This window comes from Tauraco erythrolophus, chromosome 22 (assembly GCF_009769465.1).
Source record: "Tauraco erythrolophus isolate bTauEry1 chromosome 22, bTauEry1.pri, whole genome shotgun sequence".
Taxonomy (NCBI): domain Eukaryota; kingdom Metazoa; phylum Chordata; class Aves; order Musophagiformes; family Musophagidae; genus Tauraco; species Tauraco erythrolophus.
The window spans coordinates 2,115,519-2,184,124 of NC_141486.1; the positions used below are offsets into that span (position 1 = coordinate 2,115,519).

A 68,606-nucleotide genomic window follows, 5' to 3' on the forward strand; every position below is an offset into this window, starting at 1 on the left:
CGCAGGAAAATTCCCACCCACTCTCCCCCCGCAGCCCCTCTAATCCCTTTATGGTGTTTGTGCCGGGTTCCCCCACGCTGACCCTGCTCTTTGCCTTCCCTCTAATCTCCCCATCAAACAGTTTGGGCAGGAGACAAACCACCACGGCTTGTTGGGACCAAACCCAGGGAGATGAAATGCTCTTGCCTGGGGCTTGGTGATCCAGGGCTTCAGGAGATGCTTTTGGGGTTTAATCCGTGGTGCATGAGGAGAGGGATGAGCAGGGGGAACCCCCCTTGGTTCTGAGCCACCTCCTGAATCCTAGAGGATAATTTAGAGTAAAAACCAACCTCTCCATCCCAATATCTCTGCTTTCCCCTGCGCTGGGGGTGATCCCTCCTGGGCAGGTGTGGGGAGGGATCTGACAACCAAGGCTGCAGGATCCCCAGCCCCTGTCCTACTGCAGCACCAGCTTGTAGCTGGGGTGAAGGTGCTAAAAGTCACCCCAGGAGTTCAGTACATGTTTAACCCCTTCTTGGTAAAGCATATCATGTTACTGAAGTTTTTCAACCTGGAAAATTTGTGAAGGCTTTTATTATTATTATTAAAGCTCAGGGCTTTAGTAATATCTTTGGTGTATCGCTGGAAAATCCTCAGGCTTATAAAGTCTCAAGTCAGAGAGAGAAAAATTGTAGAGTATTTAGGCCTTGGTCAGGTCTCCCCAGCAGAGCTCTCCGGGCATCGCTGGCTGCAGCACGATGGCCACCAACCCAAAACAAAGGTGCTGAGAAAGGGGCCAGCCCCACCGCATCTTGCAACGCTGCCTGCAGCTGCCGGGCGATCCCTGGGCACTGCGATGGCATCTCAACCGCTGCGACGGAGCAATGGTTGGTCTGCACTGTAGCCATAAATCAGGAACCAGCTTCTCATCCTGCTGTCCTTTATCTGGAGAAACCCCTCTGTGCCGCGCCGCAGCTCGGAACGGTCTTCAGCAAAGGTCCAACCTGTGACCTTCTAGTGTGGCAAGGACATCCCTGCTCCCTCCCTGCCTTCAGCTCCGGCACTCGCCTGACCTTGGGCCAAGTCACTGATTCCCGGAGTCGGGTGCCTCGCGGTGGTTAATATTTACTGTACCTGGCAGGAACCTGCTGATTGCAAAGAGCGCGGAGCGCGTTGGCCGGGGCTGGCTTGGGGGGTGAAATCCTGTTAGAGAGGCTCAGGGATGCAGGTGTGAACTGTGTTTGGAGTTACTAGTGTAACGTGGAGTTGATGCTGTAGAAGTGGCTGGAATTAGGCTGCGGTGAGGTAAAATTTGATCCCAAGGTTGAGAGAAAAACTGAGTAAGTGCATGCCCAACGCTTTATAGCAGAAATACTTTTTCCTGCTTACTAAAATCCCTTTGGACGTGAAATAATTTGGATTCCATTATGTATTTGGTGAGCTGCCTCATTGGCGCTGTTGGGGCAGGGATGGGACCCCGGCCGCGCGCCCGCAGGCTGCTGTCGTCCCCGCTGCCCCCAAACAGCTGTAAACACGCCGTGTTTGCCCTCCCGGGGCCGGGTGGGCTTTGACCAGGTAAAGGATTATTGGTGTTTATTCTGTCTTCCCCGATTGGAGATTTCGGTGCTCAGCGGTTCCCACCGTCCAAAGAGGAGCTCTGGTCCCCAAACCAGATTAGCATTAATGCAGCCTGAATTTCTGTTTCATTTCTCCGTGGTTTTGAGCCCACTCGTGCTTTGGGGTGTTTCTGCACGACTGGGCACATGCAGGGGGAAGCCAGGGCTTTCACTGGGAATAAAACGAGGCTCTCCCAAACCCAGCTGACTCAAGGAGGCGCTGGGTCTTGGCCAAACTCTGGCATCTCATGGAAACACCATTGCTGGTCCTGCTGTCTGCCAGGAAGGATGCAACACATCAGGCTCCGGAGGGGTGGCTCCTCTCTCCCTGGGCTGGGTTTGCGATGGTCTCCAAGGGATGCAGGTCCATCTTCATCCTCCCTGCTTTTCCTGAAAGCTCAGCAGCAGCCTCTACTTCACCAGCCAGAAGCCAGTCCCACGAGATCCAGCTCCCAGAGCAGGATGGAGATGGGTGCGCAGGGCCAAGGGATCCAGCAGAGCCACTGGTGCATCCAGCACTCGCAGCAGCTCGGCCGCGTGTTGCAAGGCCTCCGGGAAACGCTGCCACTGGATCGCACACCCAGGGGTATGTTTCCTCCTGCGCAGCTGCCCGGCTTGGGATGATTTCCAAACAGGAATGAGGAAATGCTGAGCTTTGCAAGCACGTTCATGGACGTGTCCCTAAAATCCCCCAGAGAGGGAGGTGGCTGCTTTCGAGCTGCACCCCAGTTTCAGCTACAGGAGACCCTGCACGTCATCTGGGCAGCATCACGGACACGGGTAACGCAGAGGAGACCCGCACGGCTCTGCCACCGCTGCTCTGGGGAACCTCGGGCACATCCCTGGGTGTCAACCACCTTTGCACAGGTTCTGCTCGGGGCAGCGCCCGCAGACGGTGGGGCAGGTGACGTCTGGCCTGCCCGCAGTCCGCTGCGACTGATGTCACCACCCGGGCACCAAAATTGCTAATTAAGTTTTGCTTCTCTCTCTGCTGATCTCATTTCCTGGTTCTTGTGCAATCGCAGATGCTTTTGGGTTTCTTCCCGGTTGTTTATCCGCCTGCAGGACCAAAACATCTTCAGAATTAAAACAGAGCTGGGAGTTTGGGGTCCATGCCTGGCGAGGAGATGTCCGGGGTGGGGGGCATCAACCGTGAAGGGTTTTGTTTAGCTGCTTTGGTGCAGATGTTTTACCATGTTGCAGAAAAACATTCCTGGGGGTGAGTCAGGCAGCCGCGAGCATGAGTCTGCCTTAAGGACCAGGGGAATTAGCAAAACCCCAAACTGCTTTGGAGCCTGGTCATGGTTTAAAGCCTTTTCTCCTCTTGTAACATTGAAAAACTGCTTTAAAAAACTGAGGCTGGAGAGTTGTAGTGTGCTCACCTGGCTGGGTTTGCTGAGGGTTTATTTGAAATCCTACCCTCCTCCCAGAAAAAAAATATCATGTGTTTGAGATAAGGTGCAGGAGGTGCCAGCGCGGGCTGTTTGCCCTGCACCCGCCTTCGTGCCCGGTTGTGCACTGGCATGTTTTGGATCCCTCTGCTCTAACAGATACGAACCCTCTAACATTGTATCTGTGGAAAACTGAAAAGGCAGTGGCCCATTTAATTAATCTAATTGAGATTTATGTTTGGCTTGAGGGCTGGAAGTGGCTGTTACATTGAAATAATTTACTCAAATTCACACCTGTTGGCTTAGGTTGTTTCGGTGACTGTAAATCAGACCAGAGCCATTGCTGCATGGGATAATTTTTGGTTTTGAAAGTACTTAACTACGCTGCCAGTGCTTGAAAATGTAAAATATTGTATTTATCTCAATAATTTAGAGATGTGAGGGGCCAAAGGGGGTGATTTCAGTGTTTTCCCAGCAGCAACCCCTCAGCCTTTCGGTCCTTCAAAGCACAGATGCCCTTTTGCTGCAGGGGGGCGGCCGTGCCCAGGAGGCAAACACAGCCCTGCAGCCGGGTGGGCAGGAGTCGTCTGTAGGGGGCACAGGGGTGGTGTAAGGGCTGCCAGGCATCTGGTTGCCCGTGTCCCCAGGGATCCGGTTGCCCGTGTCCCCAGGGCCTGCCAGGCACCCCAATCCATTCCCGGGTATCACACCTCTGCAGGGCAGGGTGCCAACAAGGCTGTTGGGGTGCCCAAGGAGGAGCAGGCTGTGCCAGCCTCCCTGGCTCTGCACCCCGGCGCAGGGCTGGGCCACAAAACACCCGCTGGCAGGCAGGAAGGCAGCCCTACAAAAACAAAGTGCCAGGAGGGAGGGCACATGGAGCAAGGGGGAAGGAAGTGGTAAATAATATTTTCGATGAGTAATACTGGTTATTTTTAATAAATAAATTAGCACATAACGTATTTAGCACATAACTTGTTATTTCTCGATAAAATTATATTTTAACAGCGCCATACTTATTCTTTTTAATAAGTCATATCTTAATAAGAAAGAAACGTCATTTTTCCATCGGTAACCCCCGGGGTGGGGGCAGGAACCCGCCGCGCTGCCGCTGCCGCCCCGGGGCGGAGCCGCCCCCGCCCCACCTCCCCGCGCGGGCGCGTATAAAGCGCGGCGGGCGCGGGCGCGGGCTGCGCTGGGGCCGGTGAGCGGAGGGGCCGCGGGTTCGAGTCCCGCGGGGGGACGCGGAGGGGACAGCCGGGCTGGGGCTGCCTGTGCAGCGCCGGGGGAGGTCGGGAGTGGCTTGTTTTAGGTGTGGGGGGATGTTTTTAAAATAATCAGGGTGAAAGGGGCTGGGGGTGATGCCGCGATGCCACGCTGACCTGCGCGCTCTCGCAGGGCCGTCGCCATGTCGGTGTCGCACAGCTCCAGGCTGAACAAGCTGGTGCGGGAGCAGTACGTGAGGCTGCCCCAGGATGGGCTGGTGCAGGTCACCTACGTCTGGATCGACGGCAGCGGCGAGGGGGTGCGCTGCAAGAGCAGGACCCTCGACAAGGAGCCCAAGAGCATCGAAGGTAACACCGCTCCGGATGATGGCTGGTGTAGTGGAGGGCCCTGAGCATCACCGGGGAAAAGTTCTGGGGTGCTTCGCGCAGTGGGAGTTGGCACTTGCTCTTCCTGGTTGCGTGGTGCCAGTGATACCCACTGCAGTTGTCTCATGGGGTTGTATCCAGTGGCAGGGTAAATATCCGACATACGTTGCTGCGGTTTGCTTAATCCGTAATCTCTGCCATTAGTGCTGGGTGGGAAGGGGAAGATGAGATCCTCACCCCTTTCCACTGGGCAAACCTGTGTGGAGACATGCCAGCATCTGGATAGGGTTTGGTGGAGGGAGAGGAAGCGACCGGGGCTGATCCTGCCTGTGCCTCAGTGGTGCTGGGGGCTGAACACGCTGATGCTCAGGGAGCACTGATGGGCTCCAGGGATGTGCGAGAAAATCTTTGCAGAGGCGTCCTGAGCACTTGGTTCCCTCTGGGCACCCCATCCCGGATCTAAGTCAGCAGCCCTTGGCACGATCCATATGAGAGAGACCTTTACCCAATCCCGGAACCCCCCTGTCCCCCTCCTGCCTCGCAGACGTCCCCGAGTGGAATTTCGATGGCTCCAGCACTGCGCAGGCGGAGGGCTCCAACAGCGACATGTTCCTGGTGCCCGTCCGCATGTTCAGGGACCCTTTTTGCCTGGACCCCAACAAGCTGGTGCTCTGTGAAGTGCTGAAGTACAACAGGAAACCCGCAGGTGAGCACCTCCGGCGCGCACCTCCCGGCTCCCGAGGGTCACCCCCCTATTATTTAGGGTGCCCTCCCCGCAAGGGCTGCTCGCTCTGGACCGCTGGCACCGGGGAGCAGCTCAGCACCCGAGCCCTTGGCCCGAGGCTCCAAAATTCAAGCGCTGCTGGTGGTGGTGGTTGTTTGCAGGAACCTGTTTTAGCTGCGCGGGGCGAGGAGAAGAGCAGTGAGACGTGGAGCTCGCGGCGCTCGCCAACTCGAGCGTGCCGAAGGCGTCACCCGGCGTTTGAGCCTGAGCGCACCCAGCCCCCGGGGCTGCAGGGTGATGGAGGGGGGAACTGGAGGCAGCAGGGGGGAGGTTTAATGTGCTGAGTTCATGGCTGCTCCCCTTGTTGATGGGTGGCTGCAGGAAAGGAGGGAGAAGGTGCTGGGATGGCACGAGCTCGGGGTGACCTTTTGCAAGCGGCCTCGGAGCGCGCCGGCGCTCGGTCTTATCGCTGCGGGCAGAAGTCTGCAGTCTCCGTGTCTGTCCTGTCTGTCTGATAAAGCCCCAGACAGAGGAGGGGGAGCTGGTCTGCAGGGACGCACCGAGGGGCTCCCGGAGGGGTGATTTGCTGGAAAAGTGGGGCCACGTCCCCGCTGGGCGCGGGGGAGGGAGACGGCATCTGCTGGGTGATGAACACGTCTGCCCGGGCGAGGAGAGGCTGCGGCAGCGATGGTGAAAGACGGGGCTGGTTCCTCTTCGAACAGCGTCACGGCTTTCAGCCGCGGGGGAAGCGTCTTGGTTGAGATTCCTGCCCGGCAGCTCCTCGGCCGGAGCAATTTGTAGTGAGAGCCCCTGGCCCTGGAGCTGGGGCAAGGAGGGGTGCACCCTGCGGCTCTTCCCAGGGTGCGTCTCCGTGGATGTTAAGGGCTGTGTGGGCTCAGGAGGTGCCACTGCCTTCCCCCCTTCTCCCATCAGTGCAAGGGACCTGTCATGGCTCCTCTCCAGTCCCACACCCTGGGCTCTGCCGTAGCTGCTCTGGGGTCTTTTATTGCGATTTAAAGCAGAATTTGCTGCCTGTGACGACAGTTTTTCAGCTCTGCTGTGTTCGGTCCAAACTCTCACTCCCCTTGCCTGGCACGTTGTGCCACGTCAGGATGGTTCTCTGGCATCTCTATCTCCCTTGGCAAAGCCCTGGTTGCCCTGAGCACCCCTGCCACCACGAAGGGCCAAGCCAGGGCCAGCCAGCCTGGATGCTAACCAAAAGCATGGAGCAGGAGAAAGATAAGGATAATTAAGCTGAGGCTGGTAGAAAGAGGATGAGGGTGAGGGTAGTGATGGGAGATGTACAGTCACTGTTCCCAGATCTGCTGGACACCTGTAGGCTGGGGCTGGGATATGGCTGCTGGTCTCTTGGTGTGTAAGAGGAGGATGTTCATGGACTGTCGGTGGTGGTGGTTTGGGGAGTGGGTGGATAAAACCTCCTTGGCCTGTGGCTTGATGCTGTGGCAATGGAGTAGCTCTGCGAGGAGGAAACCGATGAGCAGAGCGCATTGCGGGACGGGGAGATCCGCTCACTGGTTTCCTTAAGGCTTCTGTGGGCAGCGCTTGGCAGTGGTGGAGTCCCAACCTCTGAGTGGGATGGAGCAGTGCGTGATGGGTGCCTTCCCGTGGCACGGGTCTAATCCCAACCCCTCTGCTCCCAGAGACCAACCTGAGGCACACATGCAAGAAAGTCATGGACTTGGTTAAGGACAGCCACCCCTGGTTCGGGATGGAGCAGGAGTACACGCTGCTGGGCATCAACGGCCACCCCTACGGCTGGCCCGACAACGGCTTCCCCGGCCCGCAGGGTAAGTGTCCCCCCCTTTTCCCAACCCAAATGCTCCCGTCAGCTCCCACCCTCTGCTCGGGGGGTGCTGCCTGGTGGCAGGCACCCCGTCCCCAGCCTCGGGTGCAAGCTTCCCACCGTGCTGACACCAGGTGAGAGCTGGGATGAGGCCAGGAGCTGTTTGCCAAGAGCGCCCGGTGCCCCGTGGCTCACGTGAGCCGGCTGGCAGCACCGCTCCCGCCAGAGCCCTGTTACACAAACAGCTCAGCTGCACGACTTGTTTGGCAAGGGCTGGAGAACTGGGCTGGAAAAACCTCCTCCCCATGGCTGTTTGGGACAGGGCCGGCACACTGTGCCCTCCTGCCGCAGCGGGTGAGCCCCAGCTGCCTCCTGGGAGAGGGCCAGGGGTTTCCCAACCCGACTTAATCAGCCTTTTGTGGGGACCGGCCGCTTTCAACAGCTCCCTTCCCCCAGGCGGGAAGATCATCTTCACCTGACCTGCTTGGCTGAGGCAGAGCCAAATAAAACCACGGGGAGTTGAACTTTCTAGCCATGAACAATGTCAGCTGTTGTCAGAACGATCTCGGACGCTTGACGTGCTCCGAGGGTCAGACAGAGCCGAGCTTCCCTTATCTCCTGGGACCTCCCAGTTGATGCATCACAAGTCCTGTTTAACGGCTGAGATAAGGCAGTTGTTGGAGCAGATGAATTGCTCACGCTGCAGGTCCTGGACTAGGGGTCAGTGGCTCGATGCACCATGGAGGGCAGCACCATTTAATTCCCATAAATCCTCCGCAGGTGATGGCTGCTCCCTGGGAGTGGTGGCATGACACTGCAGTGCTGCTGTTGCTCCCAAAAGCTTTACTTGGGTGGTCCATCCTCTCTCCTTTTCAGGCCCTTATTACTGCGGGGTTGGAGCAGACAAGGTGTACGGGCGGGATATCGTGGAGTCCCACTACAAGGCCTGTCTCTACGCGGGGGTGAAGATCTGTGGCACCAACGCAGAGGTGATGCCCTCCCAGGTACGTGCGGACAGCCCCGTGCAGCCCCTCTTTCCAGTGAGGCTGGAACAACCCAGCAACTCCCAGCTCCTCCGGGATGCTGAATCCAGTGACTCCCCGCTTCGGATGTCTCTGGACAGGCACAGATGCGCTGCTAGGACAGAAACCTGCATGTTTGATTTTCTCCTAACACCCCGGCGTGCAAACCCCTGCTTTTTGGGGCAGGCGAGTGGGATGGCAGCCGAGCCAAACTGCAGTGAGCTCCTTGCACTGTTCAGCCTGGGCTGCGGTGCTGGGTGCTCCCCTGCACGTTCCTGCCCCCGCGGAGCAGGGATGGAGGGGACAGTGGGATCCGGGATGGGAGCAGCACGTGGAGCGACGGGTGTCTGCATCCTGCTCCTCTGCCCTGGGAGGTGGGAAGCTCGGGAGGGACACAGCCTTGGGGGAGTTCTGGGTTTATTTAGGAGTTGGCCGGCGGCAGTCCCTGATTGCGTTAGGCGGGTGGCCAGACTGACCGACGGCGGTTCGGCCCTGCCGCCCACGAATCGCTGACTCTCGCGCTGCTGATGTGGCGGCGATAAGTGTTGGGGGGGGGCTTATCTGCGGTGTAGCTGGGGCTGGACTTTTAATGACCCTGCTGTTTGCCCTGGCTTCTTCAGGGTCCTCCTTGGCTGCTCTCTGCAGCTCGGCCAGGCCAGGCCAGCCGCCGTAAACGCGTCACCCCCTGCTTAGTCACCGTGAGTGGCTCAACCCCGGCTCCGGCCGGGAAGGACTAGGAGGCTCCTCGCTAGTCCCGTGCCCTGTTTGCAGTGTGGGTTGGGGGATCCTGCCCGCCCGCAGCTCCAGCCGCGAAGGCAGATGTGGTGCTTATCTACCTCCACTTTGATTAATCCCTCTGATCTGCGTTATTTGGTCATGAGAGGTTTATTCCCAGTTTTTCGCATGCCAAAGCTGTCGTGTTGCTTAACTCGATGCTCCTCATCCCCATTGCTGATTCCCAAGGGGTGAAGCTCAGCTGTGCCCCAGGCTGGCAGCCCTCGCCAGGGGGTGGCAGAGACGTGACAGCTGGGGAGGCACGAATCTGTCCGTCCTCACTGGCACATCCACTTGCTCTTTCCAGTGGGAATTCCAGGTGGGCCCGTGCGAAGGCATCGAGATGGGGGATCACCTCTGGATGGCTCGGTTCATCCTCCACCGCGTCTGCGAAGACTTTGGGGTTGTGGCTACTCTAGACCCCAAACCAATGACCGGCAACTGGAACGGCGCCGGGTGTCACACCAACTACAGCACCGAGGAGATGCGGAGAGAAGGGGGTCTTAAGTGAGTCCAGGGGGGTCCCAGGAGGTTTGGGGTGCCATGAGGAGGCTCTGCCCTTGGCCATGTGGCAGCTCCCCATAGTGTGTGTGTCTCCGTACTTGGGTGGCTGCACCAGGCAGGGCTGGATCTGTCCCAGCTCATTTTACTTTAAAAGCAGCTGGTTATATGAGAGTGTCCCCTGGGCTGTCCCCGTCCCTGCACAGAAGGAAAGGGATCCGCACACAGCCTTCCTGGCCATGGGAACACCCTCCCAAATGGACCTACTGACCAAAACCAACTCCATTTCTCCTCTCCCACAGACACATCGAAGCCGCCATCGAGAAGCTGAGCAAGCGGCACGACTACCACATCTGTGTCTACGACCCACGGGGTGGCAGGGACAACTCCCGGCGGCTCACCGGCCACCATGAGACATCCAACATCTTCGAGTTCTCTGCCGGCGTGGCCAACCGAGGTGCCAGCATCCGCATCCCGCGCCAGGTCGGCCAGGATGGCTACGGCTACTTCGAGGATCGGCGGCCGGCAGCCAACTGTGACCCCTACGCGGTCACCGAGGCCATCATGAGGACAACGGTGCTCAACGAGACCGGGGTGGAGACCAAGGACTATGGTGACCACTGAGGCCGTGGGGTGGGTGGAGGTTTTCGTTTCTACACTAGCTTCTCACGTGGGATTTGTGTCCGTGCGGTGTCCCCAGCCGCAAGCTCAGACTCTTTAGGAACCTCGCTTCTGGTTTTGTGAAACGTCGCCTTAGAAATATATATATTTTATAGTAAGAGGGAGAGGCCCAACCTATTTTATCGACCACTTTTTCTGGTTCCTGGTTTTAGATTGTACGTGGGGAGGTTTTTTTTAAAACTTGGATTGAATTTTTTTTCGATGGACTTTACACTGTGATGTACATAGGTCCCTACGTGGAAGCTGCAGCTGCTGCTGTTTGCACCTGGGGAGGGCGGGTGGTTTTTTCCCCCATATCTCTGTTGCAAGGAAATTATAATAAATAATTTTCCTGGCTGCGTGGTGGCCGGGTTATGCTGTGGCAGGTGCATTTTTCTGTAGCTCCTAGAGCTCAGTGGAGGATTTAATTTGGGTCTTGCTGATGGGTGGCAGCCTGCACCAGCCCTGAGCAGGGGCTGGAGGAGCGGAGATGCTGGAGGATCCTTGGGGCAGGTGCCTGGAGCTGCCTTGCCCCATTTGCCAGCGGCCGAAAGCCCATCTCCTTCCATCGTGATCCCCCGAAAGGCAAACAGAGCGGTGCAGGCTGAGCAAACAGCGGCTGGGGCAGCAGCTGGCAGGCGTTTACACAGGGTGTGAGCTGCTGAGTCAGCAAAGCCAGCCCGGCGCTGGGCACAGCGAGCGGCAGCCCTCCCCTCCGGGGACGCCTTTGGGTGAGGGAGGGGAGCCCCGGGGACGTGCCCCCGCTGCACCCCGGTGCCATGGCCTGCTGAACCGCAGGGACGTGGCACAGCTCTGTGGGCTGGAGGCTTTTTACGAGGTGGTGGGTCATAGATCTTATTCATGGAGCAAAACCCCCAGATGGGGACACTTTCATGTAGCTGGGGTGGCAACAGCATCTCCAACGGCCAGGCCCTTGGGGTCCCTCCATGCTGCAGCTGTGGGGAGGAGCTGGATGCAAGCACAGGGGACAGCTCTCCAGTCCGAGGGACACCTTGAACAGGAGGGTCAGGTCCCTGGGACAGATGTGCAGGATGTGACCCAGCTGCAACCACCAACGGGAGGGTTACCAGGAGGTAAGTGGTACCAGCAGTGTGAACAGATAGGGGACATCATATCCACTCCACTGCAGTCACAGAGATTTGGAAACTGGTTTTACCTTTATCTTTGAATCCAACACAGGCGACAAGCCGAAACAGAGGACCCCGAGTCCACCCTGCAGGTCACAGTCCTGCCAGTGGAGCAGGGAGTGAGGGCAGTGGCAGCCAGGGAGGTGGCCGTGCTCCAGACCACGAGCAGCCAGGAGCCCTCCATGTCTCTGAGCTGTTCAAGAATAAATGTAACCCGGTCCCCACCCTAAGGAGGACAAATTTTCCTTTCAGAAATTACTGTTTAGGATGTTTAACGTTTTTCATGAAAACCACAACGTTGTCTTGTTTTCCTCTCATTTCTGTGATGTCTTTAACTTGGGCATTGGGACAGCGACTGCTGGATGCAGCTGGAAAATCAATAAAGAACTAAATCTGGAGCAGGAAGGCTCATATTTGTTCCCTTAACTGTACCAGTGGCTTAAAGTACTTCAGCTTTCATCCTGCTGTGCTGTACAACCCTTGCTAAATTTGGGGAATCGTGTGAATCTGCATTGCCAACATGGAAACATCTTTGGCCGGATGCAGCACCGTGGTACATCCAAACACTTTGTACCTGTTCCTGGGTCTCACCCGGTGATTCCCCTCTGATGGAGGACCCTCCTCTTTGGGAGTGGACAGAGAAGCTCTGGGGGAGATCCAAGGACTCGCTCAAAGCCACAGCCAGGGCTTTTCCCTGTGCTGGGCTCAGCCGGGTTCGCTGGGGATGCTACCCGCCGACCTGCACACGGCTGGAGCTGCTGCGTGCTTGGACACTTTCGTGCTGTCCTTTGCCAAAATGCAGATCAACTCCCTTGTACTTTTTGAGGTCAAAATGGTCCAGAAACCTTATGTCAGGGTTTTGGTTTTTTTTCCTAAAGCAGGAGCGATTCCCCCCACAGGGGAAACAAGGACATTGGTAAGTTCCCCCAAAAGCTTTTCTTGTAGTTTTGGTGTGCCTGCTGCTGTTGGAGGTGGATTCAGCCAGCCCTTGGGTTGGGGCTTGAGGCCACGGGGCGAGACGGTGTCCCCATCCCCATCCAAGGGTTGGACAGTGCTGGGAGGAGATGCACCCAGCATCGCCCAGTGCTCCATGCCGGACTGGGACGGGTGGGAGCAGTGGAATCCCCCCCAGGACGGGGCTGCGAGGGGTGCGCGCTGCTGCAATTTGGGTAACCGTTATCCAGGGTTTTCCCGAAGGAGCACCCCAAGGAGACTGTGCCGGGACACAGCCCGGGGCTGGGGAGCCTGGGGGGTTTCGGGGCCCGGCCGCCATCGCGGGGGTTTGGTGCCCTCCGCAGGCGCAGACACGAACAACCCCGAGCAGCGCTCGGTGCCCGCCCGGCTGCCCGCCGGCTCGGCAGCCCGGGCAGTGCCCTGCGGCCCCGGGGCGGTGTCAGCACAGTGCGGGGGAGGTGGTCGATAACAGTCTTGGTTCTAAAAGAGCGCTGGGTGGGCGATGCCGGGAAGCCCTTCACTGTAAGGTCCGTTTTTTCAGGCTCTGACCGTGCCCACCTCCCCCACGACCACCCTGCATCCTCGCCCGCTGGACGGACGCACCCGCCTTTACCAAATCTTGTATTTCCACACAAGCCCTCACAGACAGCAGCAAATAAATACTCTTTTGGGCTCTTTCCTGTCCCCATCCCACCCCTCAGCGGGAGGCATGGAGCTGGGTGCTGCTGAGGGGTGCAGAACCCCCCAGGACAGTCGTCCCCAGGGCTGGGACCCAGCAAATGGCTGAGTGGCTCCGGTGGGCTCTGGTGGGCTGCCAGGCTGGGACACACAAGGACCAGGCAGCCACTGTGATCCCTTCCTTCACACCCCCCCCCCTCACCCAAGCACCCGAGGAAGGCACTGCGGAGGGGACAGCCAGGGTGGGTGAGCATCATGACCACCCTGTGATGGGAGCGACAGTGTGGGGGCTTGCGGATTTGTCTGTCTTCAGATATCTTTCCATCACTACAAATTCCATTACTTTAAATTCAGTGAAGGCCTTCAGGATTTTTTTTTTTCCAAGTCAGTTATAAAAGGACATTAGAATTACAATTCTGATGCTAACAATAGCATTACTCAAAGCTGCTGGCCAGAAGTGGGGAGCTCAGGATAGAATAAAGACCTAAACTAAAATGTCAATAATAACTTCTTTTTTCCTCTCCCTGTCTTCCAGCCGGCACAATCTGCTTGGGTCTCTCTATCTTAATGAGCATTAAAATGGTTTCAAATTAGATCTACAGAAAATTGATTTTTTTTTTCCCTCAGAAGCTTAGTCTGGCCTTTAAAGGCCAATGATAATATTTCGGTTTTGTATAAGAGCATCTTTGATCTCGAAGGCTCTCAGCTCACAGAAAGACACAGCTCATTACTGGCAACTCGCTGCCGTTGAAATGCAGCTACCACTGGAGGGGGACGGGCATCGTGCAGCGGCACCCAATGTGCCAGGAGGGAGAGGTACGGCCGGAGGGTGTTTGGTCCTGGCCCCCCACAGCTCTTCTGGACTGAACCTCACCCCCGGGAGCCCGGCTGGCAGGTGGATGGTCAAATTCTGCCAGGCTGGTGCTGGATTTGCAGCCAGCTGCCTTCAGCTCAGTTTGGTCCCTAAAGGGATGGGATGAAAGAGCCCCAGCAGCCCAACCTTGGCTGCAGGTGGGCTGCTCGGGAGTCCCTGGGGACACTCTGGGTGACAGTGGTGTCTTGCTGAGAGGGTGATGCAGCCCAGAACCTGGCAATGCACGGTGGGTTTTCTCCTGTATATGGTCAACCCATGCGACATTGTCTCTGCTAAAAACCCTCTCGACGTCCAAGCGCGGTGCTCAGTCACTGATGCTGTGCAGGGAAGGGCTGCCTGAGACCTGCTGCTCGCTCACTGCTGGGAAGATGCAGCAATTAGACCTTCCAGGAAAGCTCGTTACCATGGCAGGGCAGTGGGAGCAGACGGTCAGTTACCTCATCCACAAAACCAGGGGGATTTAGTCTGAGGGGGGCTAGACAGGCCCCACAGCTGCAGTTACACCTCATCCTGCCTTATATCCGGATGATGCAACGCAGCGTGATCACGAGCAATGCCATGCCCTGTGGCAGCATCCCATGGTTTGGGGGGTTGTTTGTAGGAGCACTGGGGACCCAGGACTTCACTGGGGACCCAGGACTTCACGGTGAGTGGCTGGGGGATGAGTTGAGCTGCGAAGCTGCAGCTGATTTCTCAGGCACTGTTGGTAGGGGGGGAGTGGGCTCTGCACTTGTGGGTGCAGGACCAGGTTCTTCACTGGTGTCCAGCTCTGCCGCACTGCCTTTTGAAACCTCACTGTGCATCTGTCTGGGTACAGGCCACTGAGGATGTGGCGCTGGCATTTGCTAGGCTTAAGAGAGAGGGAAATAGCCCTAAACTTCTTCTGGCTGCCCCTGGGGTGGGAGGACACGTGCTCTGCCTTGCCACAGTGACAGTCCCTGCAGCACTGTCGTGACGCTGCGATGGTCACATCTCCAGGGCAGGGTCAGCTCCCCGCGGTGACACCCTGTGCACGGGCACCCATGTGAGGAACTGGGAAACCAGACAATGGGACCCCACAGGATGTTCACTCCACAGAAGTCCCCTGACTGTGCGCGAGGACAGCCAGTGACAAACTGGGGCTGGGGAATTCAATTTCTTCTTCAATCCTTTCTTCCTGCAGCTGCTGAGAAGCGATGCTGATGATGGGATGCCATGAGCAGGAACATATCTGCAGAAGACGATATGCAGCGATGCAATCACTGTAATTTTTTTCTCTTTCACAAGCCCGTTTCAGTTAAGTCCTTTGTGGCTCACACAGGTGCTCAGCTTGCAGCAGGCAAGGGAAACAGAGAAATTATGACAGCAGAGCTCACTAAGAGATGGAGGGACAGGTCGAGCTGCAGCTGTGCTGCAGTCAGGCAGGTGCCTGGTGGGGAGATGATTCAAACCCAAGTGAAGTGATTTATTTATTATTCTGGTGCTGCTGTAGCCTGGTAGCTGAGATGACAGAGATCAAATGCATTTGTTGGCCTCGACTCACGTGGCAGTAGGTGTTTGTGCCGGCTTAGCTATACCAGCGGCTGAAATACCAACATACGGCAGGTTTTAGGAGGACTCTGTAAAAATAACTGTAAGTAGGGCTGGGATTGGAATATTTGCCCATGCGAGCAACAGGGATGGGTGCTGTTGGGAAACAGAGCTGCTCGTGAAAGAACTGGGTTTGCCCTAAACCACCTTAAGCTCACAGGGAAGAGAGGGAAATACAACAGTGATGTTGTAGTTTGGGAAAAGTAAAAGGAGCTGTGGCAGATTTGGCAGCAGCCGATCTGTAAAGTGAGCTCCAGCCTCAAGAAGAGTGGTGAAATAAGATAAATCTGGGGAGATTGAGCTAGGGTGACTGTCTTCTGTGTGAAACTTAATCCAGGACATGGACCCACGCTGTGCCTGGGATGCTTACACCTCACCTGCCTGTTCACAAGGAGGTTTTTCTGCTTTTTTCCTGCCAGGCTGTAGCCTCATACCTCCCCTAGGTGCTGGAGGCTCTTGCCATTGCCTCTGATGTGCTGCTTGCTGCAACCCCTCTGGGACCCTGAGCCAGAACAGGTCCCTGGGGTGGCACCGTGGCTTCAGCTTACACTGTCGCCATGAGTAAACTGGGCGACAGAGGCAGCGTGGGGGGAGCAGATGTGGACATGCAGAAGATCATCATGCTCAGCAACCACCAGTGTGAGAGGTGTGGAGGCAGACAGAGCAGCGAGCAGGTACCAACAGCTCTTTGCCTTCACTTACCCCATGGTGCAGGTGCTGGTGGCTTCCCCAGGGCAGTTTTGCACACAGGCCCGGCCCTGGGCCACACCAAAATCATGTGTATTTTCTTCTGTTACCACCCTGCACCCCCAATGGACCCATGTAGGTGGGCTGGGCAGTTACTCCCGCACAGAGCTGGGGGTCGCTGGCAGCAGCAGTGTCCCAGGAGCTGCTCCTAGAACCTGTCACAAGTTGCTCTGTCCTCTGCTTGCGTCCCCCTGGGGACAGTCAGTTTGGTTTTGCCAACTGGCCCAATACAAGGGCCACAAAGCAACTGGCTGCACAAGCATCGGTGTTGCCTGGTCACTTGGAGAAAATAGGCTGTAGAGCCACCCCCAACCACTTTACTTGTCACCAGCTGAGCAGGCAGTGTCATGGGCTGGCAGGAGATGTCCAGCACACGGCTCTAGCATGGGCAGAGCCTCCATCAGCTCCTCGTGTGGGCAGCGCTGTGCCCACGCGTGGCTGGGGCAGGCACCGCTCGTGTCATGGCAGTGGAGGACTTTTTAATGATGCCTTCTGCTCCAGCCAAGGCAGGTTTGTCAGATGTGACTCACCTGCTGCGTGACAAGTCTGGCTGGCCTCGGGCCAGCGACCTTTGAGTCTTGCGTATTAGCTCACGGAAACTCAAATCAACAATGACTGTGGAAATGGAAATATCCAACGAGGGACAATCTTGGGACAGTCCCAGGATAGCGTCACTATGGGCAGAGGCTGAGGAACTGGGATGAGCAGGGTAGGAATAGCAAGGTGTGGTGGTGGAGGATGTCCATGCCCCCCAGCTTTTCCACCCAGCACCCACCCATGATGCAGCCAGCCAACAAACTCTTTTGGAAAGCATTACTTCATATAGAAAAACGTTCAGCTGCTGTCGGTGCCCGCAGGCAGAGCGCTGCTCTAGCAGCAGCTTGGGCTGAGAGATTAACTCCTTCCCCTGCACGCCTGGGTCTGGGTGCCTTTCTGGTCCACCCCATGGGGCGTCCTTGGGGTCAGCACTGCTGGTGTGTGTCCTGTCCCTTCCCCAGGCCCTGGTGATGGGGAAGGTGCTCCTAGTTTAGCCTTATGCTATAGAGGTGGAGTTTTGTTCAGAAGCGGACCCTTCAGGTGTTGGGCTGCTCACTCCACTGGAGTGCTTGCAGCATCAGGCGGGGTGAGGAAGAGGAGTGGGGGTCAGTGTCACCCTGAGCCTTGGTCCTCTGGATGCATCTGCCCCTGCCCCAAGCCCTGGTTTGTCTCAGATGTCCCACTCCAGCATGTGCCAAGATGGTTGCTCTCCGCCTTCCTGTGGGAGCAGCTGCCGGGACACGTTTCTCTGTGCTCCGGACACATGGAGTGACTGACAACGAGCAGGAAAATGAAGTGTTTCTCTCTGCATTGGGAGAGGGAGTGAGTGGGATTCTCCACGAGTTGGCGAAGGTAGCCAGGTGGGGGAGAGGAGCATGGGTGCTGCAGGGTGCCCCTACCCCAGGGCTCTCAAGCTGGGTTGCTGACATGACTCTTGGTGCACCATCTCCTCTCCCCAGACACCTCCTCCTGGGCAGTGTGGAGGGTTGGGGAACTCTTGGTGACTTTTTCTCCTGTCATCTAGGGCAGGGTCCAGTCCATCCCGCAGCTTTTTAATCAGATAGAAGTGGGACATCTGGGCTGGATGAACGAATTAATCCTAGCAGAGGTCCACTCCTCCCATTGGCAGCTGTGGTGGTCTCAGATACCATCATCGATGCCTTCTGTCCTGAATATTCGTCGTTGCCTCTCTGCTGGAGGTTATCTCCACCACAAGAAGCGATGTGGAAGTGCTCCTCAACCATTTCTTGGGGGGAATTCAATGGGTGTAGGGAGGGGAGATGGTGGACTTTGCATGGGAGTGGCTGATGAGATGTCACATCCCTGACGGTAAGTCTGTGGTGGGGCAGTGCTCTCTACCAGAGGGGACAATACCAAACATCAGGAGTGTGGGAAGAGCTGTTGACTGAGGTCATAGTGGGTTGCTCTCCTGGCCAGCTGCACCATGATGTTGTTAGATGTAGCTGTTACATGGGAAAAGGAAAGTAGAAGAACTGGGTGGTGAAGGGAAGGGAGACGTGACAGTCAGGTCAAATACAGGATCCAAACATCTCGGGCCTCAGGTGGTGATCAGGCAGGGTTGGTGGCCTCGCTGCTGTTGGACCCTCTGGCTGCTCAGGACATCTCTCAGGACAGCAGACACCCAGGTATCAGGCTGCCCTGCTCCCACGGCACAGCTTTTCCCTGAAGAAGCCCCTCTGGGGTCCCGGTGAGCCTTGACATCAGTCTGCTCATACGTGTTAAACAGCGACTGCTGCCCTTCCCTGGCGTCGTGGGAACCCGAGCCCAAATACGAGCAGTTTTAGAGTGAGGGAGAAATGCAAAATCCTGCAGGGTGCTGGGGGCACGGGAGTCCAGCCCTGGGTTTCAGTCTGGCCCTTTTCTCAGGCGAGGTCCCGCTGGGATCACTGAGAGCGAATCCTCCTGTTCCCAGAGCCCGTAGGCGAGCGCAAACAAACCGCCGTCCCGCTTTGCCTGGCACAGGTGCTGAAGCCCATGGGAAGGGGGGACGGGGTCCCACCGGCCGATCCTCCTCCCCAGCCCCCTGCGGAGCAACGGACGCTCTTGCAGAGAAGGAGGAGACCAGAAATCCAGGCAGTGCAATTAGAGTTATAATAATAGTAATTAATGCCTTGCCTCTCTCTAAGGATTTTCTAGCAGGGCTCGCCAGGTGCTGGCTGGGCATTAACTAATTAAAGCAATAGCACCCATGTGAAGGGGATGGGTGCCAGCCGGGTCACGGGACTGCAGCTGCTCAGCTGGGGGCTTGCTGTCCCTACCCTCATCTTCCTCCGTGGCTTGAAGGGAAGATTAGAAGGGAGGAGCTGGTTTAGGAAGGAGATTTGGCCCTGAATCAGGGTTATTCTATGGGAGGAAAGCAGGCCAGGAGCACCTGTGTGTTTCTCATGGGTGCTCGTGTGATGTGAGCTGTGTGCATTTGGGGATAAATAAACTCTAATGCATCAACTCCTGCGTGTGCACGTGTCTGTGCAGGGGAGGCTGCTCCTGCACGCAGATTTCCATCGACACACAAATGCCAGTACGTGGGCTTGTGTAGACACAAGCCAGCACAACGTGAAAATGCTTTACAAGGAGAGACTTGAAGAGCTCAAACTGTTCAGTTTACCAAGAAAATTGAGAAGTATCTTGATTTTGGTGTGTTAGTACCATCAGAAGGAGGAATTACTCGGTGCTAGAGGACTCTTTAATGTCAAAGACAGAACAAGAACCAGTGGCTGAAGCTGAAGCCTGCCAAAGTCGGACTGAAAAGCAAGGCGTGCATGTTAGCAGCAAAAGGGATGAGCAGCAGAAGCAAAATGCCAAGGGATGCAGCAGGGATTTTTCTGTCCCTTGGTGGTGGGTAGTCTCGTCTCTCTGGCAGAGATGCCTCAGCAGATACATTCTTTAATCAGGCACGCAGTATGAGGGTAAGCAGATGATATTTATTATGGTATTACAGCCCCTTAGATATTTTTTGTTTTCCTCACTCCTTGAATGAACCCTGGGACACTGTCTTAGGATACAGGGTCATGAAGCATCCAGGGGATGGAGCCCAAAGCTTCCGCCTGGCCCCCTCACAGAGGCCCTGGTCACTTACTGCTCCCTTCACATTGACCCCAAGAGTGGGGCTGGTGGCGCTCACGTCTGGGAGGCTTGGTGCAACCATGGGATGTAATAGCCAGATGAGGTTCCAGGAGTGGCTGGGAGCTGCTGCAGAGCCCCAGGACGTGGAGATCCCAGAGCTTCATACCCCACAGGTGGGACGGGATGCTTAGCTCCAGTGCCCCCCTGTGCCCTTAGGGAAGCTGGCTGTGAGCTGCCTTGCCCACCGAACCCGAGAACCCACAGAGGGGAGATGGAGGGACCCTGGCTGTGGCCTCCTGCTGAGGAGAGGGCAGGTGTGCAGGCAGGTGTGGCTGAACAATACTGCGTAGGTGGGAACCAGTGAAAGGCGTCAGCCTGAAACAAATGGGTAATTGTTGTTGCTGTTAGTACCTGATGATGGGGTTGACTGATCGGCTGAGAAGCGGTGAGGTACTGACTGAAGCTGGGAAGTGATTTGGAGAGGTAATAAAGGTAAGTGTAATGTAAATATATCGGTATTATGGATTTTATATACATACATAGTTATATGAAATAGTTATTGGTGGTGTATATAGTAAAACTGGAACAGCAGGGAGGCCTCCATGGACTCGCTGTTCACAGGTGGGTATTTTAGTCCAAGGGAAGTTTAAGAAATCTGATGGCCAGCTTCCTTGGCCCTGCCACTCTTCTGCTTTATCTCTTCCTCCATCGCAGCCGCTCCAGTGCCTGACCTTATGGAGTGTGGTGGGCTGACACGGCCAGCAGCAAAGTCCCCTCCCAGCCACTCGCTCCCCCCAGCAGGATGGAGGAGAGGCTGGAAGAGCAAAAGCAAGAAAACTCCTGGGTTGAGAGAAAGACTCTTCATCTGCTTGTAACAGCGGGGCTAGAGAGCAGGGGAGGCCAAGAGCATCCCCAGGGTGCCGGGCAGCACCCTGCGAGGCTCACCTGTCTCCCCAGCACCCATGTACCCTGAAGCAACAGAGCGAGTGGAAATGATCTGGCAAACAACAAACTGCCCGAGGGGTAACGTGCTGCTGCCTCACCCAGAAGTGCTCACATCATTAAACCCTGTGTCAGTCACGGCTCAGGCATTCTCCGGCATTTCCGCAGTGCCTCTCCCTGAGGACTCCCAGGTCCCTCACTCAGCTCAGTCCCTGCTCGGCGAGATGGTGTCCAGGGCAGGGGAAACTGAGGCACAGTCAGGTGGGGTTGTGCCTCCTCCGTGTCACCAGGCACAGTTGGAGGACAATATCTGGAAGGCTGAAAAACGAACAAATTTAAGTCACAAGACAATGCTTACGACTTCACCATGAAGTCTTCTGTGTATATATATATATAACAACACATATTTAAGTAGTACAAGACCCACAACTACAGTGGATCCCTTCGTGGGAATGTTTTGCCGATGTGTGAGGGTGCTCCCAGTTGCTCTCCCAGGGCCCTGGTCCAAGCTCATCTGTGCTGTGGGCAGAGCATGGCTCAGGTGCCAGTGGGGGTGTGTGTTTGGTTTTTTTTTAATAACTGTTATTTATTTGTCAATATATTTCATGTTCCTTGAAGTTAGGGGAACATGATGACATCTGAAAGGAAAATTTTATTTTAAAACCAGGGTTAACATTTGTTTTTCTTTTCTCTCTTTTTAGATTTCCCTTTTAATAAGGGGAAAAGAAGGAAGGGAGAGCAGACAGAACCCAGAGGAAGTGAGATTTCCCACCACCAGAACAAACAACTATTTTAAAGCAAAACAATGGCCTAAAATAAAAGGAAAGTGAATCTTTTGCAGTTTACCAAACATCCTTAGCTCTTTTTTTTTTAACGCACTGAATTTCAGCACCAGTGACTCTGCACGCAATTAGATAACAGGACTGACTCCGGGGCACATGCGGATGAGCAGGGAGGCAGGAATGCAAACGCAGGTTTGACTCCAATGACTAAAACCCTCCTGAACCCAGCACCACCGGGGCCCGTACGGGGTACAGCGGGTGCCCTGGCATCACTGGCATCAATGATATTGAATTATATACCCATCTAGTTACATCTTACAAACTGCTGCACACAGTGTAGCCGTGGTCCAGGGGATGGATTAATGCCGTGGCATCGTTGCTGGCCATGTCACGAGAAGGGCTCCTGTATTTGTGCCCACGCCCAGGGTGCCTGTCTTGCAGTACTGTAGCTGTTCCACAGCGAGCAGAGCCGTGGCCCGAGCCCGGGTGCCTTTGTTCCGCTCCTGGCGCAGGAATCCTTTTTATTCACGTTGTGACCTTGGGCGAGCAACTTCGCCGTGCTTAAAATTAACTTTTCTGCAAAGAAGGTGCATAAATCTCTTTGCGTCAGAGGAGCTGCACCGCAGCGTGAGGGGTTTGGTTTTGGCAAAGGGTTTTTTTTTTTTTACCCCGAGTTGTCATGCGAGCAGTGTCTCTCTGGGGTGAGGGTGACAGTGTTGCCCCTCGATAGTGCACAAAGCCCTGAGCTTTCAGCTGTTTTCCATGGGAGAAACGGGCTCAGTAAAATCTGCTGTAGCACAGGGTGCTTTCATCCCCCCCCATATTTGTTTGTTTTTCCTGGCAGAGCTAAACAGGGGCTGCAGAGACTGATGAAAGAGGCTGCAGGCTCGTCTTACAAAAGAAAAAAAAAATGAGACTGGAGAAAATCGGCGTGCGTAGCCTGGCAAAACAAAAGCTAAGGGCAGCACAAGGAGAGTGGCGGATGGATGGATGGATGCATCCCAGGGTACGCCCTGCGGGAGGAGATGAGCTGCTGAAAGCCTTGGCACAAGAGCATGGGGGTGTACGTTGCCTGTGACTACACGCAGGCTGGAAAAATAAGAGGTAGCTCTTAAACACTGGAGGAGGGAGGGCCTGGAAGAGCTTCCCAGCAGGAGCCCTGTGCACTGGGAATACGCAAATTCCTTTGGTGCTTTCAGAGGGGTTTTACATTGTGACACCCACCCTTAGCAGCATCCCGCGGCCCCGTGTGCCCGGGCTGGCGTTGCAGCGGGTCTGCGGGAGGATGTCCGTCTGTCCGGCCGGGTCCGGGCTGGGCGTGCACTGCGGATAAACAGCTCGGATTTATACTTATTCATTCCGCTCGTGCGTGCAGCCGGGAGGCCTCGCCGGAGGTGCCGCTCCCCGGCGCTGCGTTTGGGGTGGGTTTTACAGATGGTTTTTATTCACTCACGCCGTGCCGAGGGGGCACTGGGCGAGTGTGCCAGAGGGAATGCCGCCGCTCGCCCCCGGCTCCCCGGGCCGTCCCGGATGGGTCGGACACCTGCGCCCCGGTCTGCGGGGCTGTCGTGTACCCCTCGGCCCTAGTCCCGAGCGGCTGTCGGGACCCCCGTATGTGCCTCTTGCTGGTCACTTACAGCGACTGGGGTTATAAAAATAGGAGAAGGGCGAGGTGACAGCTGGGCCGTGAGAATTACAGGGAGGAGATCAGATTAGAGGGAGCACCGGGAGGCAAGATGGCCCCGTGAAGGGGCAGCATAGCCGGCTCCCTCCCTCCCTCCCTCGCACCCCGGCCCCACAGCTGCCCCGTCCCTCGCAGAACAGCCCGTCCCCACCAGCTGCCCCTTCCCCCAGCGCCCGCCCCGTCCCCAACAGCGCGGCCCTTCCCAGCGCTCGCTCGCTGCCTCAGGGCCCGCCCCGGCCCCGCGGCGCGGCCGGGCCGGGGCGGGAGGAGGCGGGGCGGGGCGGGGCGGAGCGGAGCCGGCCCGCCGGGGCAGGGACGTCGCGGGCCGGCGCGGCGCGGGGCGGCAGGTAGCGCTGCCGGCGGAGCGGAGCGGAGCGGGCCGGTGGGGACGGCGGGGCCATGGGGAAGGTGCAGCTGTTCGAGATCCGCCTGGGCGAGAGCCGCGTCGTCTACGGCCCCGGCGAGCCGCTGGCCGGCACCGTCACCGTGCGCCTCTCGGGCTCGCTGCAGTACCGAGGTGAGCCCGCGGCCTGCCCCGGGCGGCGGGGCCGGGGTGGGCCGGGCCGGGTCGCCCCGCGGGGCCCAAGGGCCGAGGCCGGGGCGGGGGGCGCCGGGGGGAGCTGGGTCCGCCCCCCCCCCCCCCCCGGCGCTGGGGACCGGGGGCTTCGGGGCTCGCACCTCGCTTCTGCCTCTCCCGCCGTGACCGTGAGGCGGCTCGGGGCTGGTAGGAGCAACCTGCTGGGTTATTTCCTCCTCTGCTTCCTCTTACTTTTTCCTTCCATCCCATAAAAAAAAGCAAACAAGCCAACACCACCACCCCATCCAAAAAAAAAAATAAAAATAGAAAACCAGCACAAGCTTGTTTCACAGGAGCCTCCGAAGCTGGCGCGTGCCCAGGGTGGTGGCACCGGGAGGTGGCCAGAGGAGCCTGGCCTCGTGTCCAGCCTTTCCCGCAGCCCTGTGGCCTCCCTGGGCTGCTGGCATCTCCGAGGTGGCCCCTGCCCATCGTGCCCATGCGCTCCTGGGTCTGACAGAGCAGCGAAACACGTACTTTTTATGGCAGGGCGATGGGAGGAGGCCGGGAGGAGATGGGTGATGGGATGCCCTGGCAGCTGCCCCTGCCGCGGCAGGAGCCGTGCCCTCCCGTTCCCAAGCACGGTCCGTGGCAGGCAGCCGTTTCGTAACGAATGAACTTGAACGTTTTCAGTTGTGCAAGTACCAGTTCGGGAGACGTCCAGGCTGAGAACATGGTCCTGTGTGTGCCAGGGTGGAGAGCCTGCCCGCGGGGCAGCTGCAGGCCGGCAGCAGTGGTCTCTGCTGTGTTCGTGGTGCAGGAGGTATGGGGCACGTGGGTGGCTGCTGCTCCGAGTGAGACCCAGGCCCTTTTGGAGGCTGGTGCAGTGTGTCAGGGTGGAGGGATGGGGATGGACTGGGGGGAGACGAGCTGCTGGGTTCAAGATCTTCCAAACTGGGAACTTGTTCCCCTACCCGAGGGAAGTCATTTGCATTGACAAGTTAGTTTTGTGCTTTGTGCCATGGAAATGTGAACCGATTTGCTGTCTTGCTTGCTTCTCCTATGTGCATGCTTCTTCCTTTGTAACAAATTATTGGGAGGGGGAAAAAAAGACCAAGGACTGGAAAATGCGAAGTCTGTTGAACGGAGACGTCAGCCTGAATGATGGTGCCTGTGCTTGCCTATGTCTTGCTTTTGTGAACACCTCTCGCAGTTGTCTGCAATAGCTTTTTGGAAGCTTCCTCAGGAAAACAACTATCTAGGACAAGCACAGGCTTGTAGCCTGTTTGACTCCTGTTGGAGCAAAACAGTTGCACATCCAGCGTTTATCTCCTTGGAGAGTACTCCAGCAGTACTTCTTCCAGCAAAGGCGTTCTTAATGAAGTGTGGCTGACTTCCATCCTCGGCCCATCCCGTTGACTTCCACTCCTGTTCCTGAAGGTGCCTCTTGGTTGAGACAAGAGCATTTGGCCTCAGAGAACTCGGTTGTGCTGGCCCCGTGTGCTGCCAGCTGGCCACAGTTACACCTTGCTGTTGCCTCTACAACTCTCATCTTGGAGAGGAGCTGCCAGGTTCTCCTCTACACCAGATCTCCTTTGCTTCCCGGTGTGTTGCAGCGGGTTGTCGGGGGGAAGGAGGAAGGTGTTTCTTTGTTCTGGACCTTCTTTCTGCTTCCTTATTGCTTTGACTCTGTGAAACTTCAGGGTCTGGCGTAAGCATTGGTCCTGAAGTCAGGAGAGGTTTTGCTGTTGGATCTGGTGTTTGATGCTAATGCAGGGGTTTTGGTGAGAAGCTGGGGCAGCTGAGCAGGGCTCTAGGAAAGCTGGTAGAAGCATCAAGCCAAAATCTGAGGTAGGCTGTGTGTGGCTGTTCCTTCTGCTTCTGTGCAGAGGTGACCTGAGCAGCTGTTTTGGGCTGAGGTCCCTGCAAATTGGCTTTACCAGCTGGGGCGGAAACTTTCCATAACTGGTGTCTGAACCTGCCCAAATAAGTCATGTTGGGATATGACACCAAAGTGTGCGGAGTGCGAGGTGACTCTTTGCTGTGTGTCCTCACTGCTGCTCTGTATCCTATGGTCTCTGGCATTTAAACCCTCCACACTGGGGCCAGGGATCTTTTGGATGGGCACCGTTTCCTTCCTTCTGGCTGAAGGAAATGTCTCATCCTCAGATGAGGAGGCTCATGTAGCTGCTGAAGTATCCTCCTTGATGTGACAGCAGGCAACTACCTGCTGGAAAGAGGTCTTGAAAGGGCCGGTCAGCCCTGTTGAGCTCCACGGGCTTAGCAGTGGAGGGATCGGACAACCTCTGACATGCTGTGGCTTTCTGCCGTGGTGTGGGGAGACGTGGGTGGCATCAACTTGTCTTACCTAGTATGTGCACCTACACCTTCTGTGACCAGTAGTGACTTTTCAGACTAATAAGCAGCTCCCAGGAGGAGATGCAATGTCCTTGCCCATTGCAGTCTGGCCCACAGCACTGAAGCTCAGTGCTTTCCATTTCCTGAGCTGGACCAGTCTGGTGTGGTGGCTTCTCTCAGTGTTGTGGTTTTGGAGATCACACATGCAAACAAGCCTGTAGATGACAACTTCACACAGTAACTTGTTTTTTGGCTCTTGGAAATTGCACCTTCTGAAAGGTGGACAATACAAACAAACAAAGCTCGTTCCGCCTTGCTAAACACGCCAGAAATCTTGGGTCATAGGAAAGCGTAACTGGAGACACACCTTTCGGGATCATAAATGCTCCCACCTACACTGGCTTCCTCGCCAGCCCTGCTGACTAGCAGTGAAGGCTGTTCAGTGTATTCTTCAGCTGACCAAATGACGACTGGCCTTTGGTGACTCATGCAGACCTTCTGGGAGGCACACTCCTCCCCATGGCTGTGCCAGGGTGAAGGTCCTTCCCCGAAAACTCGTGAGCCTCGGGGGAGAGCCCTAATGGGAAGGCAGAATTCCTAATCATTGTGCCTGGCTTGCTGGGTAAATCATCAAACACGGGTGTACAAAGAATAATTAATCTTAACAGGAAGCTGGCGCTGGGACAGCTGGAGATGGAGTTAATTTTGGGGGGAGGGAGGAGGGAAATAAGTTGGTTCGGAGCAGGGCAGGCAGCCCTGGTCGCTGGCAGGAGCATGCTGGAACAAAGGCTCGTGCTGCTGGGGGATGCTGGAGCACTTTCCTCTCGACTCTGTGGCTTCCAGGGGCCGTGCAGGTTATTTCGGCCCTGCTGCCGGCCGTTCAGCGAGGCTTCTCGCGGGCAGAAGTGTAATGTTAAAATAACAGCCCTCTCGCCTGGGTCACTTGGAGTAAAGAAACTGCAAGTGCTTTCTGGAGCAGATTTCAGCCCTTTGCTATTCTCTACTCTGTTATTTAGCTGTCCAGGTTTCTGCAGTGATGACTTTAAAATCACTGCCTTGAACTACAAAGCTCCAGACACAGGCACCTATGTCTGTTCGTGCTCTAGAAGTACTCAGGTACGTAATTCCCATTTCTGCAGAGCAGAGAACCTGTGAATTACCATTTCCTTCTCTAGTCTTAAATGTACTAAATACTCTCACTTCTTGTATGGAGAAGTGAGAAAGCTGGTGGTGAGGAAGGGGGTTGAAAAGCAGATCACTCGAATCCTGAGTCGTGTCCAAACTAAGAGATGACTTCGGTTTCCCTAGGAGGGCAATGGGTTTGGCTAATGTGTAACGTGCTTCTGACGTGTGTGTAACCTGTCCCCTCCCTGGAGGAAAGAGGTGATGCTGATGGACTGTGTTGGCCACAATCCTCTGCACCACTTGACCTCTGAAACAGAGGAAGACGTTGTTCCTGTAGAAAGGCTGTGGTTTGGGCTGCTTAGGAAGCTGATGTTGAAAGGATGGATTCGATTGCCGGTTAGTAAGTCTGAAGTTTGTGTTCTGTAAAGGTGGATTTGGAATTTCTGTGCTTGGCAGTGTAGCTCACCTGGACATCATTGGGGTGGGAGGGACCTCACAACTGGTCTCTGCTTCAGGGTGCAGCATGGCAAGGGAGCGCGGTGCCCGCAGTGCAGAGCTGAGCGAGGGCCCGGTGGGTTTGGAAGGCAGGAGCGGATCCAAAGCTGTCGCTATCCCTGGCAATACCGGCAGTGCCCGGTGAGGTCCTCGAGCCGTCTGGCATCCGCTAGCGGCAGTGGGTGCCAGGATGAGGCGAGGCTGGCACTGATGTGCAGGAATGCTCAAATATCGCTCTGCAGCATCGCTCCGGCGGGCTGGATGGCTCCTGCTATAGGGGAAGCGGATTAACTTACTTTTCTCATTGTCTGGAGTGAGACAGCAGGGAGCTGTGTGGCCAAGTCTGTCTGAGGCTGTGGAACAAAAGAGGGATTTTTGCTCTCCTGGCTGGCTTGCTGCTAGAGCTCCAACTCCTCTGGAGTCAATAACTAATCATGAGATTGTTTTGTGTCTCTTGTCGCTGCAGTGTGTGCCTCTCTCCGCTGCTCCCCCTGTGCACGCACCACTTGTGCTCATCTGAAAAACTCTGTTTGCTGCTTTCCTCGGCGAGGAGACATGCTGCAGCCTCACATCTCTTGTTTAACAAAATGGGAGAACAAGTGGAGCGGAGTTCTGTCTGTCTGATTTGCTTCCAAGTGTGACAAACGGGGTGTGAGTGCTTATTCCTTCCCTGGAGCAGTGCAGAGCTGGCAGAGATGTAGCTTGTCTTTCGGGGCTGGAGTCAGGTAGGCAGCAGGGAGGCTCCCTGGCTGGAAGGAGCAAGTCCGTGGGTTCACATCCTTCTTCTCTGGAGGCAGCTCCCCATCCCTAGCATGGCTCTGCGGGCAGGGTCAGGTGAGGGGGAGCAGCTGGGGAGGACGGTGGCTTGGGCCAGCCCCTCTGACACGGGAGGTGTGGGTGCATGGATGAGCGTGCTGTGCTTGTAGTACGTTGTGGAATACCTTTTGCTGAAAGTTGTCTTCAAGGAAGAAGTATGTCTGTAGAAGCCACATAGCTGCCACTTGACTTGGTGAAGTCTTGCTAGAGGTTCTCATGGCCAAGAAGAGTAGGACGGACATGCAGACCATCCTCTGCCATCTGGAGAAGGGGATGCCTGGGCTCTTCCAAGGGAAGAATGGCAATGGGGTGGTTGGGTTGTGCTGCAAGGCTGCTGCAGACCTGACCTGTGCAACTCTACAGAGAAAGGTGCTCTGCCAGATGTTGGGGCAAGTTTTTTTCCTCCTACTTAGGGCAAATGCTCCTGAAACAGCCTGGCAAGCGCACAAGGGACTGGGGGTTGGTTTAGTGCCTCTTTTCTTGAGGGTTGATTGCTGAGATATCCAACGTACAGCCTTTAGGCTGCTGTTGTGGCCTCTGAATTCCAGTGACAGGGCTCTCTGTGGAAGTTAATTACCTCTTTGTGCTGCTCTTAAAATCTGTCACTCTTCAAATCTCTCGTGTGGAAGTGCAAACTGCTTAGGAGAGGAGAAAATGAGCAAAGGACCAGACTGCTGCCGGTCAGCGGATTTTTGTCTTGTGCACAGTTGTGCCTGCGTGTGCTGAGTCCCTGGGTCGTGTCCAGGATCTGAAATGGGAGGTGAGATGGCTTCAGACCACAAAGATGTGCAGGCTTCTATCTGCTTGTGATGGCTTTTAAACAGCAGTTCCACAACCCCTAACTCTCTTTGGCTAATTAAAATTAGCTGGTGGTGTGCCAGTGTCAAGTGTGAGCTGGGTGTTTTGCTGTGACGAAGCCTGTGGATGGAGGCTTCTCGCCAGAAGGTGCTTCGCTGTGGCTGGGTACCTCTTTGGCCAGCATCAGGTACAGTGTTCAGAAGGGTGGTCGGTGCCATGTGTTTGAATTGAACAGCTTGAGCAAACTCCCACAGGTGTATCGGGACCTTCAGGTGGTGGCTGATGATGGTGGAGGGATATGGAGGTCTCCTGAGGTAAGGATGGACACTGCTTTTGGACCCCCCTCAACAAGATGAAGGTAGCAAGCTAGTGCCTGGCTGGAATCATTCAGAGACCTAGTTTAAACCACCCTGACCTTTGAGCACCTTAATCTTGATTAAAAACTAGAGCTTATCAAATATCTGTAGCAAAAAAAGGCTGCTTCCAAGAAGCATGAATCATTTCTGGAACACTAATGCTTCTAACTTCCAGCTCTTTGTTCTTGCTGAGGGAACCGTGCTCTCGGTCGTTCTGGCTCCAGCAGCTCGGGTTAGAGGTGACGATGCTGCAGCAGCTTCCTGTCCATCCCTCCTGAACACCCTGCCTGAATCCCAAATGCTCCCTGCAATAAGACTAGAATAAAACCGCCTCAGAAGGCAACATCTCCAGGGAGGAAAGCTCAGCGTGTGGGTATGAGCTGGTGCCTTCTTGGCAGGGAGTGTCAGCATGAGACTGAATGTCAGGTCCGGGGGTTTTGCTCCCAGTCCTGAATGCTCTGGTTTCTGTCTGCTTGGACCTCTGCAGGTGTCCAGCCTGACCATGAGGACTGTCTTACCAACTTGTAGCGCTCCCAGCATAGCAGGGATTTGTTATGTATTTGATGCTCTGGTAATAACAAGAACATAAGTTGTCTTTCCAAACTGATGATCTTGCTATAAATAGAGAATCCAGCTGCTTGCATTGAATGGCATCAAAGAAAATCATAGGAGCAGCTCTTAGAATGAAGTGGATTCTGGCTGCTTTCTCCGAAGGTGCTGGGGGAGGGGGATTTCTTGACAACGGAGACGTGCGAAAGCATCGCTCAAGAGCTCGGTGTGGTGTGTGAAATCTTCAGCGGGGAGCAGGTGAGGCGAAGCGGCTGGGATCTCCCATCGCGCCGTCCCACGCTGCCCTTCCTGCCCCCCACTGGAGAACCTGCCCGCGCCGGTACCTGGGTGGAAGGAGGAGTCACTAGATGCAGGATTGCTTTACTGCTCCTGAGGCTCTTCAGGAAAAGGCACTCGAAACCCCCCCTGCTAGGCGGAGGTGTGCTGGCTCCGGGCTCGTGCTTGGGAGCTGCAGCAGCGCTAAATCATTTGGAGGTGTCTCAGCAAATTCTAGCTGCTGACTTGCAAGTTCAGTGCCTGGAGCGGAGCGGCAGGGAGGATGAGCCTTAGTGCGGAGTTATGAGCGGTTGTTTGTCCCCTGTGCTCTCTCCTTGTATGTGGGCTCCAACCCTTCACACCAGAACTTGTTTCCAGGATGGCTGAGCAGTCCTCAACTTGTTGCTTTAGTCCTTCTTGGTGCTTTGGAGAATGAAGCTCGCTCAGGATGCTCGGTTAGGGCAATACTGTCTGTGCTGAATCCTCTCAGCCCCAGATGCGCATGGTGGGGGGTGTCCAGTCTGTAACAGGCCTTTTCCTGGCCGAGTAGGTGCTGAGCTGACTGTGTGAGTGCTCTACTCCGAGGATAGGGAGCAAGTCCTGGGGAGTTCATGCCCAGGAGCATCCCTGGAGCCGCAGGAGGGGATGGAGGAGCAGCACCTCCTCTCCTGAGCATCTGCATTGCATTGGCAGGGCTGGCCGTTGCTGAGAAGCCCGGGAGATCTTCCAAAACGAGCACCAGCCAACAAGACTTGTTCTAAGCCTTAACTCCTAGACAAGTGTATCCGAGAGTCTCAGAAGACAACGAGCGTGACTCAGTCCCGCAGCAGAGTCTGGCCTGCAGCAGCCCTTGTGCTCTGGTGTTACAGTAAGCCTGTTAAGCATGAATTTCCAGAACGCTTTGAAGCCTTTATTTAGAAAGAGCCTGAAAAGGGAGTAGGCTCTGGTGAATCAACCTCTTTGTGGTAAGTAGAGAAACCTGATCAGTCGCCTGTTTATCTGCCTGCAGTGGCTTTTGCACCCAGCGCGGAGGGGTGATGCTCCTGCAGCGGGGGGCAGAGGGGCTGTCTGGGGGGGCAGAGCTTGTTAAACCTGCTTGGGGGTGTGGGAAGAACAGAGTGGAGCTGGCGGTGGTCACAAACAGAGGTGTGTTCCCAGAACATCAGAGAGCTCAGCCTCCCTGGCTGCTCCTCGGGTCAGGTGAATTGCCAGCCTGTTCTGCCAGCAAGGCGGCAGAAGGTGCCTGGCTTCGTTTGCTGAGAAAGAACAATCAAGTTTGTTAATGAGTTTAAAGGGGCAGTTTGTTACAGTGTGGACCTGACTGGTCTTAAAGCACCCAGCAAATGCCTCCTGGGACCTGCAGCACTGTGTGGTACACTGTGGTGGGGTTTCTTGCCCAGTTCTTCCTTTTTTAGACAGCCAAGTCAAGTGTACCGGAATATCTCAACTGCTTCGACCTAAAGTAGTGCTAAGTGCTGGGTGGAAACCTATTTCAGTTTGGGCAAGCTATAAAAAAAAGAGGTTCTTCTCTGTTTCAGTCCTTTTGAGCCTAAGGAAGGGTGACTGTGGTCCCTGGCTGGCTGAAGTGTTGAGTGCTGGCAGGTCCTGGCGTCCATCAGCATTCCTGAGAGCCGGGGCGAGCTGCTGGCTCCGCTCCACTTGTCTGGCTGCACTTCGGGCATTTGGGACTTGCATTCCGCTCCCACAGAGCTTTTCTAGGGGCCAAACGCTGAAGATTAAGATGCTCTGACTGCTTATGTATGTACGGCCTTGTTTCGCTTTGAAGAGCAAAGCTTGCTTCGATTTAGGTTGCCCAAGGCTCGCAAAAGCAAGTTTAAGTTGCCCAGGTCCCCTGAGAAGGATGGCAGTAGATCAGGATCTGTTGTGTTCAGAGGATTGTGAGTAAATCTTGCCTGGACCTCACCAAGATCCTAAATACGAAGTGTTTCTGTACCAAGCTGGCAGCACCTGCCTGCCAGCAGCCCCGCAGAGCTGGGTGTCACTGCTCCGGGCAGCAGGACAAGGAGCTGGTCTGCTCCCTGGCTATGGAGCGGTGCTGAGCTCTGTGCAGAAAGGATGGTGGGGAGGAGGTGGCGCAGGTAGTGACAGGTCATGTTGTTCGCTGGGATCTGCTGGGTGACACACTGAGGTGCTCTTAGCTCAAGCGTGGCTCGTGCTGCAAGCCCTGCCTGGAGCTCAGTCCTGTCCTAGCTGTTCACCCCAGCTCTCTCGTGCATGGGGTGAACAGAAGCGAGTCTCCGGCACAGGTCTGAAGGGAGAGCAGGCATGCCAGTCTCCAGACAAGTCAGAGTTTCTCCCTCTGAATTTTTGTCCAGAGAAGTAGAAAGGAAAGAAGTTTCTTGAGACTGAAAGTTGGCTTCACACATCAGAGCAGTTGAAGATCCACATGAAACGCCGCCGCTATCTCCTCCAGCCTTCTGCTGCTCTGCAACGTCTTTGCCTTTCCCCTCTGGTACTCGGATGGATGTTAGGAGAGGAGGCTGTGAGTGCTGGCAGTGTGGCTGAGGTGGGTGGCTGGCAGGGAGATACCCGTAGTGAGCTGTGAGATCTGCCTCTCCCTGCCAAACACTTACTTTCCTGCAGTGCCTCCTATACCGCTGTCTGGTCTGGCTGTTCCAAGTGCTCAGGGGTGTCTGCATCTGCCATCCTGGCTTGGGAGGAAGACGCAGGTCCCTCAGCATGCTGTGGTGGTGCTCGGTTGCTCTCCTTGCACCAGGACTGTGCTGGCATTGCCCACCCCTGCCCCGTGTGTGGCAGTGGGCATTGCATGCAGTGGTTCTGCTGAACTGTGTCACCGGTTTAGGATGGGGCAAGAGTTTCCGCTCCCAAAACTGATCTGAGGTACAACTTTCTCTTTCCCTGCTTCATCCATAGCTGCCATCGAGGGGTATTGCCTGTCCTGGGCTGTTCCTGCAGGAAGCCTGTGGGTGTGTTGGTTGGCAGCCTGGCTCTGATGCCTTCAGCAGGGAGGCTGGGGTAGGTGGCATCATGGAGGGGGTGGTTGTTGTGCAGCTGTACACCTCTGCTAGACTGCGTGCATGGACTCTGTGCTGCCCAGCTATTACAGTACCACCACCTCTGCCCTTGCAGGCTCTCAAGGCAGAGTAACCCCATTCCTCTCCACCTCTCTTCCCAGGCTGTTTGAGTGGTGCAGCACTGGGACCTACATCAATCCAAAGCTTGAAAACAAAGCAAAACAGCTTGTTCTTTTTTTTTGTAAGAGTCAATTTTGGAGAAAGGCAGTGTCGGGGAGTCCTTTGTGGAGCGTGTTTGGTGAGCAGCGAGGCGGTTGTGGCAGCAGCAGCGTGGTGGGGACCGGGGCGAAGGGCTGGACAGGGTGCAGCCCGTCGGTCGGGCCCTGCACGCGGATGCTGCGGCGTTTCGTGCCTGTTGCTAAGGAGCCGCGGTTGCCTTTGGCAGCAGGACTGGCAGGTCCAACGCACAGGCTTTGTGGCACGCGGCCGTCCTGCTCCTGCAGCCCGTGTGGCCTTGTCTGCCGGTGAGTTTTCCACCCACAGCCCAACATGTGCCAAGACAGGCTCGTTAAACGTTCTCAACCAGGGATTTCATTCCAGATGTTCGAGATGACCCCATTCCTCCAAGGGCAGCCGGCGTGCTGATAAAACGCTGTGATGCTATAAATAAACCTGTCAGCTCTACAAGGGAGAAAAGCCTTTGGTTTGAACAGGAGTTTGTTCTGAACAGGAGCCCAAGAGTTGGCTTTCTTCTCTTGGGATGTACGTTGACCCTTGATTTTGAAGAGGAGCTGGAAAATATCAGTTTCCCTGTTGCTCTCAACCTGATGGAAGAAATTGCTCGCGGAGAGGAGAGGATCGGCCTGCCTGAGAAGATCCGAGATTTGCTACTCTGCTCTTCTACAGGGACACACCTGCCCAGTCTCCCTTTGGAGATTTCTGCGTTTGCTGGAACGAGGACATCCTCCATGTGTTGACACTACCTACGCAGACATGTCCCTCCTCGTGTTGGGCTGGACTCTGGCTGAAATAACTCCTGTGTAGCCAGAATAATGGCTCTAGGTCACCTTGCCCATGTAGCAGAGCTGTCGCTCCCCTGTTCTTGCTACAAGTGGAGTTTTTCCAGGCTGAGCTCAGGAGCTGCTCCCGCCTTCCCGCAGCGTGGGGCTATGTTGGGTGGGTCTGGGTGTCCTGCGGCTTATGTGGGAGACCCAGCTGGGGGGTCCTGCCTTAGCCTGACCGCGGGTAGATACAGCCGTGTCACTACAGCCAGGGAGAGCAAGGCACTCGTGATGCTTAGGATGCTTAGGTGCTTCTCCTGGGGCTGTTTCTGGCCCCTATGGCTTGTGGGGCCAGGAGGGAGAGGTGGCTGGTTCCCTCCTCCTTGCTGAGCTTGGCCTTGCAGGGCTGGCTCTGCCACCCTGGAAATCAGCTCCCTGAAAGGTTGGGGCCAGCAAGGGAGGGACTGTCCCTTTCACTGCCGTGAGCGATTCGGCTGGTCCAGACTCTTGCAGGGCACAGATGGCAGGTGCCAACTTGGGGCAGGAACGACTGAGCAGCAGATCTCGCTCCTGGAGACTACATGGTGCTAAAGCTCATGCTACTGCGGAGGGGGCTGCAGGGTGGTCCTGAGCCCGACCTGGGCTTGTGCATGGCAGGAGCATTGCCCGCGGGCACAAAGATGGGTCAGACTGTAGCAACGACTCAGTATTTTGCTGGGAGCCTGTCTGCAGTCTGAGAGGAGAGTGCTGTATTGGGGGTGAGTTGTGCGATGGGCTGGCAGGCTGCGGGAGGTGGGATGTCCCCTGGGTCATGGGCAGCAGCAGCTGCCAAGTGCTCTGTGTGCTGGAGGCAGCTGCTGGTGCAGGAGATGCTCTCGATGTGTGTCAGCTCCAGACAAGTCACTTCCCGGGGCCTGGCTACGGGCTTGGGTTTGAGTTTGAGTTGAGATGGAAAGCGTGAACTGCTCTTCTAGACAACTCTTCTCCTTCCACAATAGAGGCCAAATCCCCTTCCTGCCCTTGTGCTGGGCTCTTGGGAAGGAAAAAGATAAAAACCTCCTCAGATGATCCTTAACCTCGTGCCAGTCCTGCTGCTGCCTCCAGCGTTCAGTGTAAGCTCTGCTCTTGCAACACCAGCTTGTGAAATGCCCAAGACTCTTTGTGTCTCAAGAACTGACAGGATGGACCCAGAAGGATGGGGACAACTGAGAATTAATTAGGAGCTGTTGGTTTAATTAGCAGTGTCTCAGTATATATGTGCATAAGGGCTGGGAGCTGGGGGAGTAGCGTTATCTGTGACCTTCCAGCCTTCCTACTTAGAGAATGTGAGACCGTCATGTCTGAGGTTGTACTGATGCACTTCTATGTAAAGGCAACAGGACAAAGGCCTCATCCTGCTTCTTTTTGGGGTCTCACCTTTCTTGGTGTCCACTTTTCATGGAGCTTTTCTAGGAATTACCCAGTCTCTACAAAGAAGAGAGAAACTTGCTCTGTCTGCAGGTCTTGCTGTCTCCTAGGCTTTCCATCTTCCCAGCACTGTCTGGTCCTGCTTTGCTGGGAGTGCGGCTACCCCAAACCCCTCTTCTTCATCCAGATCCAGGGCAGGGACTTTACAGAGCCAGAAGATCTCAGGACGTACCGAAGCTTGTGATCTTTGTCTCTTGAACCCAGAGGCTTCACTCCAGGGTGGAGCTGTGGTGCTGTGTGTTGAGATGGCCTCCTGCTGCTGCCTCAACAGCCCATCGATCCGTCAAGGGCAGCTCCCCACTGCCATCCATCAGGGAGTAGTTGGAGTCAGGGCGATTGATCCATCACCCTCTTCTCACGGGACTGTTTCTGGCCCCTATGGCTTGTGGGGCCAGGAGGGAGAGGTGGCTCGTTCCCAGCTCTCGGGAGCTCTCAGTCCCTGCAGCTCCGTGCATACAGACGGCAACTTGAGGGGATCTAATGAAAAGCTGCTGGTAGCTGCCTGCTGTGGCTCTGATGGAGAGACATGAGGAAAGGGGGCTCTGGCTTCCTGTGGCCAGTTTCCGTGAAATGAAGACTTACCTGATCCATACTCGCTCATCTTCCATAGCACTTTCTCCTCCTCTGCTCCCCAGTTATCTGGATCCAGGTGTGGACGAGTTTTCCGAAGGGTATCTCAGTCCCTGGGTACCCTCCGAGCCTGTTAGGAGTGTGTGCCCTGGTCCCTTGCGCTTCGTGCGGTCGCTGCAGATGCACAAGCCGGCTTTGCCATCCATCTCATCCCACGCTTGCAGGGCCGGGCACCCTGTTCCCTGCAGCAGGGATGGCTGGAGCCTCTGGGTCCGAGCCCACGTGCTGCCTCGAGTGGGCTTCAGCCGGCAAAACCCCCGGGGCTGTTCACAAGTGCCGGTTCAGAGCTCAGTTGCCAGCTCTTTGGCCGTCCTTGTGGAGGAGAGGGAACGACGGACAGTCTGTTTGTCCTGGGTAAGCCGCTACCAAATGCAACAGCCACCACCCCAGACTGGTGTAGCTTTAGAAAACCTAAAGCAGCCAAGCTGTCGGCATCTCCTTCCTCCACCGCTGTCTGTTGCCTGTATCTGTTGCAGCGGGTGCGTGATGTAGATGGGACTTGAAGCTGGAGGGGGTCACCTGGGACTGGGGCTGGCCCTGCTGCTAAGTGCAGGGAGGCAGCTGAGACTCTGCTCGCACTCGTGGCTGGATTTTGGAAGCAGGGATGTGCACGTACAACCTGCTGCTGGCAGGGAAGGGGATGAGTGTCCTCTGCTTTCCCCTTGCCCGAGATGCAATGCCATTCTTCCCGAGGAGGGCAGCTCACTGGGTCACGAGTAAAAGTGATTTGAAATCTGCGGCTGCTCTCCTTAAATCACCTTGGAAGAAGGCAGACGTGCCCAGCTCCTGGCATCTCTATTTTTGCTTTGTGCAGAGATGGATATGGCTGAGCTGTCTCCCTTTATTTCCAGTGTTTGGCGCGTGCCGTAGTGCCTTGTTAAAGATGGGTCTGGGTGGATGCGAAGCTGCCCGCTTCCCTGAATCCCTGGGGACTGCAGGGGTGAAGGGCTCTTGTCTTCTGCATGGCTTCGTCCTTCATTTCTTCTCCGCTTGCTGCTTTTTGCCTCCCCTTTCCACTTCCCTTACCGTTTTTAGACTTTCTTTTTCTATATTTATTCAAAGCAGCCTGGGTAAACAGGGAGGAGGAGCGTGGTAACTGGGACCACTGGTAGCCCTGGCTTCCAGAGGCAGTTTTAGTGGGTTTCCAGTAACTGGAACTGGCCTGTTCTGATGTAGAAACTTTTCTTATTTGCTCTATCTGCAGCTTGGCACGGAGGTTTCCTTGGAAAGGCTCGGGCTGTGCCTTTCGCTTCCTGACAGTCAGGCTGACAAGCTTTGCACCTCAGGTGGCTCCAGTTGCAGCAGCTCCGATGGGGCCACTTTGCCAGACCCGTCCCGCCAGCGCCATTTTTAGCTTGCAGCTGCCCCCGGCGCCACGTGCCTGGGTTGTGCCCGTCAGCTGCCCCATGTCCCTCGTCCCACAGGAGCCCGTACACTACAGCCAGGCAAGACTCTGGTATCTTCCTCTGCCCATGGGATGCTCATGGAGGGGCTGATATCATGGTTAGCTGCTCCAAAACCTGGTTAGGAATAAGGTAAACGATTTGACCTGTTGAACCAGGTGCCTCTGAAATCTCCTGGATAAGCTGGGGGAATGAGAGCCCTGCAGCTGCCAGGCTTTCCTGCTGCAGCTGTGGGAATGAAATGGGGGAGCTCTCTGGCTGCCCTGGACCTGCTGCCCCCAGCATCACCCACCCTGTGAGGAGCCGGGGATCTGCTGGCTCCTCCAGGAGCCTGCAGGATGAGCTGGGACATGCGATCACTGTATCCGGTCACAGCCCTGCTCCCAGCTGCAGGGCAATGTGTCTGCTCAGAGCTGTCATCCGTCCCGTTTCTTCTCCAGTGAGGTGAGAGGAGCTCACGTTTCTGGAGTAGGTTTGGAGAAGATGCTCCATAACAAATCATCTGCCACTTGAACTGCTCTGAGTCCTGTCCTTGTCTTACGTCTGGTGACTTGGTGTGCTGGTAATGGTATGCTGGTGACTGAAGAGTGTAGAGGATAAGGGAGAGAGTTTCTCCACTGCTGTGAAACTGCCTTCAAGCTTTTTGGCTTGAAATGTTCTTTTCTGCCCCTCCGGTTGCCCTCACACACCTGGCATGGCAGCCCCAGGGTGCATCATGGTCAGGAATGTGGCTGGAGATGGCTGCTCTTGGTGGGGACACAGGAATGGGATGTCCGGGAGCCCCAGAGCTCTCCTCCCAGGAACTGTCCCTCCTCTGTAGGTACAGGTTGCCAGTGGCTGCATCGATCTGGTATGTCAGTGGTTAATTGAGAAGCCTTGGAGCTGACAGCTCCTGGGCCTGTGATGGAGAACTCTTTAGTTAGCTGCAGTGAGAATTCTAGTCATGGTGCGACTTTAGACCTAATAGTGGATTTTCGGGGGGTCCACCATTGCAGCAGGGACTACCAGGCAAGGGTTGGCTCTGAGTGTCAGGCTGCAAATCCGTTGCTGAGTCTGTCTCCTGTGGGAAGGGAGATGGGCCATAGCGTGTATGTGCTTGAACATGCCCACCCACCCGTCTCCCAGGAACAGGAGTGGCCTCAGCACCGCAATGCAGCAAGCGGGCTTGAATTCGAGACCATCATCCCCTTATCTGGGCGTTGCAACAGATGGTGGTGATCTATAAACTTCTGTGGTGAAGGGAGGCTGAGGGGGAGCCTGTTCAGGGGCTGTTGCTCCTGGAGGATGTGCATGTTCTCCTGTTCTTGGTTGGGCTTTTCTCACTTCCATCTCCTGCGTGAAAATGTGGGAGTGAAGCGTTTGAGCCTGGGCTTCATTTGACTTGAGCCATCCGAGTTATTTGGGCTAACTTGGAGCAGGGCAGGCTCGTCATGAGCCCAGAGACATAGCAGTATATCCAAAGTGGGAGCATGAGAGCTGGTACCAACACCTGGGTACGCAGAATGCCACCCTGCTAAAACTGCTCCCTGTTCCTTCTGATGCTGAAACCCCTTTGTGGTTTTGGCTCTTCCATCTGCCAAAAGAGAGCATCAGATGTCACCGGGGGTGTGCAGGGGGTTCAGTGTCATGGTTTGCTTTGGGAGGGGACCTGTGTCAGCTCAGACCAGATGTGCTGTGTGCCCTGGTGCAGGCAGCTGCCATTGCAGGCAATACTGTCCTCTTCATCCGCTGCCTCGGAAGTGCCAGGACACGTCACAGGCACAAAAAAGAGAGCCGAAGTGTCGGCCTTGCTGCAGTGTTGATGTTTGGTTAATGAGAGTTGGCATCTGGAGCTGCTTATCCTCTGCCCTTGAGTATAAAGCAGCACTTGGATGGGCCCCGGTGTTCAAAGTCATGACCAGACTGTGAAGGTGTTGCAGCAGATCTGATGGGGAGAGGCTGTCCTTCCTTGTGGGATTAGGGACTTTAAGCCCTGAGGACCCCACTCCTCCTGAGTGCATGTAGCAAAGCACGGGTGAGGGCACTGGGGTAAAGACCATGCGTTCCCCCTGCAGGGAGGGTTGGGTTTGGGGTTTCTTTCCACCCTGCCGTGGTCACGCTGGCCAGGCAGGTGCTCTGGAGAGCTGTTTGAGGTGGCTGCAAGCAGCATCACTTGCAGCCCTCAGTGTTTGGGTAGGTGGGTGGAGGTGGTGAGACCAGCGTGGCTGAGAAGGCTTGTGGAGCCTTAAGCCAACGCCAGTTGGCCACCTGCCTCCCAAGGAGATGCTTCCTGTGAGATGTGGCTGGAATACAGGGCAACAGATGGGTGAAACGGGAGAAGAATCTGTCTGGTAGTTCCTGCTGCCTTCCTGCCAACAGAGCTATGCACCTGACAAATTTGGTGAGGGAGTTCTGTGGGATCTATTAAAGCTGTTGCAAAACCTGGTGAGAATCAGGACAGGAGATGTTCATGCTGGGACAACCCTGAAGGCCCAGTTTGTGCTGCGATAGGTCCGCCTGCGTCCTCGCTGCCTGGGGGCAGCACCACAGAACATCTCCTGCTGTGCAACAAGGCCAGTCTGTCTGCCTCCGTGGTCCAGTGTCGACATCAGAGCTTGATTTCAACCTGCTGTGAATTGGCCAAGACTAACTGAAAATATCTTGTGGGTAGCTCTTCTGAAAGCCATGTGGCCCTTCTGAAAGCCGCGGTGCAGGGCAAACTCTGGGGTGACTTTCCCAAGGCAAGGCATAAACATGGTTCAGATTTCTCTCCTTGCTTTGGGAAGGTCAAGTGGCATCTCAGATGCTTCCAGACTTTGCTGCGTGGCTTTGCTGTGAGCCCTGTGTTTCTAACAGGAGGAGGAAACCACTCAAGTGGTCTCTGGCTGCTGAGAAGCAACATGCTTATCAAATATGATCAGAAGCCCTGATGCAGGACAAGCATTAACAGGCAAAGTGCTTCTGCTGTGCTTTGTTGAAGTAAAGACTGACCCTCGAACACAGGAGAAGGCTCCCAGGGACTGGGGGTTTCCGTGAGGATGGGTGGGCTGAGAACTCAAGCAGCAGCTGGGCTTGTTCGTGCTGCACTGGAGAGTCCAGCTCTCTGCTGCTGCTGCAGACAGGGCAGACCTTGTTAGCTGGCTAAGGGGCTCGTGCAGGACACGTCTCTCCTCCATCAATGTTGGTTCATTTGGGAGAAAATGAGAGAGAGGGTTACCTGAAATCACTGCTGGTAAGGACTTTCACAGTCCAAGGAGGCCAGTGCAAGGACTTCAGTGGTGGTAACAGCTGGGAATAGCACTGGGGTAGCAGGGAGTGTGCAACAGTGCTGAGAGTAAGGGGAAAACGTGCGTCTGAAATGAAAGCGTGACCTGATTCCTTTGCTGTGTTTTTCCACCCAGTGTATGTTTCCATGAGGCACTGGACCTGCACAAGTTCACATACAGCACTTGAAGCAAGCCTGAACCTGAGGTTTTGCTTTCTCCCAGTGCTCACGTGTGCTTTCTCTCAACAGCCATCAAGGTGAGCTGCGTTGGATCCTGTGGGGTGTCTAACAAGATCAATGACACAGCATGGACCGTGGAGGAGCAGTACTTTAACAGCACACTGTCTCTGGCAGACAAAGGTAAGGTCCACAAAGACATGGTGGAGATCTGTGATTCTGAGATGGTTTACAGAAACGTATCACCAAGACTTCAGCAACTTCTCGATGTGAAATACCCCTTCCCAGGCTGCCTTGGCCTGTGCGCAGAGGATGGGAGCCAATATTAGACTACAAGAGCTTAGAAGGAGCTGTGCAGAGAGGTGTCCTGAATAGCTGCAGAACTTGGCAGCCACCCTGCAAACACAGCTTGCATCCTCTGGCCCTGGTCTGCCTGAAACGGGGCTGCCAGCAGCGACTTCTCTGCTGTTTCGAGGCTCTGTGGGTTCACCCCACTCCGCTTCCTATGTGTCTTGTCTATGGTGGTCACAAAACACTGATCAAAGCTGATCCACAGAAGCCAGTCGAAGGCTAGGAGTAGTCTGCATCAAAAGGGATGTGGGGGTGTCACTTGTCCTCCAAGAGAAGTGCTGAGATCATGGCAGGAACAGCCTGGCACAGTTACCACCACACCCCCTGCGAGCGGAGGTGCCCAGAGGTAGCGACGGGGCTGTATTAGCCTGTGGGGTAAGGTGACACCAGCAGCCTCTGGGGAGTCTGGGCTCGGGTGAATGCTGGCTTTCTGCTGTTAAATAGGTCAGCCTTACCACAAATAATTCATGCTGTGCCCTGGCTCCTGTCGAAATCAAGATGTGCCAGTATTCACCTGCTGAAGGCAGTGGCTGTAGCAGTAACTGTAACGTGGCAAAAGCCCAGGCAGGAGCTCAGCACTCTGGTGCTGTTTTATCTAATAACAGGAAATGGGTAAAACCAAAGTGGCAGTTTCTGCCAGCTCAGCAGTTTTTCAAGCAGAGCTTTTAGCGTCGAGGGGAGACTGACCTCATCCTCGCAGCAACTGGAGAGAGCGCTGCTTGCTCTCAGGTCCGGGAGAAGGGAGACAGCTGGCTGGCTCGCCCCTCCGCTTGGCTCAGAGCCCGGGGACTGCAGCGAGAGGTAAAGTGCCCTGGAGGGCAATGAGAAATGTTCCTGCCTGATTTTGGATGTGGTGCTGAGCACAGCCGGAGAGCCCAGCTGTGGATGTCACAGTAGCAAAATCCTGGAGGCTTTGTAAGGTGCTGCAGGCCATTGTGCTTAGACGAGTTGGGAGCTGGAGACTGCCAACGTTTGTGGGCTTCTGGAGAGGTTTAAACCTGCAACTGCCCTGAAAAATGCACCTTCCAGCTCTTCTTTCTAATATTGAATGGTTCAAGGGACAGCTGTGATACTGTGGTTGGTGCTGTCCTGGTGAAGTTGAGCAGTGGTGAAAGCCAACCAGTTGGTAGGAGTGGGAAGAGGTGGGTGGCTGTTCGTTGGTTTTGCAGCCCCTGGGAGATTTTGATAGCTGCTTTGCCAGTTGGTTCTTGTGAGGCTGCCTGTGGGAGCCATCCCCTTGACAACTAGGACTGGTGTGGACTGGGAAGGATGGAAGAAAAATGGTTGGTGGCTACCAATTCGTGGCTCTGAAATGTCCCCTTTGAAGGCTGGAATTTCAAAGACGGCCAAAATTTGGTATTCCCAGCTCTTCAACTGGTCTTTCAGCTCTTAATTTTCTGGAGCCCAGACTCTTATATCGCCCAGTGCAGTGCCGTTATCTGTCAGCTGCCGGTGTTGCAGACTCTGCCAGCCTGAGCCTTGAGCAGGTGCCCGGGCCTGGGGCGGCAGAGCTGGGCTGGGCTGGGCTGCTCACTCTGCACTGGAGCCGGTCATGGAGCTGGCAGCTGCGTGCCTGGGGTGTGATGGGCACAAAACGGGCTAACTGAAGTCCTCCAGAGCTACTGCAGCTCCAGGCAAGCGAGGCAAGAAATGGTAGTGCTTGACTTATCAGAGACGTCATGAATTGAAGGGAAAAATCTCTCCTGTAGGACTATGGAATCCCGCGCTGGAAAGCTGAGGTGTGTTGTAGTGTTGTTACTGCCCTGTCTTGCAAAGCTACGGTGCAATTACGGGAAAAAACCCTGCTCCCAGCAATCGACCTGGAGCGGCGTGCCAGGTCCTTACAGTCCCTGACCTGTGCTCTCCTGCTTTTTGTGTCAAAGTGGACACAACTGCTGGGAGTTCTCAGCCTCTGGCTCCCAGCTGCAGGGGAGCAGATACGGAGAGGGTGGGCAGTCGCTGTGCGTGGGATCGCAGCCAAGGGCAGCGCTCGTGGGGCATCTGCTTTGTGCGACTGGTACAAGCTCAGGAGTTGTTGCCCTGGACTTGGCCGTGTTTGTCCCATGCCCTTCTTCCCATGGCCCGAGGAGGCAGGGGAGCGAGCGGTGGGACGTGGGTGGGAGAGGACAGCGTCGATGTTGCCTTTGGACCTGAGTCCTCCACCGGAGATGGCTTTGAAACTGTCCCTTGCAATTGCTGCGCTGGCCCGTGCGGATGTGGAAACAAAAGCCCTGGGGCTGGCACCGCTCCAGCCTGCGGCGCGGGGAAGCGCGATAACTGCCTGCTGTCACAGCCCTCGCCGTGACACTGATGCACGTCCGGGCCGGTGGAGCAGCAGGGAAGCTGAGCTGCTTCTCCGTGGCTCTGCCTCTGCGTATGCCTGTGTCTGCCCGTCTGTCTGTCTGTCTGTCTGCCTCCAATGGGGCCGCTGGCAGCACGGCATCCTGGCACAGCGCAGCCCTGCAGCGAGGCAGCGGCGGGGATCTGCCACGGGAATCATGCAGTGGCCTCGTGGACGCGAACAGCAGGGCAGAGCCTGGGCGCTGACGCAGCCACCACGTTTTTAGGCTCCCCAGGAATAGCTCTCAGCTGCCCTGGCCTTTCCTGAACAGAGCATGAAGGAGCTTCAGACAGACGGACTGTGCCTCGGTGCCCGCTCTGCCCAAAGTGGAGCTGCCCCTTTCCCTGGGGCTCTGACCAAGAGCATTGGGCAGGGACGGGCTGCTCTGGTGTCTGACACCAAAGAGGTTTGGGGTGCAGCTGCCTCTGGGGAGGCACACCCAGTGCTCGTGGGTGCTCCTCAGGGTGCCTCCATGCTGGTCTGAACCTGGCTGGGAGGGGAAACTGAGGCAGCCTTGTGCTGTTGGGGCATGGGGCGTTGAGCTGTGCCGTGCTCTCCGATGCAGAGTGCAGGTGAGTTAAGGGAGTCGGAAGCATTCCCAGGCAAGAACCCCCGAAGGAGTGTGGGGCCAGCCCGGCTGCCGGCCCACACCGCCGGCGTGTGACTCCATCCCTGGCCGGCACCCGACGGCCGCAGGCGAAAAGCAGCGAGCGCCACGAGCAACGGTTACTGCAGCCGCGGTCAAATACTGCGGTGGCAGATGGGACGGACGGTCCTGCCACGTGCGTAAAAACACGCAGAACCCCCCTGGGGTGAACACGTGGCTGTTCCTTGAGGTGAAGGCTGGCTGTGCCCACCCTTCCTTCTCATGCCCGGAAAAGCAAACAGCAGAAAGGTGGGCAGGGACCCCAGGAGGCCCTGTGATTCGGGAGCGGGGGGGCTGCCTTTCTGCGGTGCTGCCAGAGCATCTTGTCCACTAAGGGAGATGTCACGTCCTGGCAGTGCAAATGGAAAAGGAATGGGAGGAAGGGGAGAAATTTGCTTCTGCCTCGGAGGACTCTTCTGTTCCTGCGTTCTCCTCCTTTACAGCAATGCCATTACCTCTCCTTTTTGAACCTGTGCGTTTAAGAGAAAACAGAGCCAGAAGGAGCAGCGGTGCCTGGGGTACTAGGGGAGCAGCCAGGATGTGCCCTGGGGTGGAGGGTGATGCTGGGCTTCCCCACTGGCACTATGCCCAGCACTCTTGCAGAGGCCTCATCCAGCGCGATAGCGTTGGCTCAGGTTGAGGGAGGATCCCAGGTGTCCCCAAGGCCACGCAGCCGTCACTTCTCGGTCCTGCCTGTCCCTGGCGAGTGGCTCATGCTCCAGTGGGGCCACAGCAGCGCTGGCACCCTGGGGGGGACGGTGCAGAGAGGCAGGCTCAGCCTGAAAAACAACCCGCCTCGCTCTCTCCCTTCCCACATCCTGAGCAGCAACTTTTAAAACAGCGATCTGTGTTCTTTGAGGACACGCAGGGGGAAGGGGAGAGGAGGTTTGCAAAACTATCAAGGCTTGGATTGGTTTTTAACCGTCTAAGAGCGACTCCGCGCTTCTCCACCCACACACCTTTGCATTGAAATAAGTGAGGGGGCAGCTCGTCCTCTGTTGCTTGTGTTACACCCTGGGTTTGGTTTTTTTAAGGGCGTACATTGTACGAGAAAGGAGTCCGGCCCTGAAATAACTCAGATTCCTGCTTTGCAATGTCAGGCACTTATTTAAGACCCTGGCCTCATCCTTAATTTCCCTTCTCTCCCTCTCCTTGGAGCAGCATCCAGGGTGTGGAGGGCTCAGCTTTGCCGCTGGAGCATCCGCCGGTTGGTGAGCAGTGTTTTTGCTGCAGAGGACCTTGCTCGTGTCGGTGCTGGCGCGGTGCTTGTCCCTGCTCGAGCCGTGCCACGGCTGTGCTCCGGGAAAGCCTCTTGCTGGAGCTGGCCGGAGCTGAGCTGGAGGCAGCGGGCACCCACGCGCAGCCAGGGGAGCTGGGCCATGGTGCAGGGTCTGTGCTGCAGCCGTGGCGGTTTAGTGAACTCGGGCTTTTTGCATAAAAGCTGCTGGAAGGTGCGGAGCGTCCCAGCGGGTCTGGAGCACTTGCTGGAGGACGCGGTGTGGCACCGGGAGGTCGCTCAGCCCATGGATGGCTCTTGGCGGAGGCTCCTTATTTGCCTCCTGGAGGGGAGGCGGAGGTGGGGATTTGCTTTTGCTGCTTGGCCTGAGTTTGACTTGGATTTTGACAGCTCCCTGGTGCTGGTTTTTCTTGGGTCCTCTTTCTGCGAAGAAATGCAGTAGGGCTGGGGGGACCTTGCCGGTGTGGGGGGTGCTGGGTTTCTGTAGGTGGTGGCAGATCAAGTACACAAGTTGCAGCGAGTACAAAACAGCCCGGCTTGTACCCGCGGCTCTCAGACAGAGAGATGCTTCTCTGGATCCGATATAATGGAGTAATTCAGCTCTGCGGAGGCCTCCCGCTCCTCTCCCCCTCCCCTGCTGCTGCTCCGGCCTTATTCAGCCGACAGGGAGCAGGTTCCATCGTGTGCCTGTACCCACACGGAGCTGTTTTCTTCGGACACCCTGTACCTCGGATGGCACACACCGCTCTTGCCCTGTGCATGGGTTGTGCACGCAAAGGTAGACTTTGGGTTTTTTTCGTTCCTTTTAAATCCCTCTTGTACCTGAGTTGAACCCATGCAGGGAGCTGGCTGTAGTTTCCAGCTGACCTTACTTTTGGCAGCGTGTTAGTTAGCTAGAAGGCGCTGCAGGGAATTCCTGGCTGCTCCACGCGCTTCCTGTGCTGACGGACTCCTTGCACAAAGAGCTAAAAAGGGGCAGCTGTGCATCACCTCTTCCCTGCGGTGGTTCTTTGCCAGCCTGGCACAACACCTTCACAGCCAACAGTTGGCACAGGGTGACAGTCCTGTCTTCCAGCTGAATTTAAAAAGCTTAGTGACCTGACTGAGCAGGCATCGAGAGACTTGGGTCTCTTGGTCTGTGCTCTGGAATTGCTGTGCGAGCAGGAGGATGCTCCTGGACAGCCCCATGCCAGGTGAGAGCGGGAGGGTGCCCATGGGCAGTGGTGAGCAGTTAAGGATGTGCTGGTGCCAGCTCCTGGCCACACTGTGCTGCTGGGTTCGGGCACCTTAACTGCAGGTTCAGCCCAGGAAAACCACATGGAAGGAGCTGCAATTGCTTCAGCTTCCTCAGCACTTCCCAATTTCTCACCTCAGTAGATCACTGTTAATTCTCAGAGGTTTTTTACGCTGCCGCCATACTGCCAGATCCTGCTAATTCATTGAAAATGTCACTGAAGAATGCTGACCCAGAGATTTGTAGGCAGTGGGGCCTTTACCCTGACCTCAGCGCTGGGCTTCCTGGTGTGTTTTCATCCTCTCTCTGTACCTCCCGTGTTAAAGAAAGGTTTATCTCGGCAGCATTAACTGTATCAGAGCACCGGAGGTCGTTCCTACTGCGTGTGCAAACCCGGCGTGAGCGCGTTGCTGCTTTGAAGGGGAGCTCGGAGCCTGCTGGGGTCTGTGCTCCCTCGCTGCCGTCCGGCAGCTGGGCTCGGCTGGAGTGCTGTTGGGCAGCAGGAGAGCTCTCGTTCGAGCAGGCTGAAAGAGTTGGGGCTGTTCAGCCTGGAGAAGAGGAGGCTCCGGGGTGACCTTATAGCGGTCTTCCAGTACCTCAAGGGGGCCTACAAGAAAGATGGGGAGAGGCTGTTCAGGAGGGCCAGTTATGATAGGACAAGGGGTAATGGTTTTAAAATAGAGGGAGGTAGATTCAGGTTGGATATTAGGAAAAAATTTTTTACCATGAGAGTTGTAGAACACTGGAACAGGTTGCCCAGAGAGGTGGTGGATGCTCCATCCCTGGAGACGTTCAAGGCCAGGTTGGATGAGGCCCTGAGCAACCTGATCTAGTTGGAGATATCCCTGTTCCTTGCAGGGGGGTTGGACTAGATGACCTTTGAAGGTCCCTTCCAGCCCTAACCATTCTATGATTCTAAAACCAAGCTGAGCTGAACGCCAGGGCTTTCCCCGGCAGGTCTGGCCGTGCGCGCTGGCAGATCGCTCTTCTGGCTGTCGGCTGCTCCCGCCGAGGCACCTGTGTGTGCTGCAGGGATGGCACGAGCAAACGTGTGTGTATTTACCCTCGTTTGTTGCAGTTTGTAATCCCGTGTATTAGCTTAATCCACTGGAGCCTGACTTGGAGTCCTCGCGCTAAGGCGGCAGTGGCCTGGTGTTGCCTGAAGTGCCCTGGAATGGACAAAATTGATGCTTCCCATCTGACATCTCTGATAGGGCCTCCTGTGAGCTAGAAGAGCTCTGACCTTCTTGCTTATGTCTAATGTTCAATTTTCTGGGCTGCGAAGGTGGGTGAGGAGAGTGAGAGGAAGGCAGGGGCGAGCTGGGTGCTGGCTGTCAGGACTGCAGCGAGAGCGATGGCTCTTTCTGAAGAATCGATGCCCTGTAGCACGGGGCAGAGACAGGGCTGCTCCACCTAAAAGTGCGAAACACAAACCTGCTGCTTCCCTGCTCTCTGCCTGGAGAGGAGAGTGCCGGAGCTGTGCATCGGTCTAACTCAGCACCTTCGGAGGAGCTTGCCTTCCCCAGGGAGCGGGAGGGCTGATTTTAGGCAGCAGGAAGACTCTGTTGCTAAAACTAACAGCAGAGGGACCCGCAGGCACCAGGCACCTTCCCGTACTACAGGATTTGGCCAGCACAGTTAATGCATCACTCACTAAGTAGCCAGAGAGAAATCGCCATATGGCCCAGCCTGCTGTTCCTCTACTAGAAGAACCAAAAAATATGTGTATTCCAAAGGCGCAGCTTGTTCCCGCTCCAGAGCAGCAGCATCCTTGTGTGCAGCAGGAGGGAGCGGAGTGGCTGCCGGCTGCTTGGCGAGCACTGGCCGGGAGAGCCGGAGCTTGGGGCAGGAGCCCCATTTAAACTGCTCCCAGGCTCCTCTGCCTGGAGAGAAGCGACACCTTCCAGGCTCCTAGTTGTGGCTACGGAGCAAATCCCACCCTCCTCTTTGGGGGACGGAGGGAGCGATACACAAAATATTCATCTTTTTTGCCCTGGTCCAGCTGCGGGTGCCGCCTGGCGAGGCAGAGGTGCGCGCTGTACCGCACGCTGCGTTGCCCGGCCCTGCGGCGTGCTCAGGCGTCTGGGCTGCCTCTTCCAGTGCACCGGAGCGTGGGATTTCACAGGGGTGAGTAACAAGACTCGGCTGAGTCTGTGGTGGTTGTGCATCAGTCACCAAGGCATCTCCCAACCTTCTTCTGGCTTCTCTTCCCCTGGCACCAACCTGGAGGTCCTGGCTTTGTCGTGGGGGTGCTCAGCCTTGTGGAGAGGCGGCTGTGACAGCCTGTGGCTTCTGGCTCCCCAGGGATGGAGGCACTGGGGGAGCCAACCTGGGAGGAGGCGTTTGGCAGGTGTCCCTGCAGTGGCACTGGTGTGAACGTGCACACCAGGTGAATCTGGCCCCACCGGTGCTGTCAGACTGGCCTGTTTGCATGGGCCACGAGCTGAGGAAGCTGCAGAACAGCCCTGGGAAGCCCAGGCAGCAGGTAGGGCTTGGTGTCCTTGTTTGCGTGTGGTTGGTTCCTCCTGAAGCCCAGCCCTGCCCTGCTCTCCTGCCGGGGCAGAAGCTGCCAGAGGACCTTTCCCAGCGCTCGGCTGGCTGCTGGCAGGGCAGAGTGTGGGCAGGCACCTTCCCCTTGCTCTGGGAGGGATGGTGGCTTTGAAGGGCTAGTGACTTCCTCTGGCTGCTGGCTCTGCCTGGGCAGGGGCCTGGCAGCACCAGCCAGGGGAGCTGCGCTGCTCAGGAAAGGGTCCCAACCCTTTCAGCAGCTGAGCTGTGGCGGAGTGAGCTCGCCTTAGATCATTTGTTTAGCAGCGTAAATACAGACGTGTGGTCGTTTCACCCACGCACGGTTACGACGGTGTCGTGTGTGACGGTGTGCTGCTCTGCAGCGCGCACGGAAACCCTCGTGGGTCAGAGCAGAGCTGTCTGCGGGGAGGGAACGGTGCATCCGGCGGCTGGTGGGCGCAGAGCCACAGTCAGCTCGAGCTTTGCATGGGAAACCCGTTAATTTCTGTCCCTCCGAGGGCAGCAGTGTGACCACAGATGCCCCGAGTGCTGTGGGGTGCTGCAGCACCGAGGTCTGCGGTGTCGTGCAGGGGCTCGGGGTTGCGCTCCCCGATGCTGGCGATGCTTTGCAGGCTCTGATTGCTCAGAGCAGCCTGAGCTGGGTCTGGCTACGTCACCGGGTTACGCCTCCCAGGGACCCAGCAGAGGACTTGGCATCATCCCTCTGGATCAAGGCATGACGAGTCCTCCCAGGCCTCCTCCACATCCGCTGGTACAAGCAGACACCCCCCTGTCCCAGCGTGGAGCAGAGCGGAGCAGCTGAGCTGTGAACGGGTGAGTCTGTTCACTTCCAGAGAAATCTCTGCTGAATTCAGGGAAATCTCCAAGGTCACTCTCTGCTTTGCACTGTAAGACAGCTCTTCTGTGCTGTTAGCGTGTTGCTGCTGCTCCCGCTGTCTGGGTTTGTTTTTTTCCAGGCTGTCTGGGGCAGCAGCTCCTTTCTCTCCAGGAATTTTTAGAGAGGATGTTTCCAAAGGCTGTGCGGGGGTGGCCGATCTCTGCTGGCTCGGCTCCTATCGGGAAGAAAGGCTGCTGCAGGTACGGCCCCACAGCAGAACCCTGCTAATCCAGCTGCCTCTGCTGCCTAATGACTTTCTCAAGGTATTTTTAGCTGCACGTAAACTTCAGGAAAAGCTTTTTTGCGGCCGAGCACACTGTGGCCTTTGTTCAGGCTTCTGGGAACGGGAGGTGATGGCTCAGTGCGGCTGCAGTGGCTGGCATAGCCCTTTCCCCTGGCAGGACATTTGCCAGCCGCTCAGGAGCGTGGAGCTGCTGGAGACCCCCGAGCGACGCTGAGCTCCTGCCGACCTGCGTGGCCTGCGGCTCGCTTTGGCGAAGCTGCTGGTTCAGGAGCAGCTCAGAAAGGAGCTTTCAAAAAGGGCTGCTCCTCCCGGGTATCCGGGTGTCACGGTGGCTGGCAGAGGAAACCTTGTCACCTCCACCTGCTGCCAACAGCGGTCTCTTGCAAAGTCAACCTGCAGGTGGAATTAGCACATTAGCTGTCCTGGATCTTTACTTGAAGCTCTCGGAGCTGGAGGGACAGAGGCTTCCCATGGGCCTTGTGTCCCCCTTGCTGCCTGGTGCTGGTGTCCTACAGCAGATGTGCTGTGCACGATGCCACGTCTGCCCTGCCATGGTCCAGGGATCTCTCCAAGGCAGGCGCGTGGCTAGTGGGGCACATGTTACCTTGTCCTGCTGTCGCAGTGGCTTCACGGAATGGGTGAGCGCTGCAAGTGTCCCTTACAGGGTGCCGAGGTGGCTTTTGCTGGTGTTTTCCATGTGAGAGGGACCTGGGTGTTGGGACAAGTTCAGCCTGTGCCTGCCTGTGCCCACGGAGTGACTGGGACATGGGAAATTGTAGGTTTTCCCCATTATGTCAAGACTAGTCAGCATTTGGAAATGGAAGCTCAGCCTTTAGGAGCAGAGTTGCCAACTGGAGAGTTTAAAAGTAGTTGCCACCTCCCTTCCCATTGCAAGGGGAGACCTGGCTTGGAACTCGCCAACTTTCCACCTGCCAAAGGCACCAGCCGGGTGGCAAAAGCCCGAAATGGCTTTGTAAGCACAGGCAAGTCGGACACAAAGCCTGCCCTGTGTCCATGCTGGAGGAGCTCCTGCCAGGAGAGGCAAGTAGGAGCCTGGAGAGCAACTTGGTGTGGGGTTACTGCTAAATATCTGCTTCTCCCCTGCCCGCAGCGGAGGCGGGCAGGACCCGAGCTTGCCTGTGGTCTCTGCTGCCATGTCACTCTGCCAGGCACTCGGGATTGTGCCTGTGCGTTCGCGGGACTCTCCTGTCTTGGTCAGGACCGTCTGTTTTTCTTCATCTATTTTTATTAACTCTTGTCTCTGAAATAGCTCTGGCACTGAACTCCCACACCCCTTCTGCTTTCCTCACCAGTGGGCTCCTTGAAATGCCCGCTCCGGGCTGCCAAGGGCTCCCGCACCTGGGGTTGGGGTTCCCAGCTGGATGTGGGGCTGAGGGTGCTGCTGCCGCTGGTAGCCCCTCCACCAGTGACCTGCCCAAGCAGCCTCTGTCCTTGCGATAAGGGCAAGAACTGCAGGCACGCAGCTGGAAGTCGGGGCTCTGCGAGCAGCTGGCGGTTCGTTGGCCATGCTGGCAAACAAAGCCGTGTGCGGTGGCGTCTGCTCCTGTGGGTAGGATCTGGGTGCTTGGTCCAGGCTGCTGGCAAATTCCCTATATGTGGAGGATCTCAGGATTGGGATAAAAACCCTTCTCTCTGGAGGAAGGAGAGTGTGGGCTGGAAGGAGCAGGTCTGAAAACAAGAGCTACTGCTAATTGCCTGCAGCATCTCTCTGCTTAATGGAGTGGAGAATAGAGCTCCCTGCGTTTCCCTGGCTCCCTGCTCGGTGCAGGGCTGAGGTCTGGGCTCTCGTGGCCACGAGCCGAGCACTACTGCGATGCCCTCAGTCTGCCTGAGTTGTGACGGGACATGACTTCAGTCTGGGGTAGCTGATCTTGGAACTTATCACTGGCCTTGAAGAGCAGGAACGGCCTTTTCCAGCCCTCCAGGGCAGCTTGTTGCAGGCAGGAGCTGCAGGGGGGATTCAGGCTGCTCCCTGCCCCGGGAGGGGTTACAGCGAGTCTGAGTACGCTGTGAGCCAACTGGTTTCTGGGCACTCGGGCTTGGCCTGAGGTATCAGGGTGGTCAGCCCTGACCCATGGACAGTTCTCATCTGGTGGCTTACTCAGAGGCTGGGCTACCCATGTGTGGAAGTTGTATCAGTGCCACCAAGTCACGCAGCGGCTCCGAGCGCTCAACCGCACCCTCTGCGAGTGATGCTGGCCATGCGTGTTGCTGGGAGAGCGTATTGCCTTGCTTGGTGCTGCCGTTGGGAGCAACCTTTGGGACCCCTGGCTTTCTGCAGGGGGGTTGGAAACTGGGAACATGAAGTGCTGGCAGGTTCACTTCCAGGCTGGGTTTCTGTTGGTGCCTGTAAGCTGGGCAGGAGCTGGACCAAAATGATTTGCTAGATCAAGCCACCTGTAACATAGAAGAGGGACTTTCACCTCGTGGGGTCTGTGAGCTGTTCCTAAGGGTCCCAGAGAGGCTGTGAAGTTTCATGCTCCTGGCAGAAGACTTGAAATCTCTGCCTGCACATTCATCTGGGGCTCTGCAGGTCAGACAGCTGGAAAGTCTCCAGGTCTTGGTGGAAACTCAGTGGTTACTACCCTCTGGGGCTCCCATCTCCCTTCTGCATTGCAGTAACAGGACTCGCTCCCTCTCCCTTGCAGATGCAGCAAGTCCCCTTACTGCAATGCAAAGATGCACAGGAGAGTCGATGCATTCCGGTTTATCAATTTGCTTTCCAAAATTAAGAATAAAGGATATAAGATCAACATTGAACGGTGCCCAATAAAAGGCAGAAGCCCTTGGCGCAGCAGACGAGCACTGGGTTAGTTGAGTCATTCATATTAGCCAGGCTTTACCCCGTAACCAAGAAGCAAAGGCACCTGCTACATCTCAACCCGCTTCCTTTGACCAGGAGAAGCTTCCCAAGAAGGGAATAGGAGAAGCTGCCCCGCAGCTCGGTGCCCGTTCCCGCGCTGCGTGGGCCTGGCAGCGCAGGCGGGGACTGGCTTTGTGCCTCCACCTGGTGACAAGACCGAGTGTTGCATTTTAACCTAAATAATTCGGTTTTATTTGGGGGACGGGGAGGGAACTCACCAGGGAGGTGTTCTGGGTGGGGTGATGGGAATGAGCAAATCCTTCTCCTCTCCGTAAGGACGAAGCGTGTGCGTAGACACCTCCTGGTTTTCTCCTGACTTTCCTTCGTAGCGACACGCGACGGGATGCTTATTGTATGATTTATTCCGCCTGCCTTTGTGCTGCAGGCGGGGTGCTCGCTGACTGGGGTGTCCTTAGGTCCCCATGGGGTGGCTGAGCGAGCGGAGGGGCAGCTTTTTGTAGCTGGAAGGATGCACCGAGCCAAAGGCCACCTCTCCTGCCTCCTCCCTGGATCGCAGCGCCAGTGCGGAGGGGGGATTTACCCTTTTCTTTTCCCCACCTCCCCTTGTCACATAATCCTTTTAATCCCCTGACGACAGGACTCTATTACTGTCAGCTCTTCAGAGCCAGTATTGCTCACGGGCAAGCTGTCTCCTCCGTCTTGCATCAACAAAAGAGCCAGCCAAAGCTAGTCCTGGTACCTCCAGCGCTGATCCTACAAAGCGGAGTAAACCCAGTTGATTTAATGGGTATCCAGGGCTCCTCTTAGCACTGCCACCTGAAAAACAAAACCTCTCGTGTTTGCCTGTATTTAACAAATGGGGATAAGCCTTAGTGCTTTTCTTACCGAAGGCAACTTTGGCAGCTGCCTTACGTTACTGGATCACACTGCAGGTCCAGTTCAGCCATCGTGGCTATCCCAGAAGGGAATTGGGAGTCTGCATGGGAGTGGGTAGGGTCAGGAATTCTGAGGCTGTAGCTGTTGTTGTAGCTGCCAAGCCTCGGCCCTGGTATGTGCCCTTGAGGCCACTGTTGCAGAGCGGGACGCAGCTGAAGAAAACCAGTATTGGGGTTTTGACGTTGCAGAAATCTTCTCCTTGGCTCCTGTTGTCTAAGCAGCTGGGCTGAGGTATTACAGGTCCCTTCTTGGGACCAGGGGTGGATTTAGGCCTGGGAGAAGGACCTCTGGTTCCAGCTGCTGAACGCTGTGCAGTCTGCGTGGGGCTTGGTGTGTGGCCAAGGCTAAGGCAATAATAGCGGCTTGATGACCACCAGACCTCCTAACCACACTCAGACAGCACCTCTGCTTTGTTGCCTTCCCCCTGACTGGCTGCAGCCTACTTGAGGAAAGAGAAACGCACAGCATCCCTTCTCCATGCCCTGTGTCAGGGCCATATGTGCTTGCTATGGCACTGGGATCCCTTAAACCTTGCCCCAAACTACCTTATTTCTAGAGTATCTTAACGTAGAACAAGTCGTTGGGAATGGAGATGTCCCCTGTCCCAAGGGCAGGTGGGTGGCAGCAGATGCTCATGTTGACCCAAGCACTGCTCGTTGCATCTGGAGGATAAGCATGGAGTTGTCCAGTGGGCTGAAGGCAGCTGAACAGGATTTGTGGTGTTCCTCAGGCGATGGCCTCTCTCCAGAAGATGATGTTCCCAGGCGATGGCCTGTCCCACTTACCTTTTACTCTTCTTTCCCACAGGGGTCCTGACAGCTGGAGAGCACAGCTTTCCCTTCCAGTTCCTGCTGCCAGGTATGATGCACATAAATGGCTGAAGGCACTTCCGAAAAGCCTTGGCTTTTGCAGCCTCTTGAGCTGTGCTGAGCAGGACTTGGGCTGAATGGCAGAGGCAGGCTGGGAGCTTGGCCCGGAGACCCTAGAGGGGCTGTCGGGCCAGCCACAGGCAGCAGAGGAGCGCAGACAAGCAGATACCTCTGCGCGGTGCAACGCCGGGTCTGAGCTGTCGCCGATGCCTCTCCAGGTGTGACCCTGCGAGCTCTCTGGGCATGTGCAGGGGTCCTGGCCAGTGGCCAGCCGGTCGTCCTGCGCACAGTTCCCTCGCAGAGAGCATCTCTGCTCTTGAACTTGTGGTTGCAGAGGATCTCTTCTGAGAGGAGGTCGCAGCAAGGTCTCCGAGTGACTGAACTGTTCAGTCCCAGGGCTTTTTGGGGGGGATCCCTGTCTCTAAGGTACTTGCAGAACTCTTTAGGTGAGGAGGAAAGCTGTTAAAAGAAACTGTTTCCAGTTCAGAAACGCTTGGCCTGACTCAGCCTTGATCCTTTTCTTTCTCTCTTTACTCTAGCCTCTGCTCCCACCTCCTTTGAAGGCCCTTTTGGCAAGGTCCTCCATCAGGTGAAAGCTGTGATAGACACACCTCGCTTCTCCAAGGACTACAAGTGCAACAAGATCTTCTACGTTCTCTGCCCTCTCAACTTGAACGACATCCCTGACATTGAGGTAAGAACAAGGAGCATGGCTGGGAAGCGCCAAGGCTTCAGCACTTGTCATGCGTGCTGTCTGGGGAATGACTGGGTGGTTGGACAACTCTCTGCATGCCCTGACTGTGCAAGAGCAGGGCAAGGGCTCCTCATCTGTCCTGCCTTGCCATCAGTCCATGCTCTCGGTGATTTTTGACTCTTCCACACACTGCTTTGGAAGATTTAAGTGCATATTCAGCATGCAGAGAGAGGTGTCTGCCAGTAGCACCAGGTGCTTATAGAGACCTGGGTTTGGGGAACTTGCTTTGAGAGGAAGAGAGACTAACAGGGCAGCAAAACTGAGGGGTTGGAGAAGTGAGACCTGTTGCCTGTGGCAGTGCTGTTTTGCTGGTTCTTTGCATCCTCTTAGACCAGAATATTTTTGCTTGCTTGTTCTGAATCTCTGAGTGTTTTCCTGGAGGCTCTCTGACCTTGAGTCAACACCTCTGTCTGTTTGCTGTCCTGCAGCAGCCCAACACTATGTCAGTCACGAAGAAGTTCAACTACAAGCTCGTGAAAAGCGGCAACATTGTCTTGACCGCCACTTCGGATCTGAAAGGGTACATCGTGGGGCAAGCGATCCAGCTCCGCACTGACATAGAGAACAAATCGGGCCGGGACACCGGGGCTGTGGTTGCCAGTCTGCTCCAGGTAAGCATCCGAAAGGGTGATTCTTCGGCTTGTGCTGGTACCCCACCTCCCTGAGACTTCTGTGAAACTGGGGCAGTTCTCAGCGCACCACGCATCTCTGCTATGCGTGGCTGGGAGGTGGCAGGGAGGAGTCCAGACCTCTGGCTAACTCTGTTTCTCTCTGCCTTCCTGGGGAAAGAGGTAGCAGAACACACCTCGCTTATACCAGTTCAGTCTGTTTGTAACGATGGGTGTTTCTGCCCTGTAATGTGCCCATCAGGTTTGTACTCATGCTTATTTGACAAAGCGATTGGGTGGTTTTCCTTCTGTGGGAGACAGAAGACCATCTGAAATCTTTCTGCCAGCTGTTTTTTCTCCTGTTTGTATAGAAAGTGGCTTATAAATCCAAGCGCTGGATTTATGACCTGAGGACCATCGCGGAGGTGGAAGGTTCAGGAGTGAAAGCCTGGAAACATGCGGAATGGAAGGAGCAGATCCTCGTTCCGGCACTGCCCCAGTCCATTCTGCAGGGCTGTAGCCTCATACATATAGACTACTACATCCAAGTGAGTACCTTGACGATCTTGGGGAGCTCCACTGGGTTGTGGTGCAACTTCTGTGCTCCCTTCTGTGCTGAGCTCAATCACTGAACTCCGTAGCTGTGTGGTGCAGGTGGCCCTTGCATCAAGTGAACATTTCCATTGCAATGTATAATGAAGAGGATGCCACTGTTTCTCCTTCTCTTCCAGGTTTCCCTCAAGTCACCAGAGGTTTCGGTCACTCTCCCCATTTATATTGGTAACATTGCTGTGAACAGGGTGCCTCTGAGCCCCTCCCGCTCCATCCAGCACATACCATCTGCAGTGGTACCCAGTGCTCCCCCGGAGGAAGAGGAGGCTGCCAGTGGTTATCACCCGATGGACAATGTCTCCATCCCCACCAAAAGCCATTCCCAACAGCAGCAGCCCTTCAGCTACGCCCCAGGACTGAGCTTCCAGGAGATACGGGTGGACTCGGAGCAGTCGAGCTCCCCAAACCATCCCACGCTCTGCCTGTCAACAGGAGCCACAATCCCTTACTACGCTGAGGGGAACGTGGTGCCCGTCCCCACGGCCAGCTCGCTCATTTTGCCTCCGGAGTACAGCACGTGGGGCTACCCATACGGTGAGCAGCCCGCTCCTGGGATCTAAACGGGCCGGCAGTGTGGTCAGAAACATCTCCTATGACAAGAGTGTCTTTGCTAGCTGCGAACTGAGTGGGAGTATATAGGGATGTCAGCCTGCCCAGGGCTGATGTCAGAGGAGATCATGAGATCTCCGGAGGGTAAAGCAGGCAGAGAGGAGTCCCCTCTTACAGCTGCGAAAGCCGGCTGGCCGTTCCCACGTTCGACACCCGTGCCTGCCCTGGGCTTGTCGTGAGAGGATCTCCCTGTTCTTAAACGAGCTTTCAGCCTCCCACTGATGGAAAAACTTCTTGGCTTGTGGTGAGGCTGGTGGGAGCAGAGCCAGGAAAATGATGTAACTGAACTCTTCTGTCTGACTTGGAGTGGGCCTGCAGCTGGTCTGAAGACACAAGCTGTGGGGGTGGGAGCTGAGAGACTATCCCGGGTGGAAAAGCTTGGGGAAATCCCAGCCCGCCGGAGTCCTGGAGCCATGCTTGTCCCAGGCAACTGGGGTGGTAGGGAGCAGCGGTGTCTGTTAGCACAGGCAGACTGTTAGCACGGTCCTACCCAAATAAACCTGTCTGTTAGCACAGGCAGACTGTTAGCACGGTCCTACCCAAATAAACCTGTCTGTTAGCACTGGGGTAACGAGGCACGTGATTCAGCCCTGGCTTGAGGCACACAGAGCACAGGTCACCCGTGATCTGGAGGTGTTAGAGTACGTGAAAGATGCTTTTGAAAGAAGTGGAGAAACAGAACAGGACTTTGAGGTGCTGATTTTAAGCCTTGTAGGCATCAGGACAGGCATGAGACTGACTGGCTCATATTCTACATTTGCACACAAAACCCCTATTCACTGCAGCGGGGCAGGCTATAGGGTGCTGGAGAGAGAGTGCCTGCACGTGTGGCGTGGGTTAGCAGCACCAGACTGGGCTGAAGGGCACCTTCCAAGCATCCACCATAACCACTCGTATTCTTTCTTTCCTCTGCAGAGGCACCTCCATCCTACGAGCAGAGCTGCAGCAGTGCCAACTCCAGCATCAGCAATGGCAACTAGCCTCCCCTGCTTCGAGTCCCGCTGGCGCTGCCCACCCCCGGGCGCCACGGTTCACCTGCCTACTGCACAGTCTGGTACAGCACAAGGCGTCCTTTTGTCTCTATGGCTGCTTGGTGGGGTACCTGGCACATCCCGGCCTGGGCTTTTTAAGTCTCTTTCTAGGGAGGGGGAAAAAAGAAGGACAAAAAGGGCAGCCAGAGCAGCCCCTGTGTGTATGTAGGAGAGGTCTGTGAAATTGAACCATCTCCTGGTTTTGCCCCAAGTGCTGGAGGACTGGTTTTGCCCCAGGGATGCCCTCTGCCGCAGCCTGTGTTTAAAGTACTGTAGTCAACACTAACTGCTTTACTATCAAAGCACCTGCGATGCCTTATCTGAACCGCTCCTGACTTGGCATGTCTCCACTGGAGGTGAAGGCTGGGCTGTGTGGACTTTCTCTTCTCTTTCAGGGGCCATGTGCTCTCCAGAAATGGTTTCGACAGCCCTTCTTCCTTGTCCTCATATGTCCTAAGGGTAGCTGAAACAGGAGGCTTCTTGGAGTAAGCAGGTTCAGAAGGTCAGGGACTCCCAAGAAGCCAAAAGCACAAGCCCTCGCTGTACCCATGTCGTGGGGTGAGTGTCTGGCAGCCTTTGGTCCTCTCGCGGCGGGCTGCACCGCTGCCTGCGTGCGGTGAGGGGAGAGCAGGCTCTGGCAGCGGGGAGCTCGCTGGGGCACTTGCTCATAACCCGGGGGGCCCCGGTGAGCGGTGGAGGAGAGCCCGGCGTTGCCGTGGGGTGCCCGCCAGCCAGCTTGGGCCTTTTGCAGCACGGGCATCTTTTCTCTGAAGGGCGCTGTGGGAAACTGTGCGTCCTTGCTCACTGCTGCACCGCGGTGCCCAGGACGAGCTGACGGTCAGTCTGCAGGCGCGGGGATCCAGATCCCCCGTGTCCCACCTCCCGCCCCTGCAGGCTGTGCCCTCCATCCCAGCCGCCGCTGCCTTCGGCGGGCCGGAATTACGTGACAATCAAATTACAAAAGTCTGTGCGATGCTACCTCGGAGTCTGCCCAAGGACCGTGTCCGTGGGAGCCCTTCCCTCGGGGACGACCCTCCTGGGAATCTCTCGCAGGAGCAGCCCACGCTGCCGAGCCGGAGCACGAGGGCACTTGGCCCGGGGACTGTTCTCTCCGCGAGCCAGTACTGGTTTACCGCTTGTCCCCCGAGCCGCCCCTGGAGCCGCAGCAGGATGTGAAAATGAGTGAGTGGGAATACAACCTGCTCCGCCTCATTTCCCACCGCTGCCGGACCAGCAGGTCGGGGGAAGAAGCCGGTGGATGTAAACCAACATTTTTCTTTTGCGCTATTTTTTTTTTATTTTTATCTTCTCTCCCTTGTTTCGCTGTTTTAGTATTGACTGCCCGAGCTGAGGAAACCACAAACCAGATACTTAAGAGCCGCTGGCATCCAGCCACGGCAGAAATTGTGGACTGCAGACCTTTGGCACCTTGCAGAATGGGTGTCCGCGCTGCCTGGCGCTGGGCTGGCAATATCGCAGCCCTGTTAGGAGCACTGCAGCCTCTGCCTCCTCATTTTAACCCACCTCTGCACACCCTTGGCAGGCAGCTGGGGACAAGCCCTGCTTTGCACTCTTTTCTTTGCAAATGCTTTTTATTTTATTTGAAATATCATTTTTTTTTTTTAGTGTTGAACTGCTTTAAGGATAGTGTAGAGAGGGTGCCGTTCTGAGCAGTGCTGGCACAACATGCACCAATGTTGGTAGAAAGAATGATTGTCATTGTCCCTGGAGATATATATATATATATATATATATATATGAGATGAAGCTTTGTTTTTAATGATTGAATTCATAAATACAAATTTTAATGCTGTATTTAATAAATTATTCTAAGAGAAACGCTGTGCTTTTCCATCCATTTCTGATGCTTATCCATTTGCCAGTTCATGCCAAATCCAGGAATGCTCCTTGCTGATTTCTTACAGAAAAAAAAAAAACAAAGCAAAGATTTTGCCCTCACCAGGAAGGATGGTGACTTCTGCCAAGGCAGCTCGGGGAAAACAAGGATGGTGCTGCCTGACCGCAGTGCTGGGCTCATAGTTCCAGATGCTTGGAAGGAGTTTGGCACCGTGTGGGCTGGGCTCTGGGGAGAGCAGCCACTGCGCTGCTGCTTCCCCAACCCTGTGTCCTGAAGCCGTGGTTTGTCCAAGTGGCCCATGGGTCTCAGGCAGTGCTGTCTGCCTGGAAAGGTGGGCTGGTGTGGAGGAAGGGGAAGAGTGGACTCTCTCCCTTCAGGAGGATGGAGATGGAACAGCCAAGGTCTGCCTGGAAGGGCTGGAGACCACAGCCCATGCCCTTTCTTAAAGAGCCATTTGGAATAAACTTACTAAAAATGGAAGGTGGCTCCTCCCCACACCCGCAGGTTGGTGACACCATGGCTGAAGCATGTAGGTGTTGCCTAAATGTTGTCGCTGCAAGTAGGCTGAGGTGTGATCTGTGTCTCAGACGTGAGGATGCTTCTTCACCCTCTGCTCAACTTCTGCTTCTGCCCAGCTTTTAAGACTCTCTCCTTTGCCTGGTGGTCTGCGCCTGCCATAAAAGCATTCTTGATACGAAGGGAGTCAAAGGCACGTGCTTGTTCCTTCATACCAGTACATCTCTTCCCCAGTGCTCTTCCTCTTCCTCCCAGCTAGTTGAACCTGTTTTGCCTGGCTTAGCCTGTAGCTCCCGTGGCCTTCCTTGCTGCTGGCAGCACGTATCCCTCCTTTCAGGCCTCAGCCCGAAAACGCCTGTGAGCTGTCCATGCTTTGGGATGTGCTGGGTTGGGCTACAGGGTCCTGACCCAGCTGGATCTGGGAGAGGCAGCCTGTGCTGGGACTGGGTTCCCAGTTCCTCATTCTCCATCCCTGAAGCTGAGCTGCTTGATGACATGTCCAGCCCACATTCCTTGGCTGGAAAACTTGAATGCAGTTTGGTTACTGTGGCCAGAGCCACTGGGATGCCCTTCTAGACCCCCCAGCCAGTGTCTGTCCTCCTCGTTCAACCTTTACAGTTGGGAATGTACAGTTCCAGGTGGAGACCATGATGAGGAGAGGCTGGCTGGCTGGCTGTATCTTGCACAGCTCCTGTGTTGTGTCCTGCGTCTCTGCAGTGTCCCTGTGCACCTGAGCTTTCTCACCCAGATTCTATTTGCTATAGTCTGGTCCTTCAGCACCTCTTGCTGGACACAGCAAAGCAAGGAGCAAGTGGGCACACTCTTCTTCACTGGTGAGGAGTGTCCATCTCTGCTGGGTGCTGTGGAGGGAGCAGGAAGGAGTCAGAATTAGACTTCATGATGGTCCTGGTCCTTTTGGGTGCTAGGGCTGGGCACATGCTCCTGCTGGGAGAGGCCTCTTTGAGACCTGCGAGATGGGTCTGGCCAAATCTGACAGCAGGTTGTCACCCAAAGTTTGTCTTTGAGCAGCCTCGCTGTTGTGCAAGCAGACAGACGTCACTGGCAAAATGCTGTGGTTTTCAACATTCCTGCCCAGCCTTGCCTGTCCCCCAGCGCTGCGGCAGGGCATTGAGGACTGACACAGAGCTTCATTCATGTTTCACGGACCACTTTCGAATGGTCCAGGGCTGCAGGATGGAGGAGTTAGTCCAGCTCTTCTTAAACCTACCTGCAGTTGTGGCCCCAGGGTGCTGGGGTAGCCAGGTCCTTGGGGTACATGAGTACTTTGGATGAGCAGGATGGGGCAAACCCCAACGTTGGAGTGTACGTTCCCCTCTGGAGAGGACGAGTGGACAATCCCTGTGTCCCCTCCCCTGCAGCCTCTCTGGCTTCAACCTCTTTAAGTCCTGGGGAGCTCCTGTAGGCCCTTGGTCATCCCTCTCTCCTCTTTCTGAACTCTGCAATAAAGAGGAAAAAAGCCCATTTTTCTGAACCCAGATCTGGGTAAAAAACTTCAGCGCATAGGAATTCATTCAAATTCCTGGCTCAAAGTTTTTAAGCAATTGTTTTTGGTTTTGTTTGAAATGGGGAGAGGATGCAGTGGGGCACGAGTGAAGCTTGTGAGCTAATTGTTTCCAAACTCAGCATTCAATGGAAAATACCAAAAATATCATCTGTTCTTTTTTTTTTTTTTTCTCCTGCTGCTTCTTTTTTGTTCTTCAGGGTTTTGTTCTTGTGCTGCTCTCCACATGTGCCGCCTCCATCTTTTTGGCTTTTTCGGTGTTGTTTGTGTCCTACTAAACTCTGCTTTGGCACCTATTGTCCCACTGCTGCAGGAGATGGGGAAGGGGAGTCAAGGGACGCGAAGGCTCTTCTTGCTGGACGATGGTTCTTTTTTAGCTTTCCACTGAACTTTCAGTAGTTTTGTAAAAGTAAATATTTTCTGCTTGGAAGTTTTCTGGTTGAGCCAGCACAAGACAGAAGATGTCTGGGGGTTCATTTGGGTTTTATTCTGTATTTTAAGATATCTCCAACTGTCTGCAACAGGAATGTCCCACCTCTCCTTGCCAAGAGAGACTAATGCGGTAGAATAACCCTCAAAACTTGTGCCCTTCCTTGTACCAATACTCGTGGCTGTTAATTCTTTACTCCTGTGGTTCTATTTACAGATTTTGGGGTTTTATACAATATTTGTGATGGCTCTGTACAACCGAAGACTTCTGTGCAATTTATTACTGGGTTTTAAAATGTAAACGAGCAGTTTTACAGGTTTACCACGGCTTCTGGGGAGTATTTTTGTCCTGGGTTTTAAACCACCAACTGTAAAGAACTGAAAAATGTAAATAAAAAGATCTCCTTTTTTTAAGACCATGGATACTTTTGCTGGGGGTAAGTGTGTGATGAGCTGCACACCGAGAGCTACCAGGAGGGCCTGGCCCAGCGGGTGCGAAGTAGCTCCTGGCTTTCAGAGGAGGCATCTACGCCTACACTGAAGCTCCAAAGCTGATTTACAGCCAACACTAACGCAAAGCCACTTCTCCAGCTTAATGGGGGCAGTGCTGGGGTGGGCAGACACTGGTGGGGTGAGCTAAACTCTCCCTTGCTCCCGGCATGCAGAAAGGTCCGGCTGGAAGGACACAGGCTCCCAGGCGGAGGAAGCACTGGGGCGATTGGTTTCTTTCCCTTCCTGCTGGCAGGAATCCCAGGATGTGGCGGTCCGTCCCTGCTCGCCCCGCTCGGTGCGGGAGAGGGCGATGTCAGCGCGGCTGCGGAGCCCGAGCCATGGCGGAGCAGCTGCTTCAGGAAAAAGGGCAGTTCGTGGTAAAACAGACCCTGTCCTGGCCGCGCTCGTGTTAATTGTAATTAGCAGCTGCGGCTGAGCCAGTGGCGCTGCAGGGTTTGAGGTGGGACGAGAGCCGTGGCAGGTGGCAACGGGCTCTGCGCGTTCCCGGTTATTTCTGGGTTTGCGGGAGCTTCATCCCTTCCCCATGGCCCAGGGAGGTTTGTCCCAGCGGCTGCAGCGTCCCCGGCTCCAGCTGAGAAGGACAGAGCCCCAGGAATGCACTGGGAGCGGTGCCACCAGACCCCCCCCGGCCTGATCCACTGTCCTGCCCCACCGACCTCCCTCTAGCCCCGATCGCGACGGCCCCAAAGCACGAGGGCCCCGGGGGTGCCGGGCCCGGGGTGCACGGTGGTTTGGAGAAGCGGCGGGTGATTCCCGGCCTCCCTCCATGGCCACCTCCCGTGTCAAGTGGCGCATCCCCAGCGCAGGATGGTGGTGATGTTCTGGGGTGATGCCGGCTCTCGCTGGAGCCCAGGCTTTCCCGCTGCACTCTTTCCAGGTGCTGGTGGGTTTAATTCGCGTGGGGAACAGTCGCTCCATCCTGGGGGGGGGGCGGATGGGGAAGGACACCCGCCCCTACCGCCACCCTCCTGGGCCAGCTCAGCTCCTTCCCCCGCCTGAGACACGGAGCCACGGGACCCCCGGGAGCCCCTCTGGGTCCCCACCCAGCGGGAGGCACCGGAGGAGGCTCGGGGTTGGGGGGGGGGAGGATGTTGCCTTGGCCCTTCTGGAGCTGCCAGCGCACGGGGGATTCTGCAGCGAAGGGTTAATTAATTCGCTGCTGCTAAATTGGGGTAGGGGCTGCTGTGACGGGATGCGGCGGGGCCGGGGACTCTTATTTTGACCGCGGCGCCGCCGGGCCGCGCTCCGGGGCCGGGCGGGGCCGCTCCGACGCGGCGGGGCCGCCGGGAGGCCGCGGGGGCGGGCGGCGGCTGCGGTGCCCGGGGCCCGTCGGGCGGCCCCGCTGCGTCTCGCCGCGCCCGGGGGAGCGGGGCCGCCGGCTTTTCTCGCCGGGTTTTGGGGTCTCGTCTAGGGGGGTTAGAAGGTCTCTCACCGCCCAAAACCCCCCCGACACCCCGACGCTCGCGGGTTGCTGCGGGGGAGGCTCTGCAGGGGCGGGAGCGGCAGCGGCTCCGGGGGGGCTCCGGGTGCGGGGCTCGGGCTGCGCTCCCGGAGCGGGATATCAGGCAGCGCCGAGGTCACTCCGTTGGCAAAACTTGGGACAAATCCCGAGTTGCTGAGGTTTGAGCGGTGGCACTGCTGCTCCCTGCTGTGCCCCGCTGACTCAAATCCTTCTGCTTTCGCTAAATGAGTTAATTACACCTTCTGATGCAGTGATGGCCTCCCACCCCCGCAGGTGCTCATGAAGCTGAGCCGGGCCAGGAGAAGCACCTGTGCTGGGAAGGTGTCGGGACAAGAGCCGGTGGTAGCCCCAGATGTAACCCTGGAACCGGACCAGGGGTTCTGGAGAAAGTCTCCAGGAGCTGATGGTGGCCAGGGCCTGTCACGGCCACTGCCCGCGTGAGCTGGAGCATGGAAGGGCGAGAGTCTCGCTGCAAAGCAAACAAAACCCTCTGTCTGTCCGTCTGCTCGCTGAGAGGAGCAAGGTGTCGGAGCAGGGCTGGAGGAAATCAGCCCGTAGACTGAGAGAGGGAATGTTCCTTGGAAAAGCTGATAATAAGCGTGTAAATTGACGTCAGGGTGCTTGAAGGCTCCTGTTTCCTTCCAAGAAACAAGCACTCCTCTGCCTGGGAGGCTGGTGCAGTGGTGTCTGGGTGTCCCTGTGTCTCACCGGTGCTAGTGTGATTTCTCTGGGTGGGAGCTGAGGCAGTTGTGGGGCCAAGGAGCCCTTGGAGATGTTTATCTCCCTCCTTGCAGTATCTGCTGCTTCACTGAAGAGCTGTAAAAGAGCTAATTGTTTTGCAATCATGGATTTACAGGGGCCTTGGCATTAGGAAGGGCCCTGTGGGATTGGGAAGGTGAAAGCAGCTATTGTGGGTGCTGGGGATGTGGGACCCTCTGGGAAGGACTGGGTTGAGCTGGTCCCTCCTCCCTGGCATGTTCACCGCCGTCTTTAGCTAAGACAGACACCTGATACATTGCACGCACCAGGCTGAAAATAACAGAAAACAGTGAGAAGTTACACCAGGAGATGCTTTTCAAAGGGTAAGATTCTTTCGGCAGAAGGACTCTTTGGCTCTTTCTTGGATCTCCTTGCATGGATTTTTAGGTTTTTGGAAAAGTGCTGTCACGGGGTACTCCTGGACGTCTGGGAAACTTGTTACTCAGTGGGGGCCCCCGCACAGCCCCGGAGAAGGGCTGAGCCGCTGCCGTGGGCGCTGGGATAAAGCCCCCGGTGCGAGGGGCCGAGGCGGCTGTTTTGGGGGCTCTTGGTACGAACAGCGAGGAGTCCGTGGGTCGGGGCGTGTGTCGGTGAGGCCGTACGCGGGGAGCGAGGGGCCCTGTCCCCATCCCACCCCTGTCCCCGTCTCACCCCATCCTCATCCCAGCCCCGCCGCAGCGGTACGGCAGCCTCCTGACGGGCGCCGCCATGTTGCCGTACGGCCGCCGGCGCCGCGCGGGGGCCGCCATGTGCCGCACGCATGCGCCGTGGCCGGCGGAGCGTCTCCATTGAGAAGAATGAGGGGAAAGGGGCGGAGCCAAGGCGTGAGGAGCCGCCGAGGGGGCGGGGCTACGCTCCGGGGCTCCGGCCATGGCCACAGTGGATGCCGAGGTGAGTGAGAGCGGCGGCGTCCATCTACCCGGGCGGGGGGAAGGAAGATGGGGGAGCGTGGAGTGGTATCGCCCAGGGCCAGGCGGGTTCTGTCGGAGGCCGGGAGGGGGGCCGTGCCCCCGCCGCCCCATGGTTCAGTCCAACTCCTCTGAGGGGAAGAATGTGGGAGCTGCTGCCATTGTGTGTAGGGGGGCCCGGGACTCTGTATAAGTAACACCCCTCCACGGTGAGTCAGTGGTATGGGCCATACAGGTTCCGGGGTTCCCCCAATGGGAGCGAGTGCGTGTGGCGGAGGCGGGGGGAGCGGCGAGGGCGCCATCCATGTTCCGGGGCTGTCGCCCCCCGTGCGGCGGGGCGCCGGGCGGCGCTGGCGCGGCTCCATCCAGAGTCCGGGGCCGGCCGGCCGGGCGCGGCGGCGGGGCCGCCGCTATGAGGCATGCAGGTTCCCGGGCGGCGGGCACGCGCCCGTGCGGGGGCAGGCGTGAGGCATGCAGAGCCCCGGGCCCGCGCGGCGGCCCCGGCCCGGCCCCCGGCCCGCCCCCGGCGGCGGGAGGAGCTGCCGGGGCGGCCCCGCCCGGCCTCGGCCCCGGCTCCGCCGGAGGGGAGGCCGGCCCGCCGCGCCGCGGGCCCCGCCGCGCTCGTAGCGCTGTCCCCAGAGCCCGGCGGCTCCGCGAGCGGGCCGTCGGTCAGCCGCCTTCCGGGGGGCGGCCGCAGCCGCCGGCTCTCCAGGGAACGGGCCGAGACGGGGCGCGGGAGGGCTGCGGGGCGGTGGAGGAGTTTCCCTGGGGGAGGAAAACTTGGGAGTTTTTCCTCAGAAAACTCTCCCGAGTTTCCTCAGAGGCCGAGCGGCCCGGGACAGCAGCTGCGTGTCCCCTCGGCGGGCCGGAGCAGCCCGGAGGCTGCCCCGTGGCCCCCGGTCGAGCAGGGAAAGTCGCTCCTGTTGGAGAGCCGGAGGGCGAGAGGGGCTGCCGTGTGCCCTGCCGTGTGCCCTGCCGTGTGCCCTGCCGTGTGCCCTGCCGTGTGCCCTGCCGTGTGCCCTGCCGTGTGCCCGGCTGCAGCAGCCCCCCAGCAGCTCGCCAGCGCAGGTGCCCGCCTCCGCCCGCGTTTTATTCCCGCTGTCGGTGTAGTGGTCTGAAGCACAGCGAGCGCAAGGTTTGAGGGAATACTGGAGTCGCATCCCGAATCCCCTGAGAAAGTGAAGTTTGCCGCGTAATGACAGTTTGCCGTAATTAGCCAGGGCTGTAAGCATCCCCAAAGAGTACAAGGCACTGCTCAGCTACCCCGTAAAACTATGCGAGTGGCATACGGAGCTGAAATACCTGGTGTGCTTCCTGTGTTCCTCTGCGCCGGACTGAAACTTTTCCCCCAGTTTTGTCACAAAGTCTAAACTCTTTTTGTAAGTTTGTTTGCCCCCAGGTAAACAGTGGATTGCAGCACGCTGGCTACTGAGCCTTCACCTGCACAGAGAGCAAGAAGGTAATAATAGCGCAGTGTGCATTCATGTAGAGCCTGCAGAAGGGAGAGCTGGAGGTGAGTGGATGCTCAGTAGCTCAGTGGATGCTCAGTAGATGCAGTTACCTGTCAGCATCCCCTGAGAGCCGGGTTACACCTTGCTGTTCAGGTGTGACAGGCTGTGCTGCAGCCTTTCCCAGCTTTCCGTCTGAAATGC

The 68,606-nt window shown here is 56.3% G+C and overlaps 2 protein-coding genes across 2 annotated transcripts; both read left to right on the top strand.

Annotated features, from left to right (window-relative positions):
- The first annotated feature begins 4,382 nt into the window (after positions 1–4,382).
- LOC104383655 (glutamine synthetase) lies at positions 4,383–10,442 on the top strand. Its single transcript, XM_086625153.1, has 6 exons — positions 4,383–4,557; positions 5,120–5,281; positions 6,961–7,107; positions 7,980–8,107; positions 9,207–9,406; positions 9,703–10,442. The coding sequence occupies exons 1-6, from the start codon at positions 4,392–4,394 to the stop codon at positions 10,022–10,024; spliced, it is 1,125 nt and encodes a 374-aa protein (XP_086481279.1). The 5' UTR covers positions 4,383–4,391; the 3' UTR covers positions 10,025–10,442.
- Positions 10,443–23,458: 13,016 nt separating this feature from the next.
- ARRDC1 (arrestin domain containing 1) lies at positions 23,459–59,571 on the top strand. The gene is made up of 8 exons (XM_086625200.1): positions 23,459–23,576; positions 41,337–41,447; positions 55,312–55,362; positions 55,913–56,067; positions 56,556–56,738; positions 57,107–57,283; positions 57,467–57,881; positions 58,872–59,571. The coding sequence occupies exons 1-8, from the start codon at positions 23,459–23,461 to the stop codon at positions 58,934–58,936; spliced, it is 1,275 nt and encodes a 424-aa protein (XP_086481326.1). The 3' UTR covers positions 58,937–59,571.
- The last annotated feature ends 9,035 nt before the right edge of the window (positions 59,572–68,606 follow it).

Bases quoted from the DNA above. Each gene is read 5' to 3' on its own strand.
- LOC104383655 (XM_086625153.1), top strand. From the start codon at position 4,392: ATGTCGGTGTCGCACAGCTCCAGGCTGAACAAGCTGGTGCGGGAGCAG. The intron at 4,558-5,119 runs GTAACACCGCTC...CCTGCCTCGCAG, and splicing joins GGAGCCCAAGAGCATCGAAG to ACGTCCCCGAGTGGAATTTC. The intron at 5,282-6,960 runs GTGAGCACCTCC...CTCTGCTCCCAG, and splicing joins GTACAACAGGAAACCCGCAG to AGACCAACCTGAGGCACACA.
- ARRDC1 (XM_086625200.1), top strand. From the start codon at position 23,459: ATGGGGAAGGTGCAGCTGTTCGAGATCCGCCTGGGCGAGAGCCGCGTC. The intron at 23,577-41,336 runs GTGAGCCCGCGG...TTCTCTCAACAG, and splicing joins GGGCTCGCTGCAGTACCGAG to CCATCAAGGTGAGCTGCGTT. The intron at 41,448-55,311 runs GTAAGGTCCACA...TCTTTCCCACAG, and splicing joins ACTGTCTCTGGCAGACAAAG to GGGTCCTGACAGCTGGAGAG.